Below are 72089 nucleotides of genomic sequence, written 5' to 3'. Positions count from 1 at the left end.
TTTGCTGGTAGATCAAAATAAAAGGCATGAAATTACAGGGGAAGATTTTTACTTTGCTGATCAAAAAACTTAGTTTTTAATCGATGAAAATTCTACTTTGCTGATTAAAAAAAAAGAATAGATGATAACACAATTTGACAATTACAACAGCTGATCAAATATTTGAAGTTAAAATATACATGATAATCTATTTTTATGATTGAATTGGGGGTTTAGTTTTACTTTCCTTATAGCTCAAGTGGAAGTGTAGGGTAAGAAGCTGGAACCATATGGAAGAAGGGGATGAATGTTCTGAAATATAGACTAGACTTTTATATATTTAATTTTAAACCATTAAAGTAACTCTTCATTTAAGATATGCTCCTAATATCTTAATATTTTTTTATTTGTAATCATGATTTATCCATTCATTGTTATTTTTAGCATAAAACTGACCAGATAAAAACCGATTCTGATGCCATGTTCGGTGCTGCCCCAAAGTCAACTTTTGTTGCCTTCCTTCAGGGACGGCCCGGAAGCCTAGCAGACCAGAGCTAAAATCGTTTTCCAGATTTCCCATCGAACACATGGAGGTACCGCCCAAGATATATTTCTCGGGTCCCAGGGTTCCTCGGGTTGACTAAAGTTTGACTAGACATAACAGAAGTGACAAATTTCTATCTACCTCTATTCTTTTTACTCGATTATCTATCTACCTATTTATTGTTGCATTATATAGGATAAAATTAGATCGAAACTCCTATTTCAATCATTGAAACATTCTTAGAAGACGACAATGGCTGTCTCACACAAACCATTATCTTATAAGCAATTTTCAAGTGATCGAATGATCAATATGAAACTTTCCGAGTCGATATCAAATGACTGTCTCACACAAATTATGTAAGATTTTTCAAGGAAATTTACACATGATCATCTTTTGAAATATATATTGTTTCCAACTAAACTTGTCAAGAATAATGATGAACATAGCTAAAGCAAAAAGTTACCAACACATATTTTGAAAAATAGATAAGCGAGTTAAACTCAGTTCGAAATCTCAAATGTGTATAATGTGAAAGTCTATATAGTCATACGACTTTGTAGAATATACTTATAAGTGATAGATATGTTTTAGTATCCACATAGCTTTTGTTGATGAAGTTCCTCTGAGTTCTTCAGTAAATCTTCGTTTTCAGTTGTAAGCGTCGTGAAGTCTAAAGCTCAACTACACAATTTATCCTAGTCCTAGACTCCTATATGTAGACTAGAAATCAATACAATAGTTTTGATCAACTAAATTTGACAAACAAGATTGAGATAGAAACGCTTGCCAGTTCGACCGAGCAGTGCTCTAAAAGTCTTCCCCTTTGTTAATTTTACTGACAAAACTATCAATATATATGGATCACAAAATAAATAAACTTTGTAGCTTCTCATCCAACACATGATTTCCTTGGCTATTCAACATTCCTTGAATTCTTCGCCGCTCTAAGTACTCCAATGATTTTGAACGTGGTCAACTCATCATCATTGTTGTTGAATATCTGTAGCCATAACAATTAGAAAACAATTGTTCTGGATTATTGTTATACAGTTTCGTAGTATTATTACACAACATCAAAGTCCAATTGCACCACAACTTTGAAAATAATACTATGGTGATATGTATTACTTCCCCTTAGTCAATACCTCATCTCACAATGAAAACCATTCCCCCTTACATAATGATCCGTAAACCATATGTATGTAGTGTGAACTACAAATAATTCTCCCCATTTTTGTCAATATAAATTGGCAAAGGTACGGAAACTATGGGATCATAATGAAATTCTCATAGAGATACTTCATGATTAAAAGAGAATATCAACTTTGTTTCAATGGTTTCACATAGTTGAAACTTAGTGTATTCACCAAGGAGTTAATAAAGATATAAGATATCTCCTACAATATTCCACAACCGCACTCCCCCACAAAGATTTGGAAATTAAGCACAAGTTCAATTAAGAACTCTCCCACATAAAAAATCATTTCCGACAACAAGAGCGACCTTACTTTTATAAGAAAATAAGGATTTCTTTGGACATTAACAAATTACATGAAACATGAATTTGTATCCAGAAAACTCGAATAAATTAACCACAAGAAAATCTCAAGGATAATTTAATCGAAAACGCTCAACATAAGAAAGCTTACAGAGCCGTACAGAACTTTCGCATAAAAATGGATCAGGGAAAGATCAATACTGCGGAATATTCAAAAGTACATTCTATTTTTCATCAGTATTTGCACAATGACACAATAGACTTAACTTTTGAGCATATATGAGACATTCATAGTTCAGGGATGTAAACACATATATCTGATAACATATTTTTGCAATATATAAAACCAATAAAGATTAATAATGCAAATCATCTTTCAGATAACTTAGAATTTAAATAAATAAATCTAAAAATATTGCAAGATGAAAATCCGTTGGCAATAGCTATGTGTAATAACAATATTTGCTATACCAAACCCTATTTATCCTTCTTAAAACATAAGAATAAATTCTCATAAGAAGTTTCCTAGGCATTAAAATTCTTGAAAAATTCTTTATCGCCCCCGAACTCCTTGTCGTCAACAAACATTGGAACATAAGGTTCATGAAGAAAGGAGTCAATTTCAACGAACTTTCTTGACTGATGCCGAACCAGGGCCTTCTGAATTTCAAGCATTCTCAGAATAATAGCCTTTATACGTTGTATCTCCATCCTATTTTGTTTCAACTCTTCAAGAATATTTGAGGGGTTAGCCCTTGGTTTCTTCATATTCTTCGTTTTTCTATTCAAAGTTGTAGAGGAATGAGATTTACCTTTTCTTTTCATGATTGATGGATTAACAATCATGTTAACATCTTTTCTATCAGAAGATATGATGCTTGGAGTCTCCATTCAACTATGGGAATGTGAGAGGATTACGCAAAACTAGCTCCACAAGCAACCTTTTGATAAAAAAAGTTTTCAGGGAAGGAAAAAGGAATGTAGGCTTATGGTACCTATAAGTACGATTCACGTACGAGCAACTCTCAACCCTAGAAAAGGTAGAATTGTTATTTTTGACCCTCTTTTCATGATCACACAGGGTAAACCTTTTCAATACCATCAGAGGATATGAAAAGATCAACAGAAAACCGGAAAATAAAAAAAAACAAAAAAAAATAAGTTCTTTTCCCAAATCCCAGTTGTGAGACTCTTGTCTTTTTGAATTCTGGAAAAAGAGACAAGATACACCTTCCACATAATTAGACTGTGTTGGGGTGAACAATAATTTGTCCACCATGTGATTCTTGTACGGAAAACTCAGAACCCCGTCTTATAGGTTGTTTAGACCTAGTTCTTTTCTACAAAGGTCTAATTTTTTTCTTTAGAAATTGACTTCTTCAGAGATGAGTTAAATTTACACACCTCAGACGGATTTAACTTCAGAACTTGTTTGCTGGACGATTTGCTCTCCGTTGCATTTTCTTGACATATCTTAGTTTATGTTTGTACTTGATACAATTAGATAGTTCATGACCCTTAATAGTACAGTAAGAACATGTCAATGTGGAGGATTATTCAGGAACCATAGACGTACATAGTGCTAAACATATTGAAGTTGTTAGAGCACTGCTCGGTCAAACTCGCATGCGTTGCTATCTCAAGCATGTTTGTCAATGTTAGTGATCAAAACTATAAGTATTGATTTCTAGTCTCTTATAGATAAGTCTCGGACTAGGATAGTAAGTTGTCGTTGAGCTTAAGTACTTCATGGCGATTCATCATACAAGTAGAAGATCTACTCAAGGAACCGGTGGAACTTCTCGACAAAAAGGTATATGGAGACTTGAACTTATCTGTCACTCAAAAGTCTATCTACTTTATCTCCTACTCTTGAGACAAAAGTCGTGTTGATATATAGATTTTCATTATACACATTTGCTATTTCGAGCCGAGTATACCTCGCCTATCTATATCTCGAAATATGTGTTGGTAATCTTTTCGCTTCGACCAAGTTTATCTTTACCTAATGACGAAAGTCATGATATGTTTGAATCACTTTGAAAATTGCTTTGACTAGAAATAGTGTAACAACTACATAACGTCCTCTAAGAATGTATCAATAACTGGAATGAGAGTTTAGATTACATAACCAATGGATTCCTTGAACCGAAGTTTTCGAACTTTGTTGATCAAGAGAACCGGAAGTATGGCAAGTGCCAAGTCCGCGAACTCTGTCTGCGAACTGCCGAAGTTCTCAAACCCGAGAATTTCTGCTGAAGTTGACAAACTACTTGCGTGAGCCAAATCCGCGAACCCAGTTCGCGAAACGGCGTAGTTCTCATCCCGAGAATTTCAACTGGAGTTTGTAAACTCTATCCGGTGTTTTAAGTCCGCGAACCTAGTCAGCGAACTTGAGAAGGTTATATATCTAAAGATGGTTTTTGAACTTAATCTTAAAAGACTAAGGAATGCATTTGCAAACCGTGGCTATTAAAGTTCATGAACCGATTCGAGTGAATCAAATAATCTTTTCTTCAATTGTGTCTTATGTAGTTATATAATATTTCCTTGCAATTGAAAAACTCTCTTAACTAGTTCATTTGAGTCATTTGAACTAGTTATGGTCAAGAAGAACACGGTTGGTATGAAACACTCATATGGTTAACCTTTTTGGTTAGACTATTGTTGAACCAACAATGTACACGCTTGGGTGCGGTTAATAAACCTAGAAGCGTACAGTCATTTGTGTATAACAAGCTAAGTTTTCGATCTAACGGTTGAGAAATATTATCTTGAATCTAAATCAGGTTTTCATCTAACGGTGGATATTGATTGCTTTGTAACTAAGGGGACATCTATCAACTCTGTAAAACTAATACCCACACCTTACGTGTGATACTAGTTTGTGTGCTAGAGTTGATTCTCCTTTAACCTTTGGTTTTCTTCTTCTAAAACCAGGTTAACGACTTAAAAACTTCATTGGGATTGTGAAGCCAGACCGATACTACTTTTATCGTAGTTGTGTGATCTGATCTTGCACCTTCTACCGTAACAGTACAATCATATTAATTGGCTTGAGATTTTTTGATTTCTCCGATAGGCAAGATATAAAAAGTAATCACAAACATCTTCGTCTCATTGTTTGTGATTTCACAACATCTTGTTTCACTACCATACAATTAAGATTGTTGTGAGGTGATTGATTAATCTAAGTTGTTCTTAGGGAATATAAGACCGGATTATCAGTTGGTTCCTATTCACCTTGATTATTATCAAAAGACGGAAAAAAACTTTAGGGTTTTTCTGTGGGAGACAGATTGATCCTTTGATAGACTTTTCTGTGTGAGACAGATTTGTTTATTGTTAAAGCCTGCGATTTTGGGTCGTAGCAACTTTTAGTTGTGGGTGAGATCAGCTAAGGGAATCAAGTGCGCAATATCCTGCTGGGATCAGAGGCGTAGGAGTACAACTTTACCTTGGATCAGTGGGAGACTGATTGGGGTTCAACTATAGTCCAGTCTGAAGTTATCTTGGAGTAGGCTAGTGTCTGTAGCGGATTAATACAGTGTGTATTCAATCTGGACTAGGTCCCGGGGTTTTTCTGCATCTGCGGTTTCCTCATTAACAAAATTTCTGGTGTCTGTGTTATTTCAGTTTCCGCATTGTATTGTTTATCTTTATAATTGAAATAATACAGGTTATGCATTTAGATCATCAATTAGATTAATCCAACCTTTGGTTGTTGATTATCATTGATTGATCCTTGGACATTGGTCTTTGGTACCGTCCAAGTTATTCCTTGTATTTGATTAGAAATCGCAGGATCTGCTTGAGTAAATCAAATCAAGAGAGAGATATAAACTCGTTGATATACTTTTAATTGATTGAGTCTTGTTGATTCTCTTGAAAGTATATTCGAGTTTGTCCATACAGATTGCTAAGAGAAATATTGGGTGGTGTTGTTAGACCCCCGCTTTTTCAGAAGTACCTTAAACATGTGAGATAGAATTTTCAATAGATATAATAAAATCCATTTTATCCTCCAGGGAGGTTGAAGAAGTTTCTTCAGGAAGAATATCCAAATTGATATGAGTATTGCTGCAATCATCAAAATTGATATTTGTTAGAGCATTTCTCGGTCGAACTCGCATGCGTTGCTATCTCAAGCATGTTTGTCAAGTTAAGTTTTCAAAACTATATGTCTTGATTTCTAGACTACTTATAGCTAAGTCTCGGTTAGGACAGATTAGTGTAGTTGAGCTCCAGACTCCATGGCGGTTATCTTGCAAAGACGAAGAACTACTCAAGGAACCAGTGGAACTGCATCCGACTAAAAGGTATATGGAGGATTGAACTTATCTATCACTCAAAAGTCTATATACTTTATCTCCTACTCTTGAGACAAAGTCGTATAAGTATGATAGTTTTCATACATACACATTTGATATTTCGAGCCGAGTTTACTCGCCTATCTTTTTCTCGACATACGTGTTGGTAAGCTTTTCTCTTTAACCACTGTTCATCTTTATCCGTGACGCAATTCATGATGACGTTTCAATCTTGAAAATAGCTTTGATAATGATAGTCGTGAATAACGATTATTATAACATTATAGAAGAATGTTTCAATGATTGAAATGTAAAGTTGAGATAATGTAACCAACTATGGATATAAGCATATATAGTGTGTTCACACATTCGTGTATAAATCCATGTGCCAAAAACCAAGTGTATGCATTTGTGCATACGGTATTGGCGAAGGAGACAGGTTAGGTACGTGTACTTGCGGAAGTTTTCGAACCGAAAATTTCAGCTGAAGTTTGTATGTTTGCAAACTGGAAAACCAGTCACCTTAGGTATGCGTACCCGTTTGCGTATCTGCGGAAGTTTTCGAACCGAAAATTTATGCTGAGTTTTCAAACTCAATTCCGGTAGCTAAGGTACACGTACCCAAGCTGGTTATTTCTCAAATCGGAAGTTCATGAACAAAAAATAATAAATCAATAAGGAATGCATTTCTTTGCAAATTGTGGCTATATTGTTCATGAATAAATTCAAGTGAGTCAAACCGATTTTGTTTCAATTGTGTCTATGTATAAAGATCTAAGCAATTGAACAACTCTTGAACTAGTTCTTTTGAAGTCATGTGAACTAGTTGTGAAGAAGATGAATACAGTTAATATGAAAGTGCTCATATGGATAACCATTGTTCAACCATTTGTGAACCAACCAAATGTACACGTTTAGGTACGGTTACTCAAAACTAATTAAATGAAATACATTTCATTTTTGTGTGACAAGCTAAGTTTAGATCTAACGGTTGAAAGATATTACCTTGGAGAAATCAGGTTTTTCATCTAACGATGAATATTAAATGCTTTGTTACCAAGGTAACCTAGATTGCAAACCCTGATTTGAAAAACTATAGAAGGGGATCTCTAGCAACTGTGCAAAACTAATACCCACACCTCCTGTGTGATACTAGTTGGTTTTACTAGAGTCGTTTCTTCTTTAACTGTAGGTTTGTTCTCGAGACCCTGTCGGTTAACGATTAAAAGGCTTCATTGGGATTGTGAATCCAGAATAAACTACTTCTCTAGTAGTTGTGCGATATGATCTTGCCACTTTCTATCGTACGAGTTCAATTGTAAGATTGGATTGATATTTATCTCTGATAGGGCAAGATATAAAAAGAAATCACAAACATCTTCGTCTCATCGTTTGTGATTCCACAACATCTTGTTTCGCTACCATACAATTAATATTGTTGTTTAGTGATTGATAACTCTAGGCTTTTCTTCGGGAATATAAGTATGGATTATCAATTGGTTCCTGTTCACCTTGATTTATCAAAAGACGGAAGAAAACTTGTAGGTTTATCTGTGGGAGACATATTTATCTATTTTGTAGAGTTGTTTGTGTGATATAAATTTGTCTATTCAAGTCTTCGACTTTGGGTCGTAGAAACTCTTGGTTGTGGGTGAGATCAGCTAAGGGAATCAAGTGCATAGTATCTTGCTGGGATTAGAGACGTAAGGAGCGCAACTGTACCTTGAATCAGTGTGAGATTGATTAGGGTTCAACTACAGTCCAGACCGAAGTTAGTTTGTAGTAGGCTAGTGTCTGTAGCGGCTTAATACAGTGTAGTGTTCAATCTGGACTAGGTCCCGGGATTTTTCTTCATTTGCGGTTCCCTCATTAACAAAATTCTGGTGTCTGTGTTATTTCTATTCCGTATTATATTTTGTTATATAATTGAAATATCACAGATTGTGCGTTGTATCGATCAATTGTGAAATCCAACCTTTGGTTGTTGATTGGAAATTGATTGATCCTTGGTACTGATGGGTGTCTTAGGCTCAACAAATTAATAATCTTATTTCCACACAATTAACTGGTAATATAATGGAAGCAAGGATCGTTCCCACGAAGAGCAGGGAGTTTAGTTGTCAAAAATGTCACAAATGGGGTTTTTTGTTTTAGATTCAAAAGCTAAATAAATAATAAAGCAATGAGAAGTAATTAAGATTGCAAGAAAAATGGAGTGAGATGATCAAGGAATCCTTCTTCGTAACTAAATATTCATCAAAGTAGTATATTCATCCATTCATCATTAATCATAGATTATTACTAACCGTAAGATAACAAATACTCTTAGCTATCTCCAAAATCCCTTAAGCCACTAGACAACAGGTACGCTTAGTCGCCAGAGTCTATCCGTCTGAACCACCTTGAGGTACGCTTACAAGATGTAATTCAGTCGAATGCTTTATGGCATGTGAATTTAGGTTTAATCCTAGTAGTTAGACTCAGTACGCTCGGTCTACTTTCTAGTGTTGTGTTTACACGCGATTGCTTTACGGAATCCCTCCGCAAGGTCTCACGTTCTCTACTTGTGTAAGAAATTATTCAACAATTACGGATATCCTAACCCTTATTAGCATTAGATTGAGTTAATAAATATATTCAGTTGGCCACCTAGACAATCTATCAATCAATCATATTCATTTTTAATAATAAACACAAACAATAATCATATGAAGAAATCAGAACAGATTCATATACTAAATCAAATCATATATAGTACTTAGAATTCATCCTCAATCAATTAAGTAAATTAGATAGACATAATGGAGTTTATAGAAAGCAAACTGTAGTTGTAGAAGAAGTCTAGCTACTGCTACTGCTATTGCAGGAGATCAACCACTGTCGCCTTGTTACAAGAAAACTTTAGCTACTACTGCCTCTGTTGCAGGAGATCATCCACTGTCTCCTTGTTGCTATAACCTTTCTGATACTAGTGCATATGTGAAGTCTTTATGCTTCTGTTCTTCTCTGGAGAATTTTATCGAGCATTTTGTGGGCGTGAAAGTGAGGGTGAGGAGATATCTTTTGGTTGCAATTTGGATCTCTATTTATAGCAATCGAACCCTGAAAATTCGAATCTGATAACCACACAACAATTCTAAACCGCCACGAACAATCAAAAGCGCTTTAATCTTCACCATTCATCTTGAAATTCAACGGTAAAAGCATCACTCGGTGGCTGTTTTGCAGCTGCAGTATCAATCCAAAACCATTCTCTGACTGAATTTTCGCTCAAGTCTTGACTTCCAAAGATTATCCAACCTCCACAAACGAGTATCGATGATTCCTTGTTTATCTTGGACGCGGAAATATCCTACAGAGTCCACAATAATCACGGCAGCAACATCAGTTCCATCCTGTATTCTTGGTCGAATATCTTGCTAACAACATATCAAACTCCTCAGGTCCGTGCTTATATGTTCCTTGTCCAGCTCGAGGTCCAAATCTTCAAAGCTCGAGCAACCATTTCTTTCTGATCAACTTATCATGAACAACAACATCGATGTCCCGCTTCTTCATTTCTTTATTGCCAACGGCAGCAGCAAAACCCGAGTCATAACTGATTTGAATCCCAGCTCGAGTTCTGCTCCATCTTGACCTTATTTCATCGTGAATGGGAGCAGAATCGCCTTCTCGTCACCATTATGATGATCACTTCCAATGAGTTATCATCTTCTGCTCATCTCTTATCCGTCACAGCAAAGCCCGACCATCATTGCTTCTCTGTTCTTCAATCGCCGGTGATGCTCAAACTCCATCAACAACTCCTTCTTACCACTGCCAATGGCATCAACTACTCTTTCATCTCTTCACAGCACCATCAACTCATTCCCAGCAGCATCGAAATCATCACGAACAAAGGCCAGCACCGGCACAAGCCCCATCCTTTCTGTTTCATCTCAATCACCATGAGCTTCTACATCAAGACAACGTTCTGTTTCGATCTCAAGTGTCGTGGTTCGCAGCAACAACAACCTCAAGTTTATCATCATAGGCAACTCGAGAATCAGTCATCGACCCATCTCATTTAACAGCAACCCAATGATCTTCTCGAACTCCGAACCCATATCCTTTAGTCTCTGATCAACTCCATCGATCACCACTTCCCTGTTAATCTTCAGTACGACAACATGAGATTGGCCGGCAAACTCATCGTGTTCTGTTCAGAGAAAGAAGATGATGGTGGCAACCCTGAACTGAATGGCCTAGTGTCCTTAACACTATTTGAATTCTAACTTCCCCTCAGTAAATGACATGACTTCCTTTAGCAGTTCCTTTGAAACAGTCACCCCTTAACAGGATGACTGCCCCTTAACGTACAATGGGATGTTAATAGCACTGCCCTTTAAAATGACCATATTACCCTTATAATCTTCCAAGTTCTTGTTTTGTTCGTAACTTCTTCATACGAACTCAGAAAGACTTCGTTCTTTTGTCGTTGACTTCATCTTCCTGTCCTCTACAAAATGATGGCTAGAAATCCTCCATTTGAACGAGTTCCACTAGTCTTTGGCCCTTCTTCACTTGTAGCTAGCTTCTTTTATTGCACAATTAAGTGTCAATTCACTTCTTTCAGATGAGTTACCTAATAAAACACAAATAAGAGAAAACAAGCGTAATGTACAATAATTTGCAAGAATATAAACAATTACTAGCATGGAATTAACACTAAATATATGTAAAATATGCACTTATTAAATTCCCCCACACTTGGCTTTTGCTAGTCCTCGAGCAAACTACCTAACATAAAACAAAATACAACAACTCCATTTCGCCGAGGATACGGTTACACTTAGCATGTGCAACAAGCCTTTAAACCCCTAGTTGTCCCTAGTGGACGAGTTATAGTCTCTTGAGGTCTTACGAGAGGTATACCCACAAAACCTACTCCAACTTCTAAGCGTTCCAGCGTCCCAAGCATCCAAAGAGCTATGAGGACATAGAGTTTCTGCATGCTAGTAATAAGAAGTTAGAAATACCAAAGAACATATTCATTCTTAAATCTTGAGTGAGAAATAACCACACCATAATGATAGAATGCGTGTTTGAGAGCGATCAAAAAGCATTTCCCCTCGACTTATGCCTCACTTAAAAGGATTTTATGATAATTGCACTCAATAAGACAACTTTTTTATGGGTCTCACATGTGTGCAGGTAGGAATGAAGAGAGAATCCTACACACGTTGAATAGTGGGAAGGAAACCTTCCGAATTATTTCTGGAGACCCCACAAGATCGTTGGAAAATAAAAATCTTTTTCTGATGATCTCTAAGAAAGGAAATCAACCATTATAGCAAGGATGGGAGTACTTACCACCTTCACATCCGATCGCATTGATGATAGCACCACTCTCAAAACTTCCAATAGAAACGTCTTTCTTCTGCTCGTCTTCTTCATCTTCATGGTCTTCGTCTTCGGCTTCAACTGTTGATGATAAACTCTTGAACTTCGCAGAACTTTGACAATTTGTAACTCTTTTCCTCAATTTCCTTGTTGTTTGAAACTTCTTTATATGTTTTTCTTCCACATGGCCTTATTGATGAAATAACAACCTAAATGCAAATCTCTTTGCATTATTATTATTATTATTATTTTTTTTATTATTATTATTATTTTTTTTCTTTATATTTTTTTTAATATATATATATATATATATATATTTTTTTTTTTGAAGAGAGATTTCAACTAAAACAATAAATATGAAATAAAACTAACATGCCCATGTGAGAAGTATGTTACCACTTTGATCTTCACAACTTGTAATGTCTTCATATCATAAACTTCAATAATTCTCATCTTTTGATTTTCTTTGCTCTTGTAATAGGTCTTCAACATGTATATAAAAATTCGCTCATTATATGTTGCTTTTACTTGGATATGAAATTTTTGCTCTTCCTTGAATTGCTGCTTGTAAACCTCAAACGTCTTCTACTTTCCTTGTATATTTTGATGTCGCTCCACTTGTTGATGATGATGTGTTTCTATGGATCTGTTGTTGGCGAGAGAGAGGATGGTGCTAACTGCAAATCAAACTACAAGAAGGTGGTTTTCATCTATAGACGTCACCCTCATGATTGACAAAATTATCACTCAAGAGATCAAAGAGTAGCACTTCTATTGGTGGGAGGTTGGGTAGCTCACCATTCTACCCAGAAATAACGTACGGTGACACACACTCAAAAGAAAGCTTTTTAGTCAGCTCCAAAAAATTTAAGGTCTGGTGCCTCGGTTGATATGAAAATAGGTAGCCTCCACTAATGATTGATCAGCAACTCTAATAATGCATTTCTCTCTGCTCCTCATTTGCGTCACTGGCATGATTAAATCCATTATTTAACACTCCAATTCGTAAGAAATCCGAACGTAGTTCCCTAACACTTCCAAATTCAGCTATGTCGGTCAGAATTCTCTATGTAAACATACCTAGAAGTATGCTAGTGACTCTAAAATTTCTACAAGTTGGAGGTGTTATTCAAATATATACAAAAAATTGAAAATTTTGACTCAAAAAGGCTAAAAACTCTATATGCAAAAGACTCGCCCACACTTAAACTTTACATTATCCTCAATGTAATTGACTCATCCTAGTAAAGTCAAGGTGGGAAATCCTAATATGATATGCAAAAGAAGAAAACTAAAAACAAAAGGATAGAAAATACAAAACCTATGGGTTGCCTCCCATTCAACGCTTAGTTTAAAGTCGTTAGCCCGACTGGGCAGTCTCCTTACTACTCCTCCAGAGGGAGTAAATCTTGAAGTCTAGTTGCGTCCACCTTCTCAGTAGAGAAGTTTTTGTAATATGGCTTCAATCTATGGCCGTTGACCTTGGATGTTATCCCAGTTTTACTACTAGTAATCTCAACTGCACCTTGAGGAAAAACATTACTAACAATAAAAGGTCCAATCCATCGGGACCTTAGCTTACCAGGAAATAAACGAAGACGAGAACTAAATAAAAGAACTTTTTGTCCCACAACAAAATTCTTTCGAGAAATCATCTTGTCATGGAAAAGCTTAGTCTTTTCCTTGTATATACGAGCACTCTCGTAAGCATCGTTACGTATATCCTCTAGCTCATTGATTTGTAGTTGCCTTTGTTTCCCTGCTTTTTCATACTCCATGTGGCACATCTTCACTGCCCATAAAGACTTATGCTCAAGTTCAACTGGGAGATGTCAAGCTTTTCCATAAACCAATCGATACGGAGACATACCAATCGGTGTCTTGTTGCTGTTCTATAAGCCCATAATGCATCGTTTAGTCTAAAACTCCAATCCTTTCGTGTGGTGTTAACGGTTTTCTCCAAGATGGACTTGATCTCACGATTTGAAATTTCAGCTTGCCCACTAGTATGTGGGTAATATGGCGTACCGACCTTGTGTGTAATGTTGTACTTCTTGAGGAGAGCGTGAAAGGATTTCTTGAAGTGCGAGCCTCCATCACTGATAACCACTCTTGGTGTACCATGTCTAGAGAAAATATATTCCTTCAAAAACTCATATACAACTTGAGAATCATTAGAAGGGGTGGATTTTGCTTCCACCCATTTAGAAACATAATCCACAGCAAGAAGTATATAAAATTTTCCATTTGAATTAACAAAAGGTCCCATAAAATCAATGCCCCACACATCAAAAATCTCGACAGTGAGAATAGGATTAAGGGGCATTTGATTTTGAGCACCTAGATTGCCTGTTCGTTGACATCTATCACAAGATTTTCAAAAAGCATATGCATCCTCAAATAGGGTAGGCCAATAAAATCCACTCTCAAGGACTTTGAGAGCAGTACGTTTTGCACCAAAGTGACCACCACAAGCATAAGAATGACAAAAAGATAAAATAGATTGAAATTCAGAGTTAGGTACGCACCTGCGAATAATATGATCAGCATCATATTTCCACAAGTAGGGCTCATCCCACACATACTGCTTGGCTATTTTCTTAAGCATTAACTTTTGAAAGTCAGACATCGTACTAGGTACTTGCCTTGTAACCAAATAGTTTACTATATCAGCATACCAAGGTGTTGATTCTTCAATTGAGAAAAGTTGTTCGTCTGGAAAACGATCTTGTAAAGGAAGTGATTCTTCGGAAAAACCAAGTCTACTAAGATGATCGGCAAAAGTATTCTCAACACCTTTCTTATCTCTGATTTCCATATTGAATTCTTGCATCAAAAGAATCCAACGTATGAGTCTTGGCTTGGCCTCCTTCTTTTTTAATAGGTACCGTAGTGCTGCATGATCATAATATACAATCACATTGGTACCCACCAAATAATCTCTAAATTTTTCTAATGCAAATACTATAGCCAACAACTCCTTCTCAATAGTATAATAGTTGATTTGAGCATCGTTTAGGGTCCTTGATGCATAATAAATCACATGTGACCTCTTGTCTACTTTCTGACCCAAAACAGCTCCGACTGCATAATCACTTGTATCACACATTAACTCGAACGACAAACTCCAGTCAGGTGACTTAATAATTGGTGCAGTAGTCAAAAATTCCTTCAATTTATTAAAGGAATCCTTGCACTCCTGGTTGAAGTTAAAGGAAACCTCCTTTTGCAACAATTTGCACATCGGCATTGAGATTTTGGAGAAATCTTTGATAAACCTCCTATAAAAACCTGCATGACCAAGAAACGGGCGAATTTCCCTCACCGAAGTGGGGTATTGTAAGTTCCTAATCAAGTCTATCTTTGCCTTGTCTACCTCGAGCCCTTGAGAGGAAACGATGTGGACAAGTACAATTCCATGGTTTACCATAAAGTGGCATTTCTCCCAGTTTAAAACCAAATTAGTGTCTATGCATCTTTTAAGCACAAGTTCAAGATTATTTAAACAAATATCAAATGAATCGCCATAAACACTAAAGTCGTCCATAAACACCTCAATGATGTTTTCCACGTAATCATAAAATATACTAACCATACATCTTTGAAAAGTGGCAGGCGCATTGCAAAGACCAAATGGCATTCTTCTGTATGCAAATGTACCGAAAGGAAAAGTAAAGGTAGTCTTCTCTTGATCCTCCGGTGCAATAAAAATTTGATTGTAGCTCGAATAACCATCCAAAAAGCAATAATGAGAATGTCCCGATAATCTCTCTAACATCTGATCAATGAAAGGCAAAGGAAAGTGATCCTTGCGTGTAGCCGAATTGAGCTTTCCGTAGTCTATGCACACTCGCCATCCTGTTTGAACTCTTGTTGGAATAAGTTCATCATCTTGATTTCTAACAACAGTGACAACTGATTTCTTAGGCACCACTTGCACCGGACTAACCCATTTGCTGTCAGAAATTGGGTAAATCACCCCCACACTTAGTAATTTGAGGATCTCTTTCTTCACGACCTCCATCATTGGGGGGTTAAGCCTACGATGAGTATCACGTACTGGATTTACATCATCTTCCATTAGGATTCTATGCATGCACATGGCTGGACTAATTCCTTTGATATCAGCAATTGTCCAACCAATAGCCGTTTTGTGCTCTTTCAGAACCCGAAGAAGGCGTTCTTACTGTACTGCTGTGAGATTCTTTGCAATAATGACTGGAATCTCTTCCCCATCACCCAAGTAAGTTTATTTTAAGTGATCTGGTAGAGGTTTCAGCTCTAATTTAGGTGCCTGCACAACAGAAGGTAAAGGAACTTCATCAGTTACAGGTAAGGAGATATATGAAATATTACCTCTGGTAACTTCTTGTTATGCCGTTAAATCACCACATGTTTCAACTAACTCTTTGGGAATATCAACATCCAAGTTAGGCATGCCATGGACGTACATATCTATGCTATTTTGTAGCACAGATTCAAGTTCATCTTCGTTGTGCAAATCAAACATCTGTTGTGCTAATGAACCAATAACATCAACATAAAATGCGGAATGGATATCACTTGGATAACGCATGGCTTCAAAAATATTGAAGCGTATAACGTCTTTGTCAAACTCCATAGTGAGTGTCTCAGTATCACAATTAATCTTCGTCTTAGCAGTCTTCATAAATGGTCTCCCAAGAAGTAATGAAGTAGACGAACAATTGTCCCCATTTTGCATATCCACAACAAAGAAATCAACCGGAAAGATTAGTTCATTCACTTGCACCAACACGTCTTCCACGAGTCCCTTAGGATATATGTTAGACTTATTAGCCATTTGAATGATAATCCCCGTCTCCTTTAAAGGCCCAAGATTCAATGAATCATAAACATCGGCTGACATCACACTTATGGAAGCTCCTAAATCAAGCAAAGCACGCTCAAACCGTTTTTCACCAATAGTAATTGGCACTGTAAAACCACCAAGATCTTTACACCTTGCAGGAATCTTCTTCAACAACATAGCTGAAGCACTTTCTTCCACCTGAGTGATCTCGTTAGCAATTAACCTCTCCTTCCTTGTGAACAAATCCTTCAGAACCTTGGCATACCTGGGTACCGTTCTGATGGCCTCAATAAATGGAATGTTGATATGCACCTTGCTGAAAATATCCATAATATTCTTGTCTAGAGCTTGCTTCTTTGACTTGGAAAAAAGACTAGGAAAAGGAGGTGGTGTGGTAAAGGTATGAACTTTGTCCTTAGGTTGGCCAGTTGAGGTTGGATTTTCCTCTTCCAAGTCGTGACTAAACTTTTCTTGTTGTTTTGGCTCTTCTGTTTGCTTCCCACTTCTTAGAGTTACAGCATTAACGTTCTCTCTTGGATTCACAAAAGGCTATGATGGCAACTTTGCCGAATTTTATGCTTTTATTTCATTCATTTCTGTAGCCAATTTTCCAATTTGAGTTTGCAAGTCCTTTATAGCCATATCTTGCTTCTGCAGAATTGTATCTTGACGCTGAGCATTTGCATCTTGCTTTTGCATCATCATTTTCATCATCTCCTCTAAACTAGAATTCTGAGTTTGTTGTTGAGGTGGAGGTTGTGGTCGGAAATGTGGTTGTTGAAAACCATTTTGTCGCTCATACGGATTAGGAGCTGCAGCTTGCTGATTTGCATAACTAAAATTTGGATGATCTTTCCAACCTGGATTATAAGTATTAGAGTAGGGATCATACTTTGGCCTCTGATTAGGGAACATAGCCTTCACCTGTTCAGACTCTTCTTCATAAGTAGGAATAATCACTGCCGCCATTCGTTGTACTACCTTTTCTATGTTGTTCATCCGTTGCTCTGACTGTGCATACTCTCCTATCTCGGTAACTCTTCTGACATTAGAGTTGCTTCTGGTGTAGAATTGTTGAGCGTTGGAAGCCATACTCTCAATCAAACTGGTTGCCTGCGAGATTGTCTTCTCAGTAAGTGAACCACCGGCAGCCGCATCAATCAAATTCCTCTGTTCTGGAAGTAATCCTTCGTAAAAGTATTGAATGATAAGTATTGAGGATATATTATGGTGTGGGCAGCTTTCCAAAAACTTCTTATACCTCTCCCAGTATTCATATAGAGACTCCCCAGACATCTGTAGAATGCCACTAATCTCCTTACGAACGGATGCCGCTTTCGAAGCAGGAAAATATTTCTCCAAAAATAGCTTTTTCATCTCAGTCCATGTTGTAACACTCCCTGGAGGAAGACAATACAACCAATCTTCTCCGATAGGGAAATATATAAAAAGAAATCACAAACATCTTCGTCTCATCGTTTGTGATTCCGCAACATCTTGTTTCGCTACCATACGATTAAGATTGTTGTGTGGTGATTGATAACTCTAGGCTGTTCTTCGGGAATATAAGTCTGGATTATCAGTTGGTTCATGTTCACCTTGATTTATCAAAAGACGGAAGAAAACTTGTAGGTTTATCTATGGGAGACAGATTTATCTATTTTGTAAAGTTGTTTGTGTGATACAAATTTGTCTATTCAAGTCTTCGACTTTGGGTCGTAGCAACTCTTGGTTGTGGGTGAGATCATCTAAGGGAATCAAGTGCATAGTATCTTGCTGGGATTAGAGACGTAAGGAGCGCAACTGTACCTTGAATCAGTGTGAGATTGATTAGGGTTCAACTACAGTCCAGACCGAAGTTAGTTTGTAGTAGGCTAGTGTCTGTAGCGGCTTAATACAGTGTGGTGTTCAATCTGGAGTAGGTCCAGGGGTTTTTCTTCATTTGCAGTTCCCTCGTTAATAAAATTCTGGTGTCTGTGTTATTTCTATTCCGTATTATATTTTGTTATATAATTGAAATATCACAGATTGTCCGTTGTATCGATGAATTGTGAAATCCAACCTTTGGTTGTTGATTGGAAATTGATTGATCCTTGGTACTGATGGGTGGCGTATGCTCAACAAATTAATAATCTTATTTCCACACAATCAACTGGTAATATAATGGAAGCAAGGATCGTTCCCACGAAGAGCAGGGAGTTTAGTTGTCAAAAATGTCACAAATGGGGGTTTTTGTTCTAGATTCAAAAGCTAAATAAATAATAAAGCAATGAGAAGTAATTAATATTGCAAGCAAAATGGAGTGAGATGATCGAGGAATCCTTCTTCGTAACTAAATATTCATCAAAGTAGTATATTCATCCATTCATCATTAATCATAGATTATTACTAACCGTAATATAAAAAATACGCTTAGCTATTTCCAAAATCCCTTAAGCCACTAGACAACAGGTACGCTTAGTCGCCAGAGTCTATCCGTCTGAACCACCTTGAGGTACGCTTACAAGATGTAATTCAGTCGAATGCTTTATGGCATGTGAATTTAGGTTTAATCCTAGTAGTTAGACTCAGTACGCTCGGTCTACTTTCTAGTGTTGTGTTTACACGCGATTGCTTTACGGAATCCCTCCGCAAGGTCTCACGTTCTCTACTTGTGTAAGAAATTATTCAACAATTACGGATATCCTAACCCTTATTAGCATTAGATTGAGTTAACAAATATATTCAGTTGGCCACCTAAACAATATATCAATCAATCATTCATTTTTAATAATAAACACAAACAATAATCATATGAAAAAATCAGAACAGATTCATATACCAAATCAAATCATATATAGTACTTAGAATTCATCCTCAATCAAATAAGTAAATTATCTAGACGTAATGGAGTTTATAGAAAGCAAACTGTAGTTGTAGAAGAAGTCTAGCTACTGCTACTGCTATTGCAGGAGATCAGCCACTGTCGCCTTGTTACAAGAAAACTTTAGCTACTACTGCCTCTGTTGCAGGAGATCATCCACTGTCTCCTTGTTGCTATAACCTTTCTGCTACTAGTGCATATGTGAATTCTTTATGCTTCTGTTCTTCTCTGGAGAATTTTATCGAGCAGTTTGTGGGCGTGAAAGTGAGGGTGAGGAGATATCTTTTGGTTGCAATTTGGATCTCTATTTATAGCAATCGAACCCTGAAAATTCGAATCTGATAACCACACAACAATTCTAAACCGCCACGAACAATCAAAAGCGCTTTAATCTTCACCATTCATCTTGAAATTCAACGGTAAAAGCATCACTCGGTGGCTGTTTTGCAGCTGCAGTATCAATCCAAAACCATTCTCTGACTGAATTGTCGCTCAAGTCTTGACTTCCAAAGATTATCCAACCTCCACAAACGCGTATCGATGATTCCTTGTTTATCTTGGACGCGGAAATATCCTACAGAGTCCACAATAATCACGGCAGCAACATCAGTTCCATCCTGTATTCTTGGTCGAATATCTTGCTAACAACATATCAAACTCCTCAGGTCCGTGCTTATATGTTCCTTGTCCAGCTCGAGGTACAAATCTTCAAAGCTCGAGCAACCATTTCTTTCTGATCAACTTATCATGAACAACAACACCGATGTCCCGCTTCTTCATTTCTTTATTGCCAACGGCAGCAGCAAAACCCGAGTCATAACTGATTTGAATCCCAGCTCGAGTTCTGCTCCATCTTGACCTTATTTCATCGTGAATGGGAGCAGAATCGCCTTCTCGTCACCATTATGATGATCACTTCCAATGAGTTATCATCTTCTGCTCATCTCTTATCCATCACAGCAAAGCCCGACCATCATTGCTTCTCTGTTCTTCAATCGCCGGTGATGATCAAACTCCATAAACAACTCCTTCTTACCACTGCCAATGGCATCAACTACTCTTTCATCTCTTCACAGCACCATCAACTCATTCCCAGCAGCATCGAAATCATCACGAACAAAGGCCAGCACCGGCACAAGCCCCATCCTTTCTGTTTCATCTCAATCACCATGAGCTTCTACATCAAGACAACGTTCTGTTTCGATCTCAAGTGTCGTGGTTCGCAGCAACAACAACCTCAAGTTTATCATCATAGGCAACTCGAGAATCAGTCATCGACCCATCTCATTTAACAGCAACCCAATGATCTTCTCGAACTCCGAACCCATATCCTTTAGTCTCTGATCAACTCCATCGATCACCACTTCCCTGTTAATCTTCAGTACGACAACATGAGATTGGCCGGCAAACTCATCGTGTTCTGTTCAGAGAAAGAAGATGATGGTGGCAACCCTGAACTGAATGGCCTAGTGTCCTTAACACTATTTGAATTCTAACTTCCCCTCAGTAAATGACATGACTTCCTTTAGCAGTTCCACTAGTCTTTGGCCCTTCTTCACTTGTAGCTAGCTTCTTTTATTGCACAATTAAGTGTCAATTCACTTCTTTCAGATGATTTACCTAATAAAACACAAATAAGAGAAAACAAGCGTAATGTACAATAATTTGAAAGAATAAACAATTACTAGCATGGAATTAACGCTAAATATATGTAACATATGCACTTATCAGGTACCATCCAAGTTTATTATCCTTGTATTTGATATAGACTCGCATATTTCTATTTGCTTGAGTAATCAATTCAAGAGATTGAGATATTAACTCCTCGATATACTTTTTATTAAGATTGAGTCTGACTGTCTAGTTGATTCTCTTGAAAAGTATATTGGAGTTAGTCCATACAGATTGCTAATCGAAATATTGGGTGTGGTTATTAGACCCCCGCTTTTTCAATTGGTATCAGAGTAGGCAAACACGTTCAAGACCTCAAAAGTATGTGTTTGTAGCAATTTGACTCTATGGACAGAACTATCTCTGCCAAACGCGTCACCAGAAGTAAAGACTCTGTTTCTAATAGGTCTATTAAAGAAAATATCCTTCAATCTCTGTTATAGGCGAACCGAGTGTTCAAATGAAACCGACTAAAATTGACATGTGTTATCCTGATGAATCTAACTCTGTTGTTCAAGAGAAAACAACTAGAGAGAGTAAACTAATTCTAAATCTTGTTAGAATTCAAGATGATAGATTCAAACAGTTAAAAAAGCATGCCAATGTTCTTAGAGGTATAGATAAAGACTGTGGCTTCAGAGAAAAGGCTTCTTATAAAGAAAAACCGGAAGTTCGATATTCTCGTATCTTACTTGATGCAAAGCTTAGAAGGGAAGCTTTAGAAATTGAACGTCTCTTGAGTAAACTCATTCAAGGATGTTCAGAAAAGTCTTCTATACCATCTAATTCTATTCAAACTGAAAGAGCTCCAGTTTCAGAAGTAACTTCAGATTCTCCCCTTACTCAATTCGATGAGCAGGAGATTCACACATCAGCTGGTAGAGAGAAATCTCCAAACGATTTTGTTGAGTCTGCAATCTCTAATCACTCTTGTGATCAGAAAGTGTGCCTTCTTTGTGATTCTAAAGGGCATATAGTGCAAAAGAGGAAACCCAAGTTGAAAAACAAATCGTTTGTTCAACTTCAACACACCTTAGATTTGATTCTTAAAGGTGTAACTAACATTCGTATGTCTAAATCAATTGATTTCAGTACATATTCTATGGTTCCCACCATGAAAGTCAGTTCAATGAGTTCCTCAAATGCACAAAAGCATAGTAGACCTCTTGACAAATATCGTCCAAGAAGAACTCATGTTCTCTCTCCTATCAGTAATGGAGATAATGCTAAACCTGATGTGAATCATGTTTTAAGTGAAGAATGCAGATATGAACAAATGGATGACAATCTAAAATTGATTATTGAAGGATATAAGGAAATCATCAACAAGTTGTCCGCTCCATCTAGACGTTCTTCTTTAGGTAAGAACCCTTACTATGTGTCGTATTATGATGATAGTAATTTTTATGATAACTTTACACATCATAAAAATATTCTTCCTGGTAATAGAAGAAAAGGGTTTAACCAAAACTGATATTCATTAGATGAGGTAAAAGCTCATACTTGTGCCCCTTAATAACAAGGTTTGATGATCTCTCACAAAAAATCCTGGTTGAGAGATATGTTCGGGTATACTTGTTGTAAATGTTTTTTTCGATTCTCAAGCTATTTTCTTATCGTCTCTAGCAGGAGTATCTTTACAAACATGTTTACATAGGTATTTGCTTTTCGAAAGTGTCTTTTTTTTTGGTTTAAACTATTTGCTGCTTGTGTACTCAAAAATAGGTTCTCTTATGAGACATAATTCTTTTTGGGTGACTAAAGTTTTTTTCACATAGCAAAAATCCTTCTTGCAAGGTCGTGTACATACGACTCTTGTGGTTCTTTTTATTTTGGGTGGAAATTTTACTCGTACGGGTTACCCATGTAACTAACATGAATCAATTAAGGAAACCCTAATTCTTCCTTTCCTAAGAAACCTTTAAGTACCCAAGCTACCGAGTTTCATAAGTCACGTGCGTAAACTCTAGCTTATTTTTGGGTTGCCAAGGATGTCTTCCTCTTCATCTCATTATGGTGATTTTGCTAAAGGATTCCTTGAGAAAGGTTTAGGTTTCGAAACAAAAGGAAGGAAGAAAAGAACACTTGTAAAATATGGCACTCCTAATGCCTCATATTATATTGCTTACTCACATCAAGATGTTGAGAATGAGGATATGGTGTCTGCTGAAGTGGTTTATGACTTTCTTAAATACTTTGAGAAAGAAAAACAACAACTCGTTGATACTATGAAGGATCTTGATGTGGTTATAATTGAGGTGAAGAAGGTTACTAAGGAACTTGGTCTCATTAAATCAGATGTTAAAGAACTTCTCAATGAGGATATCTTCTCCGAAGACGCAGTTGTTAACATGAATCATGAACCAGAAGTCCGTGAAGTTGTCGTACGTGAACTTTGATAAAGCTTGTGATTGGTTTCTAGTAGTTTTTTTTTTGTTCTTTGTTTTTGATTAGTAAAAACTTCTTAAATAAAATTTTTATTCTTGTTTTTACTAGGTGTTAGAATAGCCATTATTGTGAGTACACATAGCTATGTCCAACGTTTTCATCTTGCAATGTTTTTAAATTTATTTATTTAAAATTCTAAAGTGATTTGAAAGATGATTGTTTGCATTATTAATATTTATGGTTTTATATATTGCAATATGTTATGGGATATGTGTGTTTGCGCCCGTGAACTTTTATTGTCCCATACGATGTCAAAAGTTAACTAATTCATATGTCGATATGCAAATATTGATACAAGATCGATGAACTCTTGACATAACAAAACTTAAGCCTATATTGTCAATTCTTTGATGGAAGATGGGTTAAAATCTTTTGTTTACAAAGATTATGTCTATTATAAATCGTTATGCAAATAGTGATGAAGATAGAATGAATCTTTGTATATTCCGCAGTATTGATCTTTCCCTGATCCATATCTTATGTATATACTGCAATGATCCATAAGTCTTTTCTTGTGTTGAGCATGCACGGTTGAGTTTATCATTCTTTTATGGTTAACTTATTCGTAGCTCCGTAAGTTCTCTTATGTCGAGCATTTCCAATTAAATTGATGACTTTTGTGTTTAATTTAATTGTGTATTCCGATTAAATTAATCATGGGTTTACTTGTGATTAGTTTAATTGAGAATTTTGGATACAAAAATCATTTTCTTGTGGTTTTTGGTGTCCAATAAAATCCTTCTTTTTTCTCATAAAAGTAAGGCCGCTCTTGTTGTTCTTTCGGGAATGACATCAAATGGGGGAGAGTTCTTTGAACTTGCGCTTAATTTCCATATCTTTGTGGGGAGTGCGGTTGTGAAATATTTTAGGGGTTATCTTGTATCTTTATGTACTCCTTCATGAAAGCATTTAGCTTCGGCTATATGATTGCATCTAAATAAGTTGATATGTACCTTTCTTTGGTCTAGAAGCATCTCCGTGGAAATTTCATTAGGATCCCGTTTTCGTACCTTTTCCAATTTTATTCACAAAAAGGGGGAGAAATAATACATATGTTTACGTGTTTTACGGATCATTATGTAAGGGGGAGTGGTTTTCATGTTGAGATGAAAATATTGACTAAGAGGGAGTGATACATATCACCATAGTATTGTTGTCGAAGTTGTGATATAAGAACTTTGATACCGTGTAATAATACTATGACACTGTATAACAATGATCGAGATCTTTTGTTTTCTCATTGTTATGGATACGGAACTTAAACAACTATGATGATGAATTGAACATCCATGGAATCATGAGAGTACTTGGAAAAGACGAAGTTTTTAAGTAATGTTTAAGCACCAAGGAGATCAAGCATGTGGACGAGAAGCTACAAAGTTTTATTTATTTTGTAATCCATATGTATTGATAGCTTTTCCACTAAAATAGACAAAGGGGGAGATTTTTAGAGCATTGCTCGGTCGAACTCGCATGCGTTTCTATCTCAAGCATGTTTGTCAAATTTAGTTGCTAAAACTATATGTCTTTATTTCTAGAATACTTATAGCTAAGTCTCGGTTAGGACAAATTAGTGTAGCTGAGCTCCAGACTCCATGACGATAATCTTGCAAAGACGAAAAACTACTTAAGGAACCAGTGGAACTTCATCCGACTAAAAGGTATGTGGAGACTTGAACTTATCTATCACTCAAAAGTCTATCTACTCTATCTCCTACTCTTGAGACAAAGTCGTATAAGTATGATAGTTTTCATACATATACATTTGATATTTCGAGCCGAGTTTACTTGCCTATCTTTTTCTCGATACGTGTTGGTAAGCTTTTCGCTTTAACCATTGTTCATCTTTAACTGTGACGCAAGTCATGATGACGTTTCAATTTTGAAAATAGCTTTGATGACAATAGTCGTGAATAACGATTATTATAACATTATAGAAGAATGTTTCAATGATTGAAATGTAGAGTTGAGATGATGTAACCAACTATGGATATAAGCATATATAGTGTGTTCGCACATTAGTGTATAAATCCATGTGCCGGAAACCAAGTGTGTGCTTTCGTGCATACGGTATTGGCGAAGGAGACACGTTGGGAACGCATACTCGTACACGTACTTGCGGAAGTTTTCGAACCAAAAATTTCTGCTGAAGTTTGTATGTCTGCAAATTGGAAAACCAGTCACCTTAGGTATGCATACCCGTACGCGTACCCACAAAAGTTTTCGAACCGAAAATTTCTTTCTGAGTTTTCAAACACAATTCCGGTAGCTAAGGTACACGTACCCGTACGCGTACCCAAGATGGTTATTTCTTAAATCGGAAGTTCATGAACTCAAAACAATAAATCAATAAGGAATGCATTTGTTTGCAAACTGTGGCTATATTGTTCATGAATTGATTCAAGTGAATCAAACTGATTTTGTTTCGATTGTGTCTATGTATAAAGATCTAAGCAATTGAACAACTTTTGAACTAGTTCTTTTGAAGTCATGTGAACTAGTTGTGAAGAAGATGAATACGGTTAATATGAAAGTGCTCATGTGGCTAACCATTGTTCAACTATTTGTCAACCAACCAAATGTACACGTTTTGGTACGATTACTCAAAACTAAATGAAATACATTTCATTTGTGTGTGACAAGCTAAGTTTCGATCTAACAGTTGAAAGATATTAGATTGGAGAAATCAGGTTTTTCATCTAACGGTGAATATTGAATGCTTTGCTACCAAGGTAACCTAGATTGCAAACCCTGATTTGAAAAACTGTATAAGGGAAACTCTAGCAATTGTGAAAAACTAATCCCCACACCTCCTGTGTGATACTAGTTGGTTTTTCTAGAGTCGTTTCTCCTTTAACCGTAGGTTTCTTCTCAATACCCTGTCGGTTAACGACTAAAAAACTTCATTGGGATTGTGAATCCAGACGAAACTATTTCTCTTGTAGGTATGCGATCTGATCTTGCCAATTTCTATCGTACGAGTTCAATTGTAAGATTGGCTTGAGATTTATCTCCGATAGGGGTAGATATAAAAATAAATCACAAACATCTTCGTCTCATCGTTTGTGATTCCACAACATCTTGTTTCGCTTCCATACGATTAAGATTGTTGTGAGGTGATTGACAACTCTAGGATGTTCTTCGGGAATATGAGTCCGGATTATCAATTGGTTCCTGTTCACCTTGATTTATCAAAATACGGAACAAAACTTGTAGGTTTATCTGTGGGAGACTGATTTATCTATTTTGTAGACTTGTTTGTGTGATACAGTTTTGTCTATTCAAGTCTTCGACTTTGGCTCGTAGCAACTCTTGGTTGTGGGTGAGATCAGCTAAGGGAATCAAGTGCGTAGTATCCTGCTGGGATCAGAGACGTACGGAGCGCAACTGTACCTTGAATCAGTGTGAGATTGATTAGAGTTCAACTACAGTCCAGACCGAAGTTAGTTTGTAGTAGGCTAGTGTCTGTGGCGGCTTAATATAGTGTGGTGTTCAATCTGGACTAGGTCCCGGGGTTTTTCTGCATTTGCGGTTTCCTCGTTAACAAAATTCTGGTGTCTGTGTTATTTCTATTCCGCATTATATTTTGTTACATAATTTAAATATCATAGGTTGTGCATTGTATCGATCAATTGTGAAATCCAACCTTCGGTTGTTGATTGGAAATTGATTGATCCTTGGATATTGGTCTTTCGTACCATTCAAGTTTATTATCCTTGCATTTGATAAAAACTCGCAGATTTCTATTTGCTTGAGTAATCAAATCAAGATATTGATATATTAACTCTTCGATGTACTTTTTATTAAGATTGAGTCTGATTGTCTAGTTGATTCTCTTAAAAAGTATATTGAAGTTAGTACATACAGATTGCTAATCGAAATATTGGGTGTGCTTGTTAGACCACGCTTTTTCAATATTTTCACAAAGGAATGCTACACTTGATTTTTCGTCTTCAGATGAATCATAGTGATCAGACGTTTCATCAAGAGTTACAACAAGACCTTTGTTTCCAGTGTATTTTTTACGATTTGGACACTCATATGCAAATTGACTAAAACCTTTACACTTGAAGCACTGTGGCACATCCAAGCATACTACAAGATAACTTCGTGCTGGAATATAGTTGAGCCCTAACCAATCTCACACTGATCAAGGTACAATCGTATTCCTTAAGCCCCTGAATCCCTGCAGAAATGTACACACTTTATTCTATTAATGATCTCACCCATAACCAAGAGTTGCGACGACCCAAAGTTAAAAACTTATAAACAAATATGTCTCCAACAAATAAGTCTATTCTGATAGATAAATCTGTCTCCCACAGATATACCTATGATTTTTTTTTCGTCTTTTGATATATCAAGGTGCACAAGAACCAAATGATAATCCGGACTTATATTCCACAAGAACATCCTAGAAATATCAATCAACTCACAATAACTTAATGATATAGTAGTAGAACAAGTTATTGTGGAATCACAAAGAATGAGACGAAGAGCTTTGTGATTACTTTTTATATCTAACCTATTGGAGATAAATCTCGAGCAAATATTAAAGAAGATAGTACTCAATACGATAGAACAAGTAAGATCAAAATATGAAACTACATAAAAAAATGTTGGACTTGGCTTCAGAATCCCAATGAAGTCTTCAATTCGTTAAGCTATAATGGTCTTAGGAAAAACCTAGGTTAAAGGAGAATCAAATCTAGCCGCAACTAGTATCACACAAAAGTGTGGGGATTAGGTTTTACAGTTGTTAAATTTCTCTCTTATGTAGTATTTCAAATCAGGGTTTGCTTAGCTTAGAAACAAAGCATTCAATATTCACCGTTAGATGAAATCCTGATTTTAAGATTTAAGATTCAAGTTAAGTTTGCTTAAAACCAAAGAAATATGTATCCACTGTTAGATGGTCTTAGCTTGTCACACAAAAATAAAATATACTTTCATTTAGATATGGGTAACCATACCTAAACGTGTATATTGAGTTGGCTCAACACTAGTTAACCGAAGTTAGCCATATGAACACTTTTTTCTTAACCACATTCATGTAACACATCTAGATCAACTATGATGATCAATCAATCATGAAAGATAATCAAATGAATCTAATTGTGTTTCATGAAGTTGTTCAATTGTTCACTATCTTATAGAAAAATAAATAGACCAATTGAAGCGAAATCGGATTGAATCGTAATCGTACAAAGTACTACTACTAATATAATTCTTTGTTAGGGTTTTGGTACATAATTCTCTGTTAGGTTTTTGGTACTAATGCCATCATTATTCTTGTTTTTTTTCTTCGTATATATAACCACATACATCTTGTTGGATATAACATAAGAAACATCTTGTTTATTGAAAAAGCGGGGGTACAACAACCACACCCAACATTCGATTGGAAATCTGTATGGACAAACTCCAATATACTTTCTAGAGAATCAACTAGACATTCAGACTCAATCTAGATAAAAAGTATATCAAAGAGTTTATATCCCAATCTCTCGATTTGATATATACTCAAGCAAATAGAAATATGCGAGTCATTATAAAATACAAAAGAGATAACTTGGATTGTACCAAAGACCAATATCCAAGTTTCAATCAATTTAAATCAACAACCAAAAGGCCGGATATTCTAATTGATTGAACAACACATAACCTGTGATATTTCAATTATATAACAAAATATAACGCGGAAAAGAAATAACACAGACACCAAAATTTTGTTAACGAGGAAACAACAAATGCAAAAAAAACCCGGGACCTAGTCCAGATTGAACACACATTGTATTAAGCCGCTACAGACACTAGCCTACTCCAAATTAACTTTGGTTTGGACTGTAGTTGGACCGCAATCAATCTCACACTGATCCAAGGTACAGTTATGCTCTTACGCCTCTGATCCCAGCAGGATTCTACGTACTTGATTCCCTTAGATGACCTCACCCACAAATAAGAGTTGCTACGACCCAAAGTAGAAAACTTTAATAAACAAATCTGTATCACACAGAAAAGTCTACCGTAATAGATAAACTCATCTCCCACGAATATACCTACGAGTTTTGTTCAGTCTTTTGATAAATCAAGGTGAATAAGAACCAATCAATAAACCATACTTATATTCCCGAAGATCATCCTACTACCTCACAATAATCCTAATCGGCGCAGCGAAAAAAGATATTGTGGAATCACAAACGATGAGACGAACTGTTTATGATTACTTTTCTATCTTGTCTATCGGAGATATATAATCTCGAGCCAATTATTACAATCGTACTCGTAACGATAGAAACAGCAAGATCAGATCACACAACTACAAGAAAAGTAGTATCGGTCTGGCTTCACAATACCAATGAAGTCTTTAAGTCGTTAACCTGGTTTTAGAAGAAGAAACCAAAGGTTAAAGGAGAATCGAATCTATCTATGCAACTATTAACACACGTATGGTGTGGGGATTAGGTTTCCCAGTTCCTAGAGTTCTCTCTTATATAGTTTTCAAATCAGGGTTTGCAATCAATGTTAGCTTCGTAAAAAAGCATTCAATATCCACCGTTAGATGAAAACCTGATTAGATTCAAGCTAATATTTCTCAACCGTTAGATCGAAAACTTAGCTTGTTACACACAAATGAAATGTCCAATTTTGGGTTTACGAACCGTTCCCAAACATTAACATTTGTTGGTTCAACAATAGTTAACCAAATGGTTAGCCATATGATTACTTTCATATCCACCATATTCTCTTCACCATAACTAGTCCAAATGACTCAAATGAACTAGTGAGAGAGTTTTTGAATTGCTTAGATCTTATGTAACTACACAAGACACAATCGAAGCAAAAAAGATTTGATTCACTCGAATCGGTTCATGAACTTTATAGCCACGGTTTGCAAATTCATTCCTTAGTTTATATAAACATGAGTTCAAGAACAACCGGTTTTAGATATAACCAAATAAAGTTCGCGGACTTAAGCTCACAGAAGGAGTTCATAAACTCCAGCAGAAATTCTCGGGTCGAGAACTTCCGCCGGTTCGCGGACTTGACTCACGCCACATTCCGTTTCTCTTGATCAACAAAGTTCGCAAACTTTGGTTCAAGGAATAAGGACTTATACATATATGTGTATCCACAATAATGCTTATATCCTACCAATGGTTATGTAATCTAAACTCTCATTTCAATCATTGAAACATTCTCAGAGGACGGATATAGTCGTTATTCACAGACCATTTTTCGTCAGAGCAATTTTCAAAGTGATTGAAACATAACATGAATTTCTTCACTAGGTAAAGATGAATTTGGTTAAAGCGAAATCTTACAAACACATATTTCGAGAAATAGATAGGCGAGTTAAACTCGGGTCGAAATAACAAATGTGTATAATGAAAATCTATATATAAACACAACTTTTGTCTCAAGAGTAAGAGATAGAGTAGATAGACTTTTGAGTGACAGATAAGTTCAAGTCTCAATATACCTTTTAGTTGATGAAGATCCACCAGTTCCTTGAGTAGTACTTCGTCTTGTATGATGATTTCCATGGAGTCTTGAGCTCAACTGCACTTTCTATCCTAGTCCGAGACCTTTAGCTATGTAGGCTAGAAATCAAGACTTGTAGTTTTGATCACTAACATTGACAAACATGCTTGAGATAGCAACGCATGCGAGTTCAACCAAGCAATTCTCTAACAATCTCCCCCTTTGTCAATTTTAGTGGCAAAACTATTAATACATATGGAATACAAAAAATAAATAAATTAATTTTTGTAGCTCCTATTCCATATGCCTAATCTTCAACATTACTCGAAATCTTCGTCACTTCCAAGTACTCCAAGGATTCCAAAGGTTATAAGTTTAGCCTCATCGTTGTTGAAAATCCGTAGCTATAACAATAAGAAAATAATAGTTCTCAATCATTGTTATACAGTGTCATGGTATCATTACACAGCGTCAAAGTTCAATTGTATCACAACTTCAACAACAATATTATGGTGATATGCATCACTCCCCCTTAGTCAATACTCCATCTCACATGGAAACCACTCCCCCTTACATAATGATCTGAAAACCATATGTATTTGTAGTGTGAATTACATATTAATTCCCCCCTTTTTGTCAATAAAATTGGCGAAGGTACAAGAACGGGATCCTAATGAAATTTTCGAAAGAGACATTTCTTGACCAAAAGAAAGTAGAAATATATCATCTTTTTTAGATGCAATCATAAAGCCGATGCTAAATGCTTTCATCAAGGAGTTTATAAAGATACAAGATAACCCCTATAATATTCCACAACCGCACTCCCCACAAAGATTTGGCAATTAAGCGCAAGTTCAAAAAGAACTCTCCCCAACTAAATGTCATTACCGAAAGAACAACAAGAGCGACCTTAATTTCGAAATAAAAGAAGGATTTCTTTGGACATAACAAATTAAATACGAGTATGAATTTGAATCCAACAAAACTCAGTTAAATTAACCACAAGAAAACTCATGATTAATTTAATCGAAAAATGCTCAAACATAAGTGAACATGTGGAGACTTAAGAAAATACAATTAGATTAATCACAAGAGAACCCATAATTAATCTAATTGAAGTACACAACCAAACTAATCACAAAAGAAATCAATTTGATTGGTCATGCTCGACATAAGAAAACTTATGGAGCAACAACTAAATAACCAAACAAGATGATTATTTTAGTTGAAAATACTCGGCATACCTCACGGAACAACAACATAGATAATAAAAAATAATCAACTTGATTGTATAATGCTCAACATAAGATACTTTACGGAGCCTCACAGTAATACATAAAATATGGATCAGGGAAGATCAATTACTGCGGAATACACAAGGATTCATTCTATTTTCCATCACTATTCGCATAACGACATTTAATAGACATAATCCTTGCAAACAAAAGATTTTAACCTATCTTCCATCAAAGATTGACAATATAGGCTTAACTTTTGTATTTGTCAAAATTTTATTCATTCTTTTATCAACAAATGAATATCGACATACGAAAGACTTTACTTTTGACAAGATATGCGACAATCAAGTTCACAGACGTAAACACACAAATCCCATAAACAATTTGCAATATATAAAAACATAAAGATTAATACTGCAGAAATCATCTTCCAAATAACTTTAGAATTTAAACCATTAAATCCAAAAACATGAATATGAAAACGTTGGACATAGCTATGTGTAATCACAATAATGGCTATTCCAAACTCTAGTTATTCTTCTAATCAAAACAAGAAAAATAGAAGATTTACTAGGAAAATAGAAACACAAATTACTCTTCTTCCTCATCGGAGATACTCCAAGATGCTTGAACTGTGTTCAATTCTTCCTTGAGCTCGGGAAACTTCGTTGTAACCAAAGACAATTGTTCTTGGACACACTTCACCCTTGAATTGAACTTACACAAACCCTTGTGAATTTTTTGAAGAAGACTTAAAGTGGTAGGGTCACAATTATTAAGTGAAGCATCTCTTTGTCTTTTGCACACATTCTCTCTTATGCGTCTAAAGGTACAGGGACAAACCGGTTTGGAAACCCCGAGAGAGTTTCTAATCGAATCAAGACCACGATCACGGCAAATTTGTCCAATCCAGCAAGGGTAACCTAACGTCTTGATGGGTGAAGTCATCGAAGTCATTTGATAAATGATAAAACCACAAATATCTAGACTTTGAACACCCAATTCAAGGAAATAAACTAATTCCGAAAACTCATGACTCCACCAAGAATTCTCAATTGTGGAGGACAAATATTGGGGATACCAAGTTTCCCAAATTCCAACAACGGGATACTAAGATCATTAGTAGGAAACTTTCCTTGATTCCAAGCTACCTTCTTACCACAAAGCCCAAGAGAGATTTCATCACATGATGGTCGTTCATCACTTGGTCTAGGAAGACGCACGTTCCCCAACGGAATATTGGTAATCTTCGAAATTAATTCTCTATTAACAAGAAACCTTTCTCTATTTATCATGGATTTGAATTCCATCTTATTAAGATCAACATCATGAATGCTGGCATAGAAAATTCTTGTGAAAGAATCAAAACCTTGACCATTACCATCAAAGATATTTCCAAGCTTGAATTTTTTAAAGCAAGCTAAATCCTCTTCATGCCCACTAGAGAGATCCAATTTCTTTTCTAGGATAAAAACTTTAGATGAAATCTTTTCAAAAATTCTATCACAAGAATCATCCACAAACCTAATCCTAAGAGAGTTTTGGTCGCAAGGAACATCCATGCTAGAGGTATTTGAGCTTTTGGAGCTTCTTTTTGAGCCCTTAGAATTCATCATGAGATCTAAGAAATTGAAAGGGACAAGAAGAATTTACTTACTTGGAGTGGAACTTGACCACCCTTTCTTTCAATTTCTCCAAGAAGGCTTCAATGGAGGAAAACACACAAAACCCTAGAGGTTCACGTACGCAGACGGGTGATGGAGAAGATGGTGCACGAACTTCTTCTTTATAAGACCAATAATGGGCTTGGACCCGTTTGTGAACCGTGACCCACACAAGGAAAGTGGGAATTTCTTAGCCGGTTGCACATCAAAGGCTATGCATCCCGTGACAACACACTTTTGTGAGAGACGATGGATGTAGTAGAAAGCTTTATTTGGTATTATAAAAGAGAATAACAAAACTGTACACAACTCAAACATTTCTTGCCCCATTTCAAGATATATACAGTAAAAGCTCCATAAATTAATAGACTTGGGACTTCACAAAATTATTAATATATGGAGTTTATTAATATAGGGAGGTATAAAAAAAAATTTGCTCAACAAGAAGCTTTAAACATGCTTGACAAGTTGGAAATATTTTAGCTTCAACAAGAAGGTGCACATAATAACGAGGTCTTAAGCATATGTAAATCAAAAGATGCGATAACAATCTACAAAATTACATCATTTTCTCAAACAACTATAGATACATATTTTTCTTTATCTTAAAATTTCGGTGTAACAAGATCTATAATTTTCCGATTATGTCTATTATATTAATATATGGAGGTAAATTCCTTATGGTGGGACTAGAAAAATGTATTAATATTAAAATGTGGAGTTTATCACTATTTATAACTGGCCCAAGTTGGGACCATGATTTTTTATTAACATATAGAGTTTATCAATATATGGAGTTTTTACTGTACAAATGGGGTAGTGCCAGGCTTATTACCAAGAGGCAGAATGTGCATAGGAATTCTCATGCAACATTTCTGGTTGATATGTGTGAACAGTCCCTGTGATATAATCAACGTAATGATGATAATCAGGGAAGTCAGAGCTTTCTATCCTTCGTTTAATCTGGCTAGAAGGAAAAATTTTCCGAATCCTAGGTTGTATAATATTATTCGATGGTTTAATATGTACAGAACCTTTTTCGGAAGGATTCTTAGACTTAACAGAATTAAGTTTTTCTAAGAGATTAAAAACACCTTCGAACGCTCTAAATAGATCTTTATTAGTTGATCCATTACGATAGTATTCCTCAAAGATATCAAGAGTTAATCTAGTGAGGGTCCATATCCTTGAGCGAGACGAACGTTTCCTCAATCTTTCCTTCTTTTTATTTTTTCCTTTAGATTGGTTATCATCATCTAAAATTTCCTTTTTAGATGACATGAGATTATCATGTGAACCAGGAGGTTTTAACCATAATAATCCTTGAGCAATCTTTAAGGACTTCTGGCGTGCGTTACAGATGCCAAGAGAAAGTTTTCCAAAGAAATTTCCCATGAGACAATTTTTAAGGAACGAACAAACACAAACTTATTAGGTTTAGAGTGTTTACCTGCTCTGATACCAATTGAAAAAGCGGGGGGTACAACAACCACACCCAACAATTCGATTAGCAATCTGTATGGACAAACTCCAATATACTTTCTAGAGAATCAACTAGACAGTCAGACTCAATCTAGATAGAAAGTATATCAAAGAGTTTATATCTCAATCTCTCGATTTGATATATACTCAAGAAAATAGAAATCTGTGAGTCTTTATCAAATACAAGAGAGACAACTTGGATGGTACCAAAGACCAATATCCAAGTGTCAATCAATTTAATCAACAACCAAAAGGTCAGATATTCTAATTGATTGAACAACGCACAACCTGTGATATTTCAATTATATAACAAAATATAATGCGGAATAGAAATAACACAGACACCAGAATTCTGTTAACGAGGAAACCGCAAATGCAGAAAAACCCCGGGACCTAGTCCAGATTGAACACACACTGTATTAAGCCGCTACAGACACTAGCCTAATCCAAATTAACTTTGGTCTGGACTGTAGTTGAACCCCAATCAATCTCACACTAATCCAAGGTACAGTTATGCTCCTACGCCTTTGATCCTAGCAGGATGCTACGTAGTTGATTCCCTTAGATGATCTCACCCACAACTAAGAGTTGCTATGACCCAAAGTCGAAGACTTTAATAAACAAATCTATATCACACAGAAAAGTCTTCGGTAATAGATAAATCCGTCTCCCACGAATATACCTACGAGTTTTGTTCCGTCTTTTGATAAATCAAGGTGAACATGAACCAATCAATAAACCGGACTTATATTCCTGAAGAACAGCCTAGTATTATTGATCACCTCACAATAATCCTAATCGACGCAGCGAAAAAGATATTGTGGAATCACAAACGACGAGACGAAGTGTTTGTGATTACTTTTTTGTCTTGCCTATCGGAGATATAAAATCTCGAGCCAATTATTACAATCGTACTTGTAACAATAGAAACAACAAGATCAGATTACACAACTACAAGAAAAGTAGTATCGGACTGGCTTTACAATCCCAATGAAGTCTTTAAGTCGTTAACCTGGTTTTAGAAGAAGAAACCAAAGGTTAAAGGAGAATCGACTTTAGCTATGCAACTAGTATCACACGTAAGGTGTGGGGATTAGGTTTCCCAGTTGTTAGAGTTCTCCCTTATATAGTTTTCAAATCAGGGTTTGCAATCAATGTTAGATTGGTAATAAAGCATTCAATATTCACCATTAGATGAAAACCTGATTAGATTCAAGCTAATATTTCTCAACCGTTAGATCGAAAACTTAGATTGTTACACACAAATGAAATGTCCAATTTTGTGTTTACGAACCGTTCCCAAACATTAACATTTGTCGGTTCAACAATAGTTAACCAAATGGTTGGCCATATGATTACTTTCATATCCACCATATTTTTCTTCACCATACCTAGTCCAAATGACTCAAATGAACTAGTTAGAGAGTTTTTCAATTGCTTAGATCTTATGTAACTACACAATACACAATCGAAGCAAAAAAGGTTTGATTCACTCGAATCGGTTCATGAACTTTATAGCCACGGTTTGCAAAAGCATTCCTTAGTTTATATAAACATGAGTTCAAGAACAACCGGTTTTAGATATAACCAACTCAAGTTCGCGGACTTAAGCTCACGGAAGGAGTTCACAAACTCCAGCAGAAATTCTCGGGTCAAGAACTTCCGCCGGTTCGCGGACTTGACTCACGCCACATTCCGTTTCTCTTGATCAACAAAGTTCGCAAACTTTGGTTCAAGGAATAAGGACTTATACATATATGTGTTTCCACAACAATTCTTATACCCTACTAATGGTTATGTAATCTAAATTCTCATTTCAATCATTGAAACATTCTCAGAGGACGAATATAACCTTTATTCACAGACCATTTTTCGTCAGAGCAATTTTCAAAGTGATTGAAACATAACATGACTTTCGTCACTAGGTAAAGATGAATTTGGCTAAAGCGAAACCTTACCAACACATATTTCGAGTAATAGATAGGCGAGTTAAACTCGGCTCGAAATAGCAAATGTGTATAATGAAAATCTATATATCAACACGACTTTTGTCTCAAGAGTAGGAGATAGAGTAGATAGACTTTTGAGTGACAGATAAGTTCAAGTCTCCACATACCTTTTAGTCGATGAAGATCCACCAGTTCCTTGAGTAGTCCTTCATCTTGTATGATGATTTCCATGGAGTCTTGAGCTCAACTACACTTTCTATCCTAGTCCGAGACCTTTAGTTATGTAGGCTAGAAATCAAGAGTTATAGTTTTGATCACTAACATTGACAAACATGCTTGAGATAGCAACGCATGCGATTTCGACCGAGTAATGCTCTAACATTTATAACAATAAACATCTCCTAAAGTTTCTCAGATTTATTTATGGAAACGTATCACAAAAATTTATTATATATATGTATTGGTTTATTGGAAGGAAAATAATAAATTTTTGTGATGTTTTTTTAAATTTAAAAATAATAATTCTTTATGATTTATGTGATAATTAAATAAGAGAAGCTCATGCTGCAGCCAGTCCATCATTTCCCGTCAAAGTTGGTTCTACATAGTCCCTTTTGGTACTGCTAGAGTGATAAGTTACGTTCTCCTCCCATGATGTATATGTGTATTGGTTTCTTGGAAGGTTACAAAATTCAACCAATTTTTATGCCCTTTTAGTTAATTGACGAGCATATTTCAGGTTACCGACTTTGAAGACAAGGGAAGCCGAAGCAAGAGCAGCTACAATTTTTCCAACGACATCAGGCCCCATCATTGTTGATCTTCAGGCCTTTGCCAGCAATAACCTTCGTCCGGTATTGTGGCACCACCGCGAGCCGTATATACATAAAAAGATTTTCAGATGAAAATAAAAGCTATTTTTAGTCAAACAGAGAAATAGTCTATGAGAAGACGAGCTCATACAAAGAGAAAAATCAGTCCAAGCTCAACTTGGGATTCAGCTGTAATCAAAAATAAGATTGTTGGGGTAGCAATTTGTTTCCAAGATAAGCATTGGGAACTCTATCTGTTCTCCTATCCAGTTAGGAGATTCTTACTTGGTTGCATTCTCAATTATACCATTACTTAATGTCCCTAACTACACGCAGGGGAAAATAATGTTTTTCCAGAAATGGAACAATCTTTTTTTTGGCAGGAGACCCTGGATCACTAAGTTGCCAATATTTAAATTACCAAGCTTTATTATATCATACTGATTTTGTCCCCGTGCTATGCCCGGGAGGCTCCTCAAACTTGCTTTGCCAATCTACAACTGAAAATAGAATGACACAGCTGTGGCCGGTGTGTCTTTTTCTTTTAATCATATTTTTTAATTTGGTAAAGCTCGGCTTCGGCTTCGCCTCGCCTCATTGTTTCCTGAAACACTGGGAATAAATTCAAGGAAAAAAAATCAAATAACAAATCTAAAAACATCTATACCATAGGAAGCTTACTTACATCCATTTCATATAGCAACTTGCAAACAAATTAATTTTGTTTTGAATAAAAATGACCAATATCTTATGGAAAGTGAAATTACATATCAAATCGAGAGATTGAGATATAAACTCTTTGATAAAATAAAATAAAACAATGAGCATATTCAGGAAAACACATGGACAACCACAATCCCAGCATAATATACTGAACATCAATCAAGTAGGAAATAATGTTAGCAACTCGGTACTCTATCAATATAAATACATATCCAGAAGATGGAATGGTCAGGCCATATATCAAAAAACGTAACTCAGCACCATGAAGCATTTTGAGCATGAGAACGTAGCTGACCAACTTATAAGCATGTTTTAGCATGAGAAACGTAGATCACTACCCTGTAAGCATTTTGAGCGTTAATTAGTAATGAAGTAGTTATGCAAAAATAAATAATCAATAAACCTTAAAGATAATTCATTTCTAAAACAATTGCACCACCACATTACCATGTTTGACAGCAAAGGGAATCCCTGTCTTAGGTTCTATTCTAACTGCAATCAGAGATCAAAATAAAACCACCACAATAAAAATAAATATTTAAAACAATAATTCCCAATTATGAAACTCAACCCTAGAAAAAACTCCTGATTCTCAACTATATCAAAATAATAAACAGTACCAATCGCAAAACTCAACTGAGGGATTGTGAAATTTAAGATGATTTGTAATAAGAGAAAATCAGTAGTTAAATAAGATTAAGCTAGAATAAAATCACATATTCTCAAACTTTTATTTAACAGCCCCCAACCTGTAAATAACCCATAAATGAAAAAAAATCGAAAACCTAAAAAATACATACTACCAAAATCAAAAAGATAATAAGAAACAAGGTTTTACCTAATAAGGGAGATAAAATCCTGATTTCAAGATAATTTTAGGGTTTATGAATTGCATCAACCAATCTTGCGAATTAGAAAACTTTTGTTAAACTTGCTAAATCAGAGAGATCTAAAACCGAACATAAATAAGTTTGTTAAAAATAAAGAAGCTCCATTGTGTTAGAAAAGAACAGGAAAAAAAGAAAAAAAAGGATAGGGTTTACCAACTGAAAATTGTATTTAGTTAGTTTTCCTTTTTTTTTATCCAAAACTGCACCTGCATAAACACAACAAAAGCAATTAGAATAGATGAAGGAAAAAGAAAGGAGACAAAGATAATGAGTATAGAGGAGAAAAATGGCGGCTGCAGAAAAAGAGTTTGCAGTACACTATCGGTTATGAGCAGAGGATAATGGAGATATATTTCAATCCGATTAATTTATATCAAAACATAAACAGATTAGTCATGAAAAATGTAGAGAACCCATAATCTAAAATTGATCACAAATCAATAAAAACCTTAACTTTTTGAGGGAAGAAAAGATGCACAAAATGTTCAAAAGTATCCCGTAACTTTTAGGAACTTACATGGAGAAAGATCAAGAGCCTCAATCTGAAACAAAGCTTCACTGAAGACAAAATCATTGAACTTGTTGTGGTTCGCAGAGGGAGAAAGTGTATTTGCAGCTATTAAAGTCTGCGGGCATCCAACTCAAAATCAATTGGCAATGAGTTGAGAGGCTCTAATAGATTATAAAAACTGCAGGATCTTAAATAATCCAACCATGTGGGACTAATAATCTCAACACGTCCCCTCACGTGTAGCCTCGGCGGGTCTTACAAACACGTGGACAATTAAATAGGGTGACGCGGAATAAAGGTGCGGTCAACTGACTCGACACAAATAGCCTGCTCTGATACCATATTAGAGTCTGCGGGCATCCAACTCAAAACCAATTGGCAATGAATGGAGAGGCCCTAATAGATTATAAACTGCAGGATCTTAAATAACCCAATCATGTGGGACTAATAATCTCAACAACAACCATTAATAATGGTTAGGGTTTTGTTCCAAGGTTTCTCTCTCGTAGATTTTGTTTATTTTTTTTCCCGGATTTGTTTTTCTTTTTTCCCGGATAAATCTGTTAATAAATAAATTTCTTTATTTTTATGAACGAAAGCCTTGTTTTTCTCTTCTTTGAGGAAAAGTGAAACGAAGCAATTCTATAAGTAGGTGACGGTCACTATTGAAGGGGGAGGGAGGTATTCCCACCCGTGCGACGCATGGCCTATCATGGCTTAGGATTTTAAAGGTTCGATAATTTCAATAAAAATTAAGGATGGAAACATATATTAAATAACACTGGAATAAAAAACCCAGTAGAAAGGTACATATTTACAGAAATATCATTGTTTCAAAAATAAATCAAAATTTTTAAAATTTAAAAACTTAATATATGTCAAAATACACACAGGATTTTTATAAAATTTATGTATCTGAAAAGCTCTTTCAATTATTTAAATAAATAGTACAAATAATAAAAATATTTTTTTATTTTATGCAAAAAGTTCCATTGCTGTTAAATTCAATAATTTTGACGAGTCAAATTCAAGTATATGCATCGTATATTTCTTATGAATAGAAAGTTTAATCAGAGCATATCCAATTCTGAATTCCTATTAGCATGGTAATAATTTTGACAATCTTATTAAACAACAAAAGAAAGAGGAACAGCAAATTCTAAATGGGCTGCGGTGAACAAACTATTCATCTTGCAAAACATAAGCCCACTTGAATATAAGCCCATAAAGGAACTAATCCCAAGCCCAGACACTTCAAGCACTCTATTGTTGTTTTACAGAACAGAATATATTTGTCTCTCCAAAGTCTTACTTGGCTTCCAATTCATTTTAGTCATCTCTCCGCAGAGAAAAGAAAAATCAGCTACGAAAAATTACTGTAAGTTCCTCTTCTTCGCCTGATTTCAATTCCTTTTTGCAATTTCTGTAGTTATTTCAGCACTGAGAAGAAACCCTAGGATTATAAACTCATCGTTTTCCTGTGTTTGATTAGATAGGTTTCTTATTTCCTGTTCTGATTATTATGAAATTAACAAATTCAGTATTAATTATTTTAGTTTAACTGTGGTTCAATTGATGAATCTTGGTATTTAAGAAGAAACAAATGATGGTTTGAGTTTTCCTGCGAAACCAATTTCTGGTGGTAATGTTCATGTTCAAATCTACGGTCGAATTGTTGTTTGTTTACAGGAGACGAAGAAATTGTAGTCATATTTTTTTTTTGGATTTGTTTTAGTTTTGTTTTAATAATCTCCATTGAAACATTTGAGTTTCGTCGTTTGTTTTAGTTTTGTGTGAATTGATTCAGATGGTGAGGATCTGATCTTTAACTTCTTTCAATTTGTTGCAGTGAACTGCTTCTGTTGTATTATAGTCCGTCTTTCCTGACATGGTAAGCAATGGTCTTATATTCTTTAATCTTTGACATACATGTGGAATTCTGTCAGCTGATGAACTCGGTTTATGTTTTTGCTACTTGTGTGTGCAAATCCCTGTAACATTAGCATTATGCTTCATAATCATGTTATGTTTTAGCTTGTTATAGTGAATGCCGATTATAGTACCATAAACCATCACCCCTGACATGGTAGTCACTGATCTTATCCTCTTAAATCTTTAGGCATTCATAAGCTGGCAACAAGTTTCTTAGAAACATGTGTAATTTATGGGCAGGAATTGGGAAAGTTTGGTCTCAATCAGTGTGCTATTTTATAAATTCAGGAACTCGATCTACGATTCTGATACTTTCCCAAAACCCTGTAATGTAATCATGTTCTGTTTATTTTGGGTTTCCGTGTCTGATGGATCTGATATTAAGTGTATTTCGCCATGTTTTCCCTTCATGCCTATCTGAGCTATATCTAGAAGATGCATACGTATGATTTTGGAGTTTAACTGTCTGTTCTCTGACTTAATCCGTTAGTAACTGCAGGGTTCTAATGGGTTGACTGACGAGACGTGTGAAAGAAGGCTGTACATCGGTAATCTTGATCAAAGAATAACTGAGTATGTTTCCCTCCCTCCCTCCCAATGGTTGCCTCCCTCCCTGTATACTAGTACTAATGGTAGCTTAATTTGTATTCTTAACTATAGGTCGGTCTTGATCAAGATGTTTTCTCCTTGTGGAAAGATCGAGTCGGAGGAATTTTTATGGCACACCCGTGGTCCAAAGCGAGGAGAGCCACGAGGTTTCGCTTTCATCCAGTTCAGTACCAAAGAGGTATATCATCCATTACTCTAGTTTGTTGTTGTTGATGTGTGAGTCTAAACCTCATTTCCCAATTTGAAGTGAGCACGCAGGAAGCACAACTAGCAAAGCAGAAAATGAATGGAAGATTGGCTTGTGGGCGTCCATTGGTTGTCCGGTATGCTAGTGAGAAATACTATCTGGAAATGTTAACCACAGCCCCAAAACCTTTCAAAGTTGGTATTGTCAGTGAAGAGAAGAAAGCAAGTCAACCGGGTAGTAGTACTCATACGGGTCAAATGAGTCGAAGTGCTAAAATCGCTGCAATAAAGAACAAACTGAAATCCTTAGAAGAAAACTGTTGTTTAAAGAAGAAACCCAGGCAAGGTGATAGTGTCACTTGATCCGCAGCTGGCTGTAGCCTTTTATTACCTGTAGACAGTTACTCGAATCATAGGGAACTGTGAGCTTGAGTAGATTTTCTGTCGCCCGAAATTCTCCAGTATCTGTGAGATCTGAGCTTTGTCGATGAGCTGCTAAAAAAAGAAGCAGCTGTAATGTTTATCTGCATCTTAATCAGCTTGCATAACCTTTTTTAGTACCTGTCTTGACCCTAAATATCCACGAATTATCTCTTAAAAGTTAAAACAGGTCCAGTGGAATGAAAAAATCGTCTGCTGATCTAGTCTGTTTTACACAAATGTAGAAATCCACTGTTAATTAGCACTGAAGGGCCTCACAGAACTAAGCATTTCCATTCATTCTTTTTACAGACATTTAAAAGACCCTCAGAAAAAAAACATTTTCATTCACTCTTTTTACAGAAAAATGTCATTCCATAAAACAGAGAAAACTCTAATACCTCCCCTATACACCTCTTCTACATCTGGTGCTTTATCTCTAAACTAAGACTAGTGCAGTTTCATTTTGAATTTCAAATACAGATATCTTCAGTTTCATAACGAACATCTATTAACTCACCGGCTTCAGGTTCAAAAAGCACCAGCAGGTACTAATTAAGGAGTACAGTTCCATTAAATACAAAGTTTCTCTTGAGTAGAAACAAGAACATTAGTGCCAGACTTGAGAGTAACTAAGCTCTCAAAATAATTCATGATCCAGGAAGTAAATATTGTGGCTTCCATGTTCCGTATCATGCAAAACTAAACTACCAGAAGTCAAGAATAGAATCTCGTTAACCCACAGGCGTCAGGTTCAAAAAGCACCAGCAGCTACTACTTATCCCCACCCTTCCAATAGGAATCACGAAGCGTTACAGTTCTATTAAAGACAAGTTTCTCTTTAGTAGAATCCACATCCACTGCAAAATACCCAAGCCTTTCAAACTGAAACTTATCCCCGACTGCAGCATCCCGTAGAGAGGACACAGCAAATGCTTCTGGTATCACCTCTTTGGATTCAGGGTTAAGGTCCGTGAGATATTCTTCAAGTTCAGCCGGATTCTCAGAAACGAATAGTTTATCGAACAACCTAACCTCCACCTTCAGAGGATCAACTCCTGGAGAAGGCTGTGAAACCCAATGAAGAACACCCTTTGGTTTTGTGTTCTTGGAAAGGTCGTATTCTGCCCGGATCTCCATAACCGTCTCGCCATCATCACTACAAATTACTTCTGTGCATTTTATAGGGAAAGCATACCTTAGCAGGACCCACTTTCCAGGAGCAAGTCCATAATAGTCCTTCGAATCTTTTGCTCGAAAATCTGACCGTTCTATGTACACAACATTTGTAAAAGGAACCTTGTAAAAAGCAGATGCATCATCTGTTTGCGCATCAGGCCATTTCTTCGCATCAAGATACGATACCGTTTTGTTATCTAAATTTGTGATAACAACCTTCAGAGGATGCAGCACAACCATCTGCCTGGCTGCTGTTTTGTTCATGTCTTCTCTTATATGGTACTCAAGGCGGTCCATGCGTATTGTGCTATTATCACTTCTAGTGATTCCGACTCCTCTGATAAAGGTATTTATTGCAGTTGCAGACACTCCTCGTCGCCGTAAACCAGCTAGTGTCATTAGACGAGGATCATCCCATCCGTCAACCCACTTCTCAGTCACAAGCTTGTTCAACTTACGCTTAGACATAACTGTGTTAGTGATGTTCAACCGCGAATATTCCCAAACATAGGGCTGGTATCGGCTTAATGCATCCAACAACCAGTAGTATGATGCACGGCGAGTCTCAAATTCAAGTGTGCACAGCGAATGAGTGATATTTTCAAGAGAATCCACAATGCAGTGAGCATAGTCATAACTGGGATATATGCACCACTCGTCTCCGGCACGCGGGTGAGGAGTGAACTTTATACGATAAGCAATCAGATCATACATATTAAAGTTATCACTATGCATGTTTTGCTTCATTCTAAGTGTCGCTTTGTTTTCTTCAATCAAACCCATTCTCATGTCGTTGAACAGCTTTAGTGATTCTTCAATTGGCCTATCCCGCCACGGACTGTTCCTTTTGTTTTCCCTAGACACTTTTATTTCTTCTGCACTCTGGTGATCAACATATGCATGACCCTTCTTGATCAGCTCTACAGCCAACTCGTACAAAACATGAAAATAGTCACTGGTATACGTGATCTTGAAAGGCTCCCATCCCATCCATTGGACAATTTCTTCAATATGATTGATATATTCTTTCTTTTCAGCATCAGGGTTAGTATCATCATACCTGAGGTAACAACATCCACCCATTTCCTTCGCTAAACCAAAATTAATGAACATAGCCTTCGCATGACCAATGTGCAGGTACCCATTTGGTTCAGGAGGGAAGCGGGTGAATACTCTACCACCGGTCGCATCCAGATGCTTCTTAAGCATCTCCTTTGTATTGCAAGCTCTCAATACAGGGCGATCGCTAAAGAGTACCTCTGCATGCACCTTTGTATTTTCCTCCGGCCCAGGGAATATAGTAAAGGGATTGAGTTCTTCTTCAGCAGTCTGCACAGCTGTCACTTTGACATCTTCTTTAGAAGGCTTTTCCTTTTTCTTTTTTGCAGGTTTTTCATTATCTGCAGCAGTCCTCTCACCCAGCAATCCAGATATTCTGTCATCAATTACTTCCTTCACAATCTGTGTATCAGCCCACGGGTGCACAGCTCGAATTTTCCCAAATAGTTCGCCAACATTAAACCGGTACCGCATCTCCAAGATGGTATCCCTTCTCTCTTCAAAAACCATGGAGACAGCGTACTCAATTTCCTCCAACGAAACTTCTACTCCACACCACAAGCCTCTTCAAATTCATTCAGCTGAAGATTCTCCGAACCCAGGCGTCCAAGATATGCATGAGCTGCCTCTAACTGAGCAGGGGACTTAATCTTCAGTGACACTATGTATTCCAGCAGAGTAGGTCGATGTACAAGTGCATTAGCAGGGAATTTGGTGGCAACTGTGTAGAGAAGATTTCCAACGGCTTTGCTACATCCATCATCAGTCACTGCTGCCTCTTGGATAACTGCTTTTAGGTTTGCAGTAACCTTGCAATTAGCAACAGTGTTGTTTGCAGTTTTTGCATCCAATCCTATTCTCAAAAACAAATCTACAATTTCCTGGCGGTTATTGTCTTTCACCATATTGAATGTAACGTCTGAAAACAAATCAAGCGAAATCTATGATTATTATCTTAAAGCTGGTTATTAGATTCAGGGTTTAAAAATCAAGCAAAAATTAGAAGAACCCTAAGGATTAAAATAGATGATTGATTTGGGGTAGTACAATACCTAGTTATCAGTATTGACAGGATTCAACACAAAAACAATAGAACCCTAGTAGTATTATAAATTGATCAGGGATCAACCACCTGAATTGGGGATTAGGTTAAACTTAATTGAATTGAATGTCTTACAGAATTTTAGAGAAGATTATATATAGGCAACTGACTTCTAAAAACAATAGAGAAGTGAAAAAAAGGAAATCAACAAGCTACAGAAATTAAGGAAACAGCTATAAGGAGGGCTGGGCTTGACATACATACTAGCAGGTACTGCCGCAAGGGTTCTCGTCTTCTCCAAGAATGTGGCCGAGGACAGCAAAATCGAACGCTGAGAATCCAAGTTTTCCTCCTTTCGGGTCGAGCTACAAAAGTTGGCCAAGTTTTACAGGGGAGAAAAACAAAAGTCAAGACTCAAAGTCGTATCTTGTTTGACAAAGTCAAAGATTAACACAGAATTACAGAATTGCCCTATCATTTTTGTATATTTGCATCTATTATCTCTAACCTTCAAGAATCAAAATCATTTTAGTGATCTCTCCGCAGAGAAAAATCAGCTGCAAAAAATTACTGTAAGTAGCTCCACTTCGCCCTAATTTCAGTCTTTTGATTTTCGTGATTTTCTCCCTAATTACTGTAAGTACCTCCACTGGGAAGAAGCCCTAGGTTTATAAACTCATCATATTCTTTTGTTTAATTAGATAGATTTCTTATTTCCTGCTCTGATTATGATGAGATTAACAAAATCAGTATCAATTATGTTTGTGTAATTGTGGTCCATTTGATGAATTTCGGTGTTTAAGAAGAAACAATGATGGTTAGAGTTCCGATTTCTGGTTGTAATGTTGAAATCATAAGGTCGAATTGTTGTTTGTTTACTGTAGACGAAGATGATTTTCTTTTGTTTGGATTTGTTTTAAATTTGTTTCAGTAATCTCCATCGAAACGTTTGAGTTTTGTTATTGAAAATGGAGTATCTAATAAATTTGAAATTTTGTTTCGAATTGATGCAGATGGTGAGGAACTGATCTTTAACTACTTTGAGGATGCAGATGGTGAGGAACTGATCTTCAACTACTTTGAGCTTGTTGCAGTGAACTGCCTCTGTTGTATCATACTCCGTTTGACCTGTCATGGTAGGCAATGATCTGAAATTCTTTAATCTTTGAAACACATGTATTTTTATGGGTAGCGATAGGGAATTAAGTTTCGTAATGAATGTCGAATTCCGTCAGCTGATGAACTGATATATGATTTTGCTACTTGTGTTGCGAAATCCCTGTAATGTTACCATTATTGTATATATAATTTGAGTACAAATTGCTGGTCTCTCATTGAAAGTTAGGCCAAAAGCTTGAATTCTAGAGCTCCTGGCCCCTAACCAATAGAAATAGAGAGTTTCCGTCTTTTTTTGGTAGTTTATGCCGGTCACAAATTGCAGGAGGGTAACGAGGACATTACAAATACAAAACCTTATTTTCACTAAACCCTAATGCTTTCATCTTCACTTCCGCCACCTTATGTTTCTTTCACCACCATCTTTAGCTGCTGCTTCTGTTCGTAAGCGTCTCTCACTTTCTATGTATCCTTTTTCTTTTCTTTTCTTTTTTATTCTTAATTTGGTGATTATCCATTGTTTTAATTCATTCTTTTCTTTTTTATACTTAATTTGGTGATTATCCATTGTTTTAATTAATTGATTTGAATATTTGTGTACTAAAACAAACATCGCCGGAAATACCTAAAACTTCAATGGGTTTTCGATATATTTTCCATCTAAATACTTTTATGCCATCCCAAAAACTTTAATATCAAAACCCTATTATATGAGCACATATAAAATTTCTTCGTCTCAATTTTTAGTTCGTTTGTTAACATGATATCATGAAACATGTTTTGTCATGTAAAGCGCATTTTTAAGTAATACTACTCACTTTACATTCATAATACAATTAGATGTTTGCTTCAAAAAATAAATAAATTAGATGTTTAGATAACGTTAGATGTTTTGTATAAATCTATACTAATCAGGGTGTTTAGCTTTATTATGTATTTATATCGGTTAAAAGGCACTTTTGTAGCTGAGTATTATGTGAGGATAGGTGAAGTAGAACAATTAGGATCAGGTTGAGCTTGACTGTAGCTGTCTGAAAACTTATTATGTGTAGTCAGTTAAAATCCTAAAATCAAAAGATGCATATATCCTTTTGACGAGATTCTACAAGCATAGTAGTCATTTGTTGATTGTTGTCGATGTCGTGATTATTTTTTCAGTATATCCATCTCAAATGTATAATTATTTCAACATTTGCAGGAAACCTTAATACGTAATCAATAGCCAGATGACAGGGAGTTATCCCGCTATAAACTTGACACACCAACAATCCAGTTGAGGAGCTTAAAAGATAAAAATACACTGAAGTCATTCCAATTTTCTCTTCTGCCTCAGAATTTTATAAGCTTCCATGGTTATAGTGAAGATGGAATTCCGACGCCAAGCATCTGAAGTCAGTTAAGTTACTCCAAGCATCTTAAGGGTACGTAAGTTACTTATGTATATATGTAACTAAAGACCATAAAAATTTGAATATGATGCGGTTGGTGGCATCAAGCAGCTGGAAAATTTATAAATCAAGGTAGATTTGCATAGGAAATCAAGGATGTATGTTAAGTTTGAGATGCACTGCACTACGCTGAACCGGACCAAAAAGAATTTATTAGTAAATTGTTAAATGAAGAGATTGAAATGGTCCTTTCCATTTAACTCCATATTTTTTATCTGACCATTTTTCTTTTCTTTGATTCCTTAGATGTTGTTATCGTAATTGTCATACTAATCTTCATTCTTATCTTCTCTGCTCAATGGTTTAGCACCGACAATTTTGAAAGCACCATTTGCTCCAATCATCCATCTAGCTAGGGTTTACTTTTATTAGTACTTTGCACCCATACTCATAGTATGGGTATGGTTCAACTCAAATAATAATCAAATCAATTGAGACAAAAATTTTGCCCCAGTTGTTTCATTTAGGAATACAATTAGATATTACATTTAGGAGAGACGGGTCTCTGCATTTTCAGCACAAATAATAATTCAACTAACTTAATCCCGTGCAACGCACGGGAAAAATACTAGTGCTTCATAATTATGTTATGTTTTAGCTTCTTGTAACGAACACCCACTGTAGTACCATACCATCACCCCTAACATGGTAGACACTGATCTTAGCCTCTTAAATCTTTAGGCCATCCATTAGCGGGCAACAAGTATCTTAGAAACATGTGTATTTTTATTGGCAGTAATTTGGGAATGTTTGGTCTCAATCAGTGTGCTATTTTGTTTATTCAGGAACTAGATCTATGCTTCTTCTACTTTTGCAAAGCCCTGTAACATAATCATGTTATGTTCATTTTCCATTGTCGTGTCTAACGCATCTGTATTTGACCTTCATGCCTGCCTATCTTTGGTTGCCAGCTACTGAGCTACACCTAAAAGATGGATATGTATGATTTTGGAGTTAAAACAATCTGTTCTATGCATATATTGGTATTGTTGATCGACTGAATTCGTTAATAACGACAGGGTTCTAATGGGTTGGCTGCCGAGGCGAGTGAAAGAAGGCTATACATCGGTAATCTTGATCAAAGAATAACCGAGTATGTGTCACCTCTCCCTCCCTCCGATATTAATATTAACGGTTGTGTCCCTCACTCCCCTTATACTAGTACCAATGGTCGCTGAATTTTTATTCTAAACTCTAGGTCGATCTTGATCAAGATGTTTTCTCCTTATGGAAAGATCGAGTCAGAGGAATTTCTATGGCACACACGTGGTCCAGAGCGAGGAGAGCCACGAGGTTTCGCTTTTATTCAGTTCAGTACTAAAGAGGTATATCATCCATTACTCTAGTTTGTTAATGTCTCAGTCAAAACCTCATTTCCCAATTTGAAGTGAGCATGCAGGAAGCACAACTAGCAAAGCAGAAAATGAATGGAAGATCGGCTTGTGGGCGTCCATTGGTTATCCGGTATGCTAGTGAGAAATACTATCTGGAAATGTCAAGCACATTCCCAAAAGCTTCCAATGTTGGTACTGTCAGTGAAACGAAGAAAGCAAGTCAAGCGGGTAGTAGTACTCATTCGGGTCAAATGAGTCGAAGTGCTAAAATTGCTGCGATAAAGAACAAACTGAAATCCTTAGAAGACGAAGAGACTTGTTGTTTAAAGAAGAAATCCAGGCAAGGTGATAGTGTCACTTGATCCTCAGCCGGCTGTAGCCTTTTATTGCCCGTAGACAGTTCACCCAAAATCATAGGGCTCTGTGAGCTTGAGTAGATTTTTCTGTCGCTTGGACTTCTCCGGTATTTGTGAGGTCTGAGCTTTGTTGATGAGCTGCTAAACCTAGAAGCAGCTGTAATGAGTTATCTGTATCTTAATCAGCTTGGATTACCTTTTTTAGTACCTGTCTTGACACTAAATATTCAAGAATTTATCTCTTAAAACAGGTCAAGCGCAGCGATTTGAATGAAAAAGTCATTTGTTGTAGTTATCTTACGTGATTTAGTCTGTTTTAACATTCATTATCTACTGGCTGAGTTCTCACAAGTCTAGCAAGAAGACTGGAGATTTGTCATAATGGCAGATGGTAGGTTTGTTGGTCAGTTCAGTTCCATTATCTATGTACTATACCTGATGCTTTATCAAATCTAGTTAGTGTACTTGCAAAAAGAGAACATTGTGCCATTCCTCACAAAATTATTACAGTTTTTTTATTTTTCCTTGTTTCAATTGATTAGTTCACATGGGCTAAGATACTCGAGTTTAAGTGAGTCAAACCTTAACAATAGTCTTCAACAAAGAATGGGAATTCCCGGACAACCTAGATTCGAAATTTGTCCCAAATACAAACCAAGCCATTACACGAACGACCAGTTTAGCGCTAGAAACTGGTGATTTGAATGGGTAATCCATCTCAGTATCTCACCAATATCAGCAACTTCTGATGATAATGAATCATACTTTATAGAGTTGATCACCACATTATCTATATTCTTATTCTTAAGACATCTAAGCATGAAACTAGGGTTATTCTTCTGGACACTAAAATTAAGGTGGGATTTAACAAAACTAGAATCAGAAATTATAGTTTAAACCAAGACTTGGGAACACACTTACATTTAAGTATTAATTTCGCTGGCAACCTTACAAGGATTTCATAATAGAGTTCCTCTGGAAGGCTAGACATTGCTCCTTTCTCCATCTACTTACAATTTGAGAGACAAAATAAACAACTAGGGTTTGCTTTGCTCTCCTCTGTTCAGCTCAGAGAACTAGTTATATATACACGGTAGACAAAGTTCATTGTTCGGGTTTATGGGCTACTTTTGTAAACGGGAGTATGGTATCCGGATTAGACTGTACAATGTGGCAATATTCTAAAAGAAGGTGCAACCATTTTGCGATAATAAACAAGTGACGAGCTTTTAGACTGATGCATGGGTGAATATGTAGAAAACCCACCAAAAATGCGCATATATTAATCCATCACAACAAAATGCACACAAATTTATTTTTAAATTTTTTTTGAAGCATCACACAAATTTTTATGGTGCGCAGTAAGTAGATTCACCCGTCTTTAGTAGTATTTTTCTATATTTTGGCAATATCCTTCACTACATTTCTCTGAATATTACTTGTGTTCAGTTCTTCTTGGAAAGGAAATTTATTTACTAATATATGGAAAGATCTCGTTTCATTGTAAAAGGAAGAATATGGAAATATATAATAATATTAACACATATTAAGTACATGTAATGAAGAATATGGAAACAAAATTAGTACATGCAAAGAATAATATGCGGTTGAATGCATGCAATGAAGAATATGGAAACAAAATTAGTACATGCAAAGAATAATATTGATGTACTCCCTCTGTTTCTGAAAGACCGTCCTCTATTCCTTTTTTGTCAGTTTCAAAATTGTGTCCAACTTCTGTTTATAGTCATACTTTTTCAATGAACTCTCTAATATACCTTTGAATTCTTTATATTCATAAATCCATTTTTAACGTAACTCAATATAAAATATTAAAGAAATTAGTATAATTGAGGAAACAAATATATTCTTCATTCTCTTTAAGGAAATATACATTTAACTCTAAAAATTAGATTCCTTATAAAGTTTATACTTCTTAAATTAAATATCTTTTAAATTTCCTTTTTATATTTCGTATTTATAATTCTCATACCAATTTTGGATAGTCTTTATTGATAGCATTTTTATTAAAATAAAATAGGTAAGTAACTAAGGGTAGGCAAGTAAAATAGTATGGTCTCCTTAATATTTTGAGAAAGTCAAAGCAGGCTGTCTTTGTGATACGGAGGGAGAAATTAGTTTAATTTCTTTGATTAATTTATAAGAATAGATTTAATTCTTTTGATATAATATACCTATAATACACTAGTAAAGAACCGAAATTAATTTTATTTCCTAATCTACAAAGGAAATTCATTAATATGTTATCTAACATAAATCTCAATACTAATTTATTTCCTAATATGGAAACGAAATTTATTTACTAATAAAGGGAAAGATCTCGTTTCATGTAAAAGGAAGATATTCATTTAAAGCTAGATTTTGACAAACTTGTTATAAATTCGTTGATGAATTGATTTTCATTCATAACTCAAAATTGCTCAGAGTTTCTGTTCAGTCAAAAAAAAAGAAAGAAAAGAAAAGAAATGAGTCTAAAAAATGTTGTTTCTTCTTCCATCAATTTTGTAACAACAGTAGTTTATCTTTCAATTCTACTAAACTTGGCCACTGCAGTTAAGCCAAAAGGGTTTAGCATGAAGATGATCCGCAGCAACTCCAAGGAATCACCTCTACATCCAAGGTATGCTAATTTAACACAAGCAGAAAGGTTTCGAGGACTCGTCGAACATTCCAAAGCTCGAGTACGTCACCTTGGATCAGCAAGAGCTGCGGCTTATAATAAAAGCAGCTCCTTGAATCCCAATGTTGTACCTGTAAAATATGTGGAGGACAGCAACTTTTACATTGGTGAGGTAGGTATAGGTACTTTCGATAATGATCAACAACCTTTTCAGATTTTCTATTTAGTTATCGATACTGGTAGTGATCTTATATGGACACAATGTTACGGTGGCGATAATTATTTCTATCAAAATCCGCCATTATTTGATCAGGATGGTTCGAGTACATATGACCGTATCCCTTGTGAACATCTTATTAACGAGTGTGATGAAAGACATTGCGAAGACGGGCTTTGCACGTACAAAGAAGAATATGCGTCCGGACAAGAAACATTTGGTCATCTTGCTTATGAAACATTCACTATGAACTCAATTCTCGGTGAGCATGCCCGTGAAAGTGTGAAAGATATGATCATCGGTTGCGGTATTAATCAAAGGAATTTCGGACCAGCATTTGGTGTTCCTGAGATTCGTGATGGTGATCAAGACTTCCCTCCGCCGATACCTGCACCTGGAACTGCTCCTATATCAGGAATTCTCGGTTTGGGACAAGGAACCTCGAATTTTTCTTTCATACTTCAGTTAGAAGTTGATAAAAAATTTGAATACTGCTTGGAGTCATACGATCTTGAGGATGCTGATGTTTCACACACGTACTTAAGATTTGGTTCCGACGCAATAATTGGAGAAGGACCTGAAGTACTTACAACACCAATAATCCAAGATCCAAACTTCGGGACGCCTTACTACTTGAATCTATTGGATATTAGTGTGAATAACAAAAGCGTAGGGTTTGAAAAAAGCGATTTCGAGATTAAGGAGGATGGAACTGGTGGGACTGTCATAGATTCAGGGTCTCCATTAACCACTATGATTAGGCGTCATTATGAAAAAGTTGAGGAAGCGGTGTTAGAATATTTTGAAGGATTTGGTATTCGTCCTGTTGATTCTGAACCTGGTTTCGATCTTTGTTTCCGTGTACCAGACAATTTCACAAAGTTTCCAACGATGACATTTCATTTTGAGGGGGCGGATTTTGTTATTCGACAATGGTCTGGTATTTTTGCCTCATTCCATGATGTCAACTTGCTATGTTTAGGTATCATTAGCTTGGATATTAACGACGAGGAAGGTGATTTTCCGTATGTTGTTAATTTAGGAGCTATGCAACAAGCTAATAAAAGGATTTTATACGATCTAGATGCCATGAAACTCTCATTTACTGAAGCGGAATGCAATTTAGGTTCATGAATGTAATGTACGTAAAAGTATTTTTATTTCTTAGTTTCGCACTGAATAATTAGCGGCTCTCTGCAATGATTTGTGGAGTTGTTTTGTGTGAAAATGCTATTATATCTCCTTCTTTATTTTGTCGGACCCGAACGCGCCTCAGTTGATATTGGATTGCCCCAACTTGAGTAAAAATAGATGGATACAAATATGTAGTATAAGAATAAAACCTGTGACCCAATAACTCTATATCTTGAGCGGAGAAAGTCATCAACCAAAGCATCAAATGTGATGTTTAGCTCCTTTTTGATCAGGATACAAGATCAATAGATAATGGAAGGTTAGTTTAATATTATTGAACAGTTGCTAGGAAGACAGTCGCTACAAATGAGAATTGCACACACAACAGAAGGCTTATTAATGTGTACCTTAAAAAGATATGGTTATTTCATGGTTAAGTAAGCAAGCATACAACATGTGGCAGCCCTCAAGAACAACAGCGCAGCAGCTGATGCAGACTCCGCAAAATGTTGGAAGAATCTATGAGATATCTAAACTCTTCCAAACGTTAAGAATTTCATATGGAAATGTGTTGCTAATGTTGTCCCTTGGAATGAAATCCTGTATAAAGTTTTAAGATATGGCGGTGATGCATACAAGATGTGCAAACATGGAAACGAGACAACAAGACACAATTTGTTAAGATGAAATCCTTTCCAGAGCAGTCTGGAATTCAATCTCGTGTGCTAGAAGAAGTATGAGAAGTGCAGAAACAACAGTAAAAACAAGGTGCCTTTATCAAATATACTTATGAATATTTTTTACTCATTCTTGTATGTTGAGAAGGAATCGGATGGACGTAATTATCAACGACTGCTTCCATGGATTTATGTTCTTTATTCATCATTCATGGCCATGACCGGCAATACTATACAGGGTAACAGGATCATTAAATAGAGTAGAGAGTAGAGGGAGAGATAATCTCAGCTTACTGATATGATGATTGAGATTCTGATGACACATGAGATAGTACAAACAAATCTACAGGGGAAGGAGATTGAAGGTACCCCATAAAAATAATCATTTTTATTTATATCTATAATGAAACCACATATAATCTGTTATTACAAACCAAAATACATAGATACCAAAGATGACAACTAACTGATCCATCAAGTGCTTGGCTATGTGGTTTCTCTTGACCATGATCTTTTATTACAGCTTAATAATTAATGCATCGTCCACACCCGAACCAAGTGCACGAGAAATGCTTGCAACACCACTTGAATAAATTACAGTCTTGGCTCTCACGACCACACCCATAAGCAAAAGATACAAGCACCGAGAATATTACAACCAACAGAAAGAAGAAATAAGTTCCAGTCTGCTTCTTCATTTTATTTCTTGTTAATGAATTTTCTGTAGTTTCTGATGGTGTGAATACATATATATATATATATATATATATATATATATATATATATATATATGGTTCGTGAATGACTAGTAAAAGATACGTACACTTATCATTAAAGTCCCTAATGCATGTATGAAACCTCCTAAACTGATTTATCAATACTTGCTAACGGAACCATTAATGCATGACTATGAATTAACCATTTTCCTTCAATCGCTTTTAATTCAACTTCGTCGACATCTGATAAATAGAATCCAACTGAAAATACTCGTCTCAGAGATAAAAAGCTAGAAGTATTTAAGAAAACAACTCTTTAATTGAGCATGTAATATTAAAACATATTCTTTTAGTTAATTCACGCGCGTTTGTCTTCTCTCGAGCAATACATGTCATTGTACATGCTTATGTCCATGCAAGATAGTATGATTCTGGAGTTAAAACAGTCTGGCATTGTTGATTCATTGAGTTCGTTAATAACGACAGGGTTCTACTGGGTTGGCTGCCGGGTCGAGTGAAAGAAGACTATACATCGGTAATCTTGATCAAAGAATAACTATGTGTCACCTCTCCCTCCCTCCGATACTAATATCAACGGTTGCGTCCCTCTCTCCCCTTATACTACTAGTACCATTCGTCGCTGAATTTGTATAGGTCGGTCTTGATCAAGATGTTTTCTCCTTATGGAAAGATCTAGTCGGAGGAATTTTTGTGGCACACTCGTGGTCCAAAGCGAGGAGAGCCCCGATGTTTCATTTTCATTCAATTCAGTACTAAAGAGGTATATATCATCCATTACTCTAGTTTATTAATGTCTCAGTCAAAACCTCATTTCCCGATTTGAAGTGAGCATGCAGGAAGCACAACTAGCAAAGCAGAAAATGAATGGAAGATTGGCTTGTGGACGTCCATTGGTTATCCAGTATGCTAGTGAGAAATACTATCTGGAAATGTCAAGCACATCCCCAAAACCTTCCAATGTTGGTATTGTCAGTGAAGCGAACAAAGGAAGTCAAGCGGGTAGTAGTACTCATTCTGGTAAATTAGTCTAAGTGCTAAAATTGCTGCGATAAAGAACAAACTATGAAATCCAGGAAGGGTGATAGTGTCACTTGATCCTCGCCTAGCTGTAGCCTTTTATCACCTTGAGACAGTTTACCCAAAATCATAGGTCACTGTGAGCTTGAGTAGATTTTTCTCTCGCTTGAAATTCTCCAGTATTTGTGAGGTCTGAGCTTTGTTGATGAGCTGCTGAACAAGAAGCAGATGTAATGTTTATCAGTACCATTTTTAGTACCTGTCTTGACACTAAATATCTACCAATTATCTCTTGAACAGGTCCAATGCAGTGATTTGAGTGAAAAAGTCAATTGTTGTAGTTATCTTAGCTGATTTAGTCTGTTTCAACATTCATTATCTACTGGCAGATTTTGTTGGGAAAATTGGCACACTGAGCGCAGCGGAAATCAGGATCCCAAAAGGCAATTGGTGATTTGAACCGAATATGGGAGAAATAATAAGAAAGAGACAGAAGATAAAGAAGAACACAACCACAACACAAGATATACGTGGTTCACCTTTACAGGCTACATCCACGGCCAACACCACCAGAAAAACTTCCATTAAATCAAAGACGATTACATGCTCTTTCCGCAATCCAAGACAAGAAGCAAAGAGTTAACAAGACATACCCGAGAACACCATCGAATAAACCATAGAAACTGTTAGATGTTTGATTGAATTTATGATGAAGATTAGAAGGATTTTGATGGATAATGGAGTGAGAAACTAATAGTTTCTACCCACTCTATTTTCTTTTGATTTCTTTCTTCATAATAATTTCTCTCTCTACACATGGTCAATATAAGACCATAGAGATAAGATGACATGTGGACATCTATTGTCCATACAATTCTACTACTACTTATATTCTTACACTCCTATTACATTTGAACATTACATTAACACTCAACAATCTCCTCCTTAATGTGATGTTCTACAACTCCAATTAATTCTCTAAAATTTTGAAACTTGCCTTTGGGAAGTGCCTTGGTGAATATGTCCGCCAATTGGTCTTCCGTCTTGCAATACTTGAGTTCTATCTCACAATCTTTAACTGCTTCTCGAATGAAGTGATACTTGAGTTTGATGTGCCTTGCTCTACAATGCTCAATCGAATTTTTGGACATAGCAATTGCGGATTTGTTGTCATAAAAAATTTCGGTGCACTCTTCTTGTTTCTCTTGGATATCTTCCATGATTCTTCTTAGCCATAGCTTTTATCCATACCGGTTCTTTTGATGCTTCTTCAAAATTTTCCGGTTCAACCGTACAATAGTTGCATCTTTCATACACTTCACTCAACCTATGCATCTTCTTTGGTGCCGATGGTGGTGATGTTGATGCACTAATACTTGGAGACATACTTGGAGATGCTCCTTGTCTTGTATTTGGAGGAGTTTGAGGTAGTTCTTCCTCATTTTCTTCACCTTCTTCAACTTCATTTGTTGCTGAATTTTCTTGCTCTTCATCAAGAATAACGGCTCTCTTCTAAATTTTACCTTCTTCCCAATTCCATGAAGCACCTTCATCAAACAAGACATCACGGCTTGTAATCATTGTGTTGTTTTTCAAGCTAAACAACCTATAATCTTTTGATTGGAGGCTATAGCCGAGAAATACACATTTTTCACTTGATTCATCAAGCTTTGTTCTCTTCACTTTAGGAATTTGAGAATCACACGCGCTACCAAAAACTTTGAGATGTCTTACCGATGACTTTCTCCTACTCCATGCTTCAAAAGGACCTTTGTTGGACACCTATTCATCAAGTAGACGGCGGTGTTAACGGCTTCGGCCCAAAACTTTATAGGCATACCCTTCTCATGAAGCATGAACTTCGCCTTCTCCATCACGGTTTGGTTCTTCTCTCGGAAACACCATTTTGTTGAGGAGTATAACCCACTGTTAGTTTCCTTTCCAAGCCTTCATCTTCACAAAATTTATCAAATTCTTTGTTGTTGTACTCTTTGCCTCTATCACTTCTTGAAACTTTGATGTAGTGACGACTTTGCTTTTCAACAAGGCTCTTGAACTTCTTGAAGATGCTAAAAACTTCGGACTTTTGTCTCATGAAGTAAACCCAAGTCATACGAGTAAAGTCATCAATGAATAAAATGAAGTATCTATTACCTCCATGAGTTGGTGTCTTCATTGGTCCACACACATCGGTATGTACCAAGCCAATAAGTTCTTTTGCTCTCCATGCTACACCTTTTGGAAATGGTTGGCGACGTTGTTTCCCAAGTGCACAACCTTCACACACTCCATCTTTGTGGTTGATATGTTGTGGAAGTCCTTGCACCATGTTCTTTTTGGAAAACACCTTGAGACTATTGAAATTCAAATGCCCAAGCCTTTTATGCCATAACCATGTTTCACCAATAGTTTCCATCCTCAATGCAACGTTCTTATATTTTTCAAACACAATTGGAAAGCTTATATTCTTCTCCATCTTGATACTCTTCATCACTTGTCTCTTATTCTTGTGTTTCTTGTATTCTTATCCATCTTCAAAATGGACCGCGTACCCAAGAGCTCCACAAGTTTCCCAACACTAAACAAATTTTGTGCCAAGTCCGGAACATACAACACATCTCTAATGTATTTTTCTCCATTGATAGTTTGCACGCGAATTGTACCTCTTCCGTTAGCTTGAACCATATTTCCATCCCCTATCTTCACTAGATAATTTATGGAAGTATCCATATCAACAAACAAGCTTTTCTCACCGGACATATGAGTGGTACAACCACTATCCACAAACCAAACTTCGCTTTTCGAAGTTACCATGGCACTTTGACAAGCATAAAACATTTTTTGTTTTTCTTATTTTTCTTCGGCTCTGCCGGCTTGTTCTTCATCTTCTTTGTATCTACAATCTTTCTCCAAATGTCCATATTTCTTGCAATTGTGACATTGTGGTTTTCCTTTGTTCCAACAATTCTTCTCCAAGTGACCATTCTTCTTGCAAAAATTCCATCGTGGTAGTTGAGAGGAATCACTCTTTGTATAGTTCTTGGAATTAGCTCCTCCTTTCATCCATTTTTCTTTTTCTTTGAAGTTTGATGTTGATTCACCCTTGTACTCATTTTTCTTTGTTGCTGAATTTTTTGAATTCAAGTTGAATTTTGATTGAAATGCACTCTCAATTGATTTTTCGGAGTGTCTTAACAACCTTTGCTCATACACTTTCAAAGATGCCCATAGTTCTTGCGACTTTAATGTAGAGAAATCTTTAGTCTCTTCCAAAACCGCCACAATGGGTTCAAATTTTTCCGGCAAGCACATCAATATATTCTCACAAATTCTTCTTTCCTCCATCTTCTCACCACACATCATCATATTATTAACAACTTCAACTACTCTAGATGAAAAATCATTTAAACATTCATTCTCATTCATTCTAAGATTCTCAAAATCTCTTCTATATGAATGTAATTTTAACTCTCTCACCTTCTTATTGCCTCCATACTCTTGTTGTAGAAGATCCCAAGCTTCTTTAGCTTTATAAGAATGGATTACTCTTGGTAGTATGGTGTCTCCAACTCCTTGTTGGATTTACATTGATGCTTTTGCATTCTTCCTCCTACTCTCCTTAAGTAAACCCTTTTGGTCTTGATCTAAGTTTGATGTATCTTCAATTTCATCATACCCATCTTCAACTATCTCCCACACTTCTTGAGACATGAACAAGGTTTTCATTTTAATTGCCCAAAAATCATAATTTTCTCCATGAAAAAGTGGTATTGAAGGTTGTTGAATGTATTGATTTGAGTAACTACTACTTGCCATTGATTTAATTGAAGATTGATTGAAAAATTGGGTTTTTTCTTTTCTAGATCTAGATTTTAAAAACTTTGAACGTTGCTAATTTTTTAGATTTAATGGGTAAAAATTGATTTTTTTTCACTCACCAAGATCAAATCTAATAGATCTAAGCTTTGATACCAATTGTTAGATGTTGGATTGAATTTATGATGAAGATTAGAAGGATTTTGATGGATAATGGAGTGAGAAACTAATAGTTTCTACCCACCCTATTTTCTTTTGATTTCTTTCTTCATAATAATTTCTCTCTCTACACATGGTCAATATAAGACCATAGAGATAAGATGACATGTGGTCATCTATTGTCCATACAATTCTACTACTACTTATATTCTTACACTCCCATTACATTTGAACATTACATTAACACTCAACAAAAACCAATTCTCTAACAATTCTTCAAACCATCCTCGTGTCTTCTCTTCTACACCGTCTTTACAGTTGCTACTAACAAAAGAGAAACATGAAAACACTAGAAATTAGGTTTAGGGAAAATCCCCAAACCCTGAACACTAGAACGCCAAAATTCTGTCTCTACAAGTTTTTCTCTCACACCGATATTGACCTTCACGGTAGCACACGATCCTCCCAACAAAGAGACCAAAATCCTAAGCACTTACCACTCTTCTAGGTTGGATTGATTAAAAACCTACAATTCTAGTCCTATATATAGAGATACAAACTTGGACCTTTAGTAATCATTACTTTAGGAACAAGGTTTTCTAACTTGGTTTAGAAGTAACTAAACTTTAGGCACAAGTTTAGTCAATATAGAGTTTAAGAAAACCCAAACTCTTTCCACCGACTAAACTAACAGATTTCTCACAATTCTAGCAAGAAGACTGGAGATTCGTCATGGTGGCAGACGGTCAAGACTTATTAGAGGACAAGTAGTAAAAGATTTGTTGGTCAGTTCAGTTTCTCCTGCTGAAATTGTGAATCTATGTACCATACCTGATGGTTTATCTAATCTAGTTAGTAGTACAGGCAAAAAGAGAACTTTGTGCCATTCCTCTCAAAATTATTACAGTATTTTTTTGTTTCTCTTGTTTCAATTGATTAGTTCACATGGGCTGAGATACCCGAATAATTACCGGAGTTAAAGTTAGACAAACCTTTACCAATAGTCGATTCGGAAATCCCGGACCAATAGTAGAGTCCCCAGGACACTAACAAGAGATAATATGAAGATGCATGCTGCTCATTTCTTCTGTGTAGTGTAGGTTCTAAGCTGTAAAAATCATGGTCAAATATAAAAACGGTTCATAAAAATATAATTATAGAACTTAAATCAAACGAAAAAGTAGTTCCGAACAAGCCAAACCGAACTTTTGTACATAGGTAGGAAGATGTATTGCTTGAGACAATGAGACAGTATACGAAATAAAGATGCAGGAAATGCCAGGAAATTTGTTTAAGGACCAATAAGTAAAAGTCTCACGCTTTTCTTCATAGGCTTTTTCTGTTTCTTGTTTCAATTGATCCCTCCGTACGCGCTTCTAAACCTGAATAAGTACCACAATTCGGTGAGACTAAGGTTTCAAAATATGGTACTCACGATGTAAAGTACACAGAACTACAAACATTCAGTTCTTTAGCACTTCCTTGCTCTGGGTCATATATAACTAGATTGTGGGATTTGGACGGTGCTTAAGAGTTGGAGTTTTTGGTTAAACTCTAACTTGCATAAACTTGTTCCTAAAGTTTAGGAACTTAAGAGCTAAATTAGGAAAACTTGTTCCCAAAGTTAGGGCTTCTTAAGGGACAAGTTAGTTTCTCTATATAAAGGATTAGAATTAGAGGTGTAGAATAATCCAACCTAAAAGAGTAGTAATCCTTGTGCTTAGGTTTTTGGTCTCTTTGTTGCGGGGATCGTGTGCTACCGCGAAGGTCAATATCGGTGTGAGAGGAAAACTTGTAGAGAGAGGATTTTGGTGTTCTAGTGTGTCGGGTTTAGGGAAAATCCCTAAACCAAGTTTGTAGTTTCCATGTTTCTCCTCTGTTAGTAGCAACTGGGAAGATGGTGTAGAAGAGAAGACATGAGGCTGGTTCGAGGAATGGTTAGAGAATTGGTTCCTATGATTTCTTGGATGGTGTTCTCGGGTATGTCTTGTTAATTCATTGGGTCTTGTCTTGGGTTGCGGGAATATCATGTAATGGCCTTTGATTTAATGGAAGATTTTCTGGTGGTGTTGACCGTGGATGTAGCCTGTAAAGGTGAACCACGTATATCTTGTGTTGTGTGGTTGTGTGTTTCTTTATCTTCTGTCTATTTCTTATTGTTTCTATCATATTTGGTTCAAATCACCAATTGCCCTTTGTGATCCTATGATTTCGCTGCGCTAGGGTGCCAATTTCCCCAACAATTGGTATCAGAGCAAGGACGGGCTGGTGTGATTGAACCTGGAATTGAACGATTGTTTATTTTTCGGGTGGAGGGATATGTTTTTTGAAGATAATGTTTCAACTGGTGTTTATACAAAGATGGATTTGTGATGTGATTTACAAATTGGAGGTTCAACTTGGTAGAAGTGTATGTTCTTTGTTTTGTTTTATGATATAGTATGGGATGCAGATTAAGGATGAATGAGGTGGAATATATATATACTTCTTGAAGAGTGTTAGTAATGATACACTATAAAGAATGGGTTACAAAGTTTGAAGAAAGGATGGGGCTGTGAAGTCTCATGTAGAAGCAAGTCCAGCAATGCTTCGAAGTTGTGCACGAGATGTTATAGATATATGTTCTTAAGTCTATGTTAAAGTATTCCTGATGGCTTGCATGTAATATCAAGAATATGCCCGATATCGAAAGCATGTACCACGGTATTATGGCATTTGTACGGTATATATTCTGAGCGAGTATGTTGGGTGTGATGGTGGTAAAAGTATGTCAGATTGGTGATGGCTTTGACAATCGCTTAAAGGATTAAGTTTGTTAATCACAGTGGAGATGTCTGATGGTTTATTTCAGATACACAGTAATCATGACATGTGTCGGAGTATGATGTTGAAGCTAATTTTTCCTTTCTGGGTTAGATTTCAATATGTTGTTAGCTTACTGGTTAGGTGGAGATAGCGATGATTCTTCTGGATGGTTCTCTTGGTAATCAATGGTATAGTCTGTGCAACGATTCGTTGATGGTGGTAGAAGATTTTCATAGTGCTTGTGAAGCGTGGTCAGTTTCATAAGTGTTCTTCATAAAGAAGATGGTTTGAAGACTTTTATCAATGTCGTGGTATTTTGGTCAAAGAGATGGTTCTATGAAGATGGAAGTTCGGATTTGAGCTTCAAAAGTAATTCTATGGATGTATAGAGATGGTGAATAACTATGCTGGAAGACATAGGTAATTTCCTGTGATCGTCTCATGCTTGAAAGCATGATCCGAGGTGGAGAATTGTGGGATTTGGACGGTGCTTAAGAGTTGGAGTTTTTGGTTAAACTCTAACTTGCATAAACTTGTTCCTAAAGTTTAGGAACTTAAGAGCTAAATTAGGAAAACTTGTTCCCAAAGTTAGGGATTCTTAAGGCCCAAGTTAGTTTCTCTATATGAAGGATTAGAATTAGAGGTGTAGAATAATCCAACCTAGAATCGTAGTAAATCTTTGTGCTTAGGTTTTTGGTCTCTTTGTTAGGGGGGATCGTTTGATACCATGAAGGTCAATATCGGTGTGAGAGAAAAACTTGTAGAGAGAGGATTTTGGTGTTCTAGTGTGTCGGGTTTAGGGAAAATTCCTAAACCAAGTTTATAGTTTCCATGTTTCTCCTATGTTAGTAGCAGCTGGGAAGACGGTGTAGAAGAGAAGACATGAGGATGCTTTGAGGAATGGTTAGAGAATTGGTTCATATGATTTCTTGGATGGTGTTCTCGGGTATGTCTTGTTAATTCTTTGGGTCTTGTCTTGGATTGCAGGAATAACATGTAATGATCTTTGATTTAATGGAATTTTTTCTGGTGGTGTTGATCGTGGATGTATCCTGTAAAGGTGAACCACGTATATCTTGTGTTGTGTGGTTGTGTGTGTTTTTTATCTTTTGTCTATTTTTTATTGTTTCTCTCATATTTGGTTCAAATCACCAATTGCCCTTTGTGATCCGTGATTCCGCTGCGTTCGGGGTGCTAATTTTCCCAACGTAGATTACCTCCGATCATGAATACAATCTTTCCATTCTTTGAAGACGTAATAAGCTTCGAAGGATAGTTGTTGGTAAATCTCGTAGGGATGGTGATATTCTTCCAAGATTCTTGAACACCGTAATCCTGCATCACCCATACTTCACGAATGTTATATTCAATGTCTTTAATAAGTACATAAAGGCATTCTTCTAACAAACCCACAACCGAAAACCAGAAGTAGGTTTCCAAAGATTTTCTTGGTAGTTGCAATTCATTTAATTTCTCAGTGTTGATATCAAAGGAGATTACTAAATCTGAGTCATTGCGTTTTCTGCCTAACCAATGAAGAGCTCCATTAATAAGATCTGCAGAGTATCCAACATGATTCGAGTAAGAAATGGCTTGAATGATTTTCCACGAATTTGATCCTAACGTATAGACTTCGATTAAAGAAGAACTACCATTTTCGTCCACAGAGTCTATCAGATGTACGCACTTGTAGTCACCTGACTTGCAATCATGACCAAAAGCGAGTAGGCCGTATAGATACTTGTTTGGTGATTCCGGTAATCACTTGTTTTCATTAGTAGTAGGGTTCCAAATATGGAAAGAGATTATTAATAAGAATACCGACCAAGCCATTAAACGAACCCACTAGAGGGATTGATGAAGAAAGAGAGTAATTCTCATTAAAGAAAACAGAAGAGTAAATCACTCTTTAAGTACAGGCAGTGTTCAGCTTTACAGACTGTCAAAGACAGCTCATAGTTATACAAACATAAAATACTAAACGCACCCAAGATATACAATACATGCACTTAGAACAGTTATAACAGAAATAACTGTCTTTCATTTCACTAACCCCCATCAAGATGGAGAGGATGTAGAATCTTCAGCTTGTCTCTGAGAAAGGAAAACCTGGGTGCAGAGAGTCCCTTAGTGAATATATCAGCAGCTTGGTGAAGAGATGAGATATAAGTAACCTGCAAGTGCTTGGACTGAACTAATTCCCTAACAAAGTGAAAATCTATAGCTAGATGTTTCATCCTGCTATGAAAGACATGATTGGAAGATAGAGCAATATATCCTTTGTTATCACAACCAATAATGGGAGGTACTTGTAAAAATACATGTAAATCTCTTAGAAATTGACAAAGCCAAGGTACCTATGCTGCAGTGGTTGCTAGAGACCTGTATTCTGCTTCTGTGGAGCTTCTAGAGATAGTTGGTTGTTTCTTAGATGACCAGGAAACTGGATTGGAGCCAAAAAAGATGCAATGCCCACTAGTTGACCTTCTATCATCAGGATTACCAGCCCAGTATGCATTTGTGTATCCTTGGAGAGCAGTAAAACCCTTAGAGAAGAGAAGACCATAGCCAAGAGTTCCCTTAATGTACCTCAAAACTCTTTTAGCAGCTGTAAGGTGAGTAGGTGTTGGTGCTTGCATGTGATGGCATATTTGGTTGACAACATAAGAAATTTCTGGTCTTGTCCAAGTGAGATACTGAAGCGAACCAACAATGGATCTATATTCAGTAGGATCAGTTAGTAAGTCACCATCGGAAGCTGATAACTTTGTGTCAGAGCATGGAGTATTGCAAGGTTTGATTCCCAGAAGATTTGTCTTGTTAAGAAGATCCGCTCCATATTTGGTTTGACAAAGAAATAAACCTTTGGAGCTTCTGTGTACCTCAAGGCCAAGGAAGTAATGGAGATCACCTAAATCCTTGACTGGAAAGTGAGTACCAAAATAGGATATTAATGAGGCACAATGAGAACTCTCACTTCCTGTGATGATAATATCATCAACATAAACCAGAACATAAGTAAGTTTAGAACCAATTTTCTGCACAAATAGACTGGAATCAGCTGGTGAAGTTATGAAATCAAGACCCATTAAGACATCAACTAGTTTCTCATACCAAGCCCTTGGTGCTTGTTTGAGACCATAAAGGGACATGTGAAGTTTGCAAACATAATCTGGATGTTCAGCATCTTGAAAACCAAGTGGTTGTGTCATATATACATCCTCCTTTAAGTCACCATGAAATAAAGCATTGCTGATATCTAGCTGAGTAAGTTTCCAATCAAAATTTACTGCAATGGATAAGACTAATCTGATGGTATCTGGTTTTACTACAGGGCTAAAAGTATTTGTGTAGTCAAGACCTTCAAGCTGATGAAACCCCTTTGCTACTAGCCTAGCTTTGCGCCTCTCAAGAGTACCATCTGCATTATATTTGGTTTTAAAAACCCATTTGCAACCAACCAAATTTTGTGAAGGATCAGGTGGTACCAAAGACCAAGTACCTGCATCATGAAGAAATGTGTGTTCAACATGCATTGGATCTAATCACTCATGAATTTTAGCAGCTTGAGAATAGCAAGTGGGTGTCGTAGATGCAGTATTAGCCAAATAAGCTGTAGGAATTGGATGTTTGGTGGAAAGTAAAGATTTTGGTTTGAATATGCCATGTTTGGATCTGGTGAGCATGTTATGAGTATTTTGATCATTAGAGTGAGCAGACACAGTAGTAGTACCTAGTAACAGCAGGAGGACTATTTGTAGTAGTGGTTGTAGTGGAAGAAATAAAAGTATTGAGATCAGTGGCAGCAGGAGTAGAAGATGTATTAGGTATGATAGTATCAAGTTTAGCTGCAGACATATCAAGCTCAGAAATGGAAAAAGGCAATGTAGATGTAGTAAGTGTAGAGTATGGAAAATAACTTTCAAAGAAGTTAACATGTCTAGAGACAAATATTTTTCCTGTTACAGGATTGAAACACCTATACCCCTTTTGTTGTTTGCTATAACCAATAAAGATACATTGCTCACTTCTAGGAGAAAGTTTAGAAGTTGTATATGGTTTAAGCCATGGAAAACTTAGACATCCAAAAATTTTAAGGAAAGAATAGTCTGGAGGTTTATGAAATAGGGTTTCAAAAGGAGATAAATATGAAAGTGATTTTGTGGGTAATCTGTTTATGGTGTAATTGGCAGTGGATAGAGATTCAAACCAAAATGAGAGAGGAAGAGAAAATTAAAGCAAAAAGGTCCTAGTTATGTCAAGAAGGTATCTATACTTAGATTCAGCAACACCATTTTGTTCTGGTTTGTTAGGACAATTAGTTTCATGATTGCTACCATGAGTAGAAAGAAATTTTTGAAGTTCATGATTGACAAATTCACCTCCCCATCAGTTCTTATGCATTTTATCAAGCAAGATAGAAGCTCTGATACCATAGAGGGATTGATGAAGAAAGAGAGTAATTCTCATTAAAGAAAACAGAAGAGTAAAGCATTCTTTAAGTACAGGTAGTGTTCAGCTTTACAGATTGTCAAAGACAGCTCATAGTTGTACAAACAGAAAATACTAAAGGCACCCAAGATATACAATGCATGCACTCAGAACAATTATAACATAAATAACTGTCTTTCATTTCACTACCCAGCAGTTCGATGCTAGAAGCCGGTGACTTGAATGGGTAATTCATCTCATTAATATCATCACATTCAATAACTTTTGATGATAATGTTACAGAATTGATTACCGCATTATTAACATTTTTATTCTTAAGACCTCTAAGCATGAAACTAGGGTTATTCTTCTGGACAGTAAAATTAAGGCGGAATTTAACAAACTTAGAATCAGAAATTAGTTTAAACCAAGACCTGCGGACACACTTACCTCTGAGTAATGATTCCGCTGGCATCCTTACAAGGATTTCATGGTAGAGTTCCTCTGGAAGGCTAGGCATTGCTTATTTCTCCTTCTACTTACAATTTGAGAGACAAATTAAACAACTAGGGATTGCCTTGCTCTGTTTATATATACACGGTAGAGAAAGTTCATTGTTCGGGTTTATGGGATGCTTTTGTAAACGGTAGTTATGGTATCCGGATCAGTCTATGTACAAAGAGGACTTTGTTGTTTAGTCCAGCAAACCCGACCCGGGTTACTATCTAGTCCGGCGGTAAAATATATTTACTCCCTAATCCAAAAAAGTTTTGGAAAAAGTAAAATTACTCTACTAATCCTAACATATAATATTACGTATCTTAATACATATGTTACTACATATGTAGTATGTAGTAATAACATATGTAGTATGTAGTATACTTAGTTACTAGTAGTAATATGTTATATATCGTCAATATGTAGTATGTAGTAATAATATATGTAGTATGCAGTATACTAGTAGTATACTACTAGTAACTAGTACTAGTACTAGTAGTACTATGTTATATATTGATACTACATATTAATATGTTATATGTTATATATTAATACCACATATTAATATTGATACTACATATTCATATGTAGTATGTTACATATTGATACTACATATTAATATGTAGTATCAATATGTTATGTTCAACATTGTTATGTTATGTATTGATACTACATATTCATATGTAGTATGTTATATATTGGTATTTAGTATGTTTGATATGTAGTATGTTATTATTGATACTACATATGTTACTACTAGTGTATTTATACTAGTGTACTAGTAGTAGTAACCAGTATTTATACTAGTGTACTAGTAGTAGTAACTAGTATAGTAAAGTAGTTACCTAATTTACTAGTAACAAATTAGTAAGATATTTTTGTTACTGCTAGTATAGTACATATTAATATGTAGTATCACCGTATTGATATTACTAGTATGTAGGAACATACTAGTAGTAACATTTACATGTGTTGAGAACCTGGAAGGGTATTTTAGGCATTTAGAAAATACAGTTTATAATCTCCACGAAGTTTTGGACTAGAAAGTAAATAATTTAGTCCAAAAACATGTTTTTGGACTAGGGAATAAATGTTTTTCACGAATGGACTAGCCATTAACAGGATCATAAAAAACTAGAATAAACAGTAATTCCTACATGGACAAATGGGTCTAGAGGATGGTGCAATATTTTGGACTTCGTGGTGTGCACTGGCGACATATACCTTTACAACAAAAATGCACACAAATTTTCATGGTATACAGTTAATAGATTCACCCGTCTTTAGTAGTTTTTGTTTATATATATATTTTAGCAATATCCTTCACTACATTTCTCCAATTACTGCATGTTCTTATTAGATTGGCTGCTATACATTGAATCCATTCCCATTGAATTTTCCATAAAATTCTCTACATTATTAGTCATCAAATATATTTATATGAATATTATTTTGAAAATCACTAAGATGAAACTCAAATATAAGCATGTATGGTTGGAAAGAAAGCAGATTGACGTAAATATCAACAATTGCTTCCATGGCTTTATGTAACTTAGTTCTTTCTTCATTCATGGCCATGATCGTCAATACTATACAGGGGTAACAGGATCATTATTTAAATAGAGTAGAAAGTAGAGGGATAGATTACCTCGGCATGTTGATATGTTGATATGAGGATTAAGACTCTGAGAAGTATATTGAATATATATAGGTGATGACACATGAGATAGTACAAACAAATCTACAGAGGAAGGAGATTGAAGGTACCCCATAAAAATAATCATTTTTATTTATATCTATAATGAAACCATATATAATCTCTTATTACAATCCAAAATACATAGGTACGATGACAACCAACTGATCCATCACGTGCGTGGCTATGACGTTTTTCTTGACCATGATCTTCTATTACAGCTTAATAATTTGTAATGCATAGTCCACCCCCAAACCAAGTGCAGGTGAAATGCTTGCAACACCACTTGAATAAATTACAGTTTTGTCTTTCACGACCACAACCATAAGCAAAAGATACAAGCACCGAGAATATTACAACCAACAGAAAGAAGAAATAAGTCCCAATCTGCTTCTTCATTTTATTTCTTGTTAATGAATTTTCTGTAATTTCTGATGGTGTGAATACATATATATGGTTCGTGAATGACTAGAAAAAAGATACGTACACTTTATCATTCAAGTCCCTAATGCATGTATGAAACCGCCTAAACTGATTTATTAATACTTGGAAGCTGAACCATTAATGCATGCATGACCCTAGTTAGCAATTCGGGATTTGGCAAACGTACGGAACGGCAAACGTACGAGTATTATACGGTTTTGTAAAATCCAGATTCGGTCCAAAATTCGGTCAACGGGACGTGATTCGTCAGTAATTCGGAACGGCATACGTACGTGTATAATTCGATTTATAAATGTGAGTTCGGCTCCGAAAATTCGGTATCTATATATAACAAATATTTTGTATTTATAAGGTCATAGACCAATTTTTATGCATATGTGTGAGTTATATAAGAAAAAATAAACTTAATATGATGATATTAATAATATATACAACATTAGTTATCCAAGAGGACGTCGTATGGTGGTTTAGATGCTTGGTTAGTGAGTTTGAGATCTCTCTCACCTTCACCTTCAAATCTCTTCAGTCATTTTCGTTTCATAAAAATTACAACACGTCTAATATTCGGTCGTGTATGCTCGGGAGGCAGTAAAGCCCAAAAAGTGGAGTCTTTGAAAAGTAAAAGCTAAAGAATTTATGGCGAATTAAGCGGACGTATCATTCGGGATACGTAAAATTCGTGAACGATTCGCGAATAATCCGGGAATGCCAAATAATACGCGACTTGGGTTCGGAGTTGCAAACGTACGCGAATAAGACGGTAAATTTCGTGATACGGAAAAATTCGTGAATGATTCGCGAACTTACTAACTAGGTGCATGACCATGAGTTAACCATTTTCCTTCAATTGCTT

At 36.0% G+C, this 72089-nt stretch overlaps 3 protein-coding genes, 1 long non-coding RNA gene and 2 pseudogenes across 4 annotated transcripts; 5 read left to right on the top strand and 1 right to left on the bottom strand.

The window, feature by feature from the left end:
• The first annotated feature begins 41596 nt into the window (after window positions 1–41596).
• Window positions 41597–43654, top strand: LOC113273553 (probable RNA-binding protein 18). Its single transcript, XM_026523234.1, has 5 exons — window positions 41597–41661; window positions 42133–42174; window positions 42715–42788; window positions 42876–43002; window positions 43083–43654. Exons 2-5 carry the CDS (start codon window positions 42172–42174, stop codon window positions 43371–43373), a joined length of 495 nt encoding a protein of 164 aa, XP_026379019.1. The 5' UTR covers window positions 41597–41661; window positions 42133–42171; the 3' UTR covers window positions 43374–43654.
• A 103-nt stretch (window positions 43655–43757) lies between these two features.
• On the bottom strand, window positions 43758–47054 carry LOC113274783 (annotated as a pseudogene).
• Window positions 47055–47124: 70 nt separating this feature from the next.
• Window positions 47125–50283, top strand: LOC113274782. The gene is made up of 3 exons (XR_003323222.1): window positions 47125–47282; window positions 47724–47846; window positions 49025–50283. It is a non-coding gene; the product is annotated as an uncharacterized LOC113274782 (long non-coding RNA).
• A 4-nt stretch (window positions 50284–50287) lies between these two features.
• On the top strand, window positions 50288–51259 carry LOC113272050 (probable RNA-binding protein 18; the record flags this gene model as incomplete). The annotated part of the gene is made up of 3 exons (XM_026521958.1): window positions 50288–50367; window positions 50473–50599; window positions 50674–51259. Coding segments are annotated over 3 exons (504 nt in total), but the record flags the coding sequence as incomplete, so codon positions are not given.
• Window positions 51260–53564: 2305 nt separating this feature from the next.
• LOC113272049 (aspartic proteinase nepenthesin-1-like) lies at window positions 53565–54956 on the top strand. Its single transcript, XM_026521957.1, has one exon. The coding sequence runs from the start codon at window positions 53565–53567 to the stop codon at window positions 54954–54956; it is 1392 nt and encodes a 463-aa protein (XP_026377742.1).
• A 619-nt stretch (window positions 54957–55575) lies between these two features.
• LOC113272048 lies at window positions 55576–66041 on the top strand (annotated as a pseudogene).
• Window positions 66042–72089: the final 6048 nt, after the last annotated feature.

This window comes from Papaver somniferum, chromosome 4 (genome assembly GCF_003573695.1).
Source record: "Papaver somniferum cultivar HN1 chromosome 4, ASM357369v1, whole genome shotgun sequence".
NCBI lineage: Eukaryota > Viridiplantae > Streptophyta > Magnoliopsida > Ranunculales > Papaveraceae > Papaver > Papaver somniferum.
Note: the sequence above shows the minus strand (reverse complement) of the source record. Positions and strands in the feature narration are given on the sequence as shown.

Excerpts from the sequence above, each read along its gene's own strand:
- LOC113273553 (XM_026523234.1), top strand. Across the intron at positions 42,789-42,875 it reads CTTGATCAAAGAATAACTGA|GTCGGTCTTGATCAAGATGT; the intron begins GTATGTTTCCCT and ends TCTTAACTATAG. Across the intron at positions 43,003-43,082 it reads TCCAGTTCAGTACCAAAGAG|GAAGCACAACTAGCAAAGCA; the intron begins GTATATCATCCA and ends GTGAGCACGCAG.
- LOC113272049 (XM_026521957.1), top strand. The coding sequence starts at position 53,565 with ATGATCCGCAGCAACTCCAAGGAATCACCTCTACATCCAAGGTATGCT.